The sequence below is a fragment of the Triticum urartu genome, chromosome 2A (assembly GCF_056163025.1).
Source record: "Triticum urartu cultivar PI428250 chromosome 2A, HENAU_Tu73, whole genome shotgun sequence".
NCBI lineage: Eukaryota > Viridiplantae > Streptophyta > Magnoliopsida > Poales > Poaceae > Triticum > Triticum urartu.
In genome coordinates, this window is record NC_141874.1 from 753,753,353 (window position 1) to 753,825,441 (window position 72,089).

Here is a 72,089-nt window from a genome sequence, read left to right on the forward strand (position 1 = left end):
CAGGTCTAAACATTGAAAAGTCAAGATTGCAGATGAGTAAGTAGGCAGAAACAGATTTCACAAGGTTGTACTACAGTTTTGGATCTGGAACGTGTTCAGAAAAGAGATAAATATTCAAAGGTCCAAAAGGAGCAGTACCGAATCAATGAGCAAACGTACGTGTAGATCTATGGTCTTGAGATGCGTATGTGAAGACGAAGGTTAAACAACTACCACTACACAGAACAAAGGTTCGCAGATTCATCTAAGATCTATCGTATGAGCAAGAGGCAGATGATGAACACTGAAGAACTTTGAAACCCTAGAACAGACCTGTGGGGGAAAGGATAGAAGACTTACCGGAGCTGAGGAAGAAGCGGAAGGTCGCCGCGAGGCCCTGGTGCGCTCAGGGTGATGCAGCGGCCAAGGTTGGAGCAGAAGTCGACGGCGGCGACGGAGCTCCGAGGCTGGTCGGCACAAGGAAGACGAAGCAGGAGGGCACGAAGGGGAAAAAGAAATGACCCTTCGGTCCTATTTATAAAGCAAGGGACATGTGTCAGGCGCGAAAATCAAGGGGCCGCAACTTGAGAAACGGATCTGTCGCCTCAATTGTCGCATATCTATTAAACAAGAAGGTATCATGAATAGTTTCTTTATGACAGATGACGTCACGCCGGTTTACAATGATCATAAAAGATGATGTCATGACGATTCACCAAATTACAAGAAGATGTTGAAGATGAAGTTTTTTGCTAAGGATTGACGTGAACCTGTTCAAGTCAATCTGGGGCCTAATGTTGGGGATATTATTACTGGGCGTAAACCGGCCAGGACTGGCCGGGTTAACTTCATCAGTAGTTGAGTATATTAAAGCCCATGAGGGCAGATGAGGGCTAAAGGCCCATAATCGGTTTAAGGCCTATAGCTGTAAACCGGCGTCGGTATGTAACTTGTGTTATAAGTTAGGAATAGTGGAGACCGAACCGGACACATCTATGAGCCGGTATCGGGACTCTGTAAACCAGCGGGCGTCACCCATGTATATAAGGGGACGACCCGGCGGCGGTTCAAGGACAACAGACAACAACTCGAGACATAGGCGAAGCTTGTTTGCTCCCTAGTCATCGAAACCCCATCAATTCCATCACAACTAGACGTAGGCTTTTACCTTCATCGAAGGGGCCGAACTAGTATAAACTCTCTTGCGTCCCTGTGTCCGCTTCAACCCCTTCAAGCTAACCCGTTGCGATGGCTCCACGACTAAGTCCTTTCATGAGGACATCTACCATGACAAAACCACGATAGTTTCCTAAGAAATTGTGGTAAAAAATGTTACTCCACAGCCCGCTTCCCTTCTCCTTCCTCTTCCACCGCCCGCGCACGTCCGCAGGAAGCGACCGGTCAACCCTTATATAGGAGTGCTAGCACAAAAAGATGCATGCATGACCACTAAAATTTCCATATTAAAGCGCCACTCCGGCGGGAGTATGGCGTATGTTGTTACCTTCGGCCGGCCCATGGCTACCGGGCGACGGTGACCAGAGAAGAGGCGGCAGGAGGGGAATGAATGCAGCTACTATTTGGGTTCGCCTTCCAGCTTAAATAAATGAGCAGCATCACGTGTACTCGCGGGTGCACAAATTGTAACATATGTGTCTGCTTAAGTGGGCGTCACGTAACTGGTGTGTGTGAGAGAGAGAGATTCTGAGAGACAGAGTGCGTGTGTGCGACTCTACTCTTCGGACATGTACTCAACCTTTTGCATCGGGATATAAGTATAATGGTATTTACTTTAGCTAGTGATTTATGTGGCCCTGTTAACGTGGTTGTGTCAAAAAAATGTCACTTCATGCTCGTGATTTGCGTTATATAATTACAAGCAAGATTCTCGTGCATTGCAGGGAACATCAATACGCATTTTTTTACAAAACACCTGTTGTGATTGACCCATGCAGGAGTAATCCCATGTGTAAAAACTAATGATATCTCGAGAATGTCATCGAAAAAATGAAAGATGAGAGATAAGGCGAGGAGGAGTGGAGCGTGGTGGTGACTGGTGGTCGGAATGGGCGAAGGCATGGGGATGGACGGCGCCGGTAGGCGGCAGCGGCCACCATGCATGCTAGATTGTTCCAGAGACGTATTCCTTTTTTAATTGCTGAGCAATGAGGTTGCGGGAGATAATGATGTGGAGAGAGGTGTGGGTATCTTTTTTAAAATTATCATACTTTGCTTTCTATCTTCAGATATAGATCATACGGTCTGTATTACAAGATGGCAGGCACACCATCACCATCAACTCGTTTTTTATAAGGGTACAGATGATAAGTTTGCTGACTACTAATGTAAAGTGGAATTTGTCCATGCTATGCAAGTAAATAAAGGTGATTGTTTATCATACGGGTAAGGTTGGATGAAGGGTGGTAGGAACAAATGCTCCGCCAAGAGCATGTGTGTGTGAGATGGAGTCTTTGTGTGTGTGAGAGAGAGAGGGAGAGGAGAGAGAGAGAGATGGAGTCTTAGTTTGTGTGTTTGAGAGAGAGACAGAGATGAAGTCTTAGTGTGTGTGGGGGGGTGCATGCATGCATGCGTGTGTGTGTGTGTGTTTGTGTGTGAGAGAGAGAGAGATGGAGTCTTAGTGTGTGGGGGGTGCGTGTGTGTGTGTGTGTGCGCGTGTGTGTGTGTCGCAGGGTCCTCTGTTGTCGGAGTAAATAGCCATGGGTAGCCAAGCCGACTTCCCCTAGCCCTTCTGAAAAAATTACGAGCCCGTCCGGCTCTCAAGAATCCAAGACATGGAGCCGCCTTCCCCTTGCTGGCTGCCACCCAGGCCGGCTTTCGGAAGGCGGCCCGACTTTAGCCCTCATGAAGATAGCCATGGGAGGGCTGACTTCGAGAAGCCGGCCGCGAGAAGGCCGACTACAAGAAGCCGGCTCCCACAAAGCGGTCGAGATCGTACCCTCAAAGTTTGCATCCACCTAGCGGCGATGGGACGGGGCATGGCTACAGTAAAGCCTGCCACCCCCGAATCCCGGAGCACGTCTGGCACAGTGCGCCGTACGGAGTGGCCATGACCCATCCGGCGCGGCACTATTGCCATGTTGACCCTGATGTCATCCACGACGGGCTACCAGTACGACCCGTGGGCGGTGGGCCCCTGCGGGCAGAGAGACGCCCGAAGGCGGCCAGGCCTCCCCCAGTCGACCTGAGACGGGGCCGGCTCCCTGCAGCCGGCTCGCTTCCCCCCTCGAAGGAGATGCCCCATTAAGGAGACAAGACGCGGTAAGGCTACAGCGATCGCCCGCTTACCTCAACGAAGCCCTCGTCATCAGGTTGAGGCAACAGTTACCAACCACCGACGAGACCCTTGGCAGTGGGGCCTGCCTGTTGCCAAGGAGTTGGCAGCCGGCGGGACCCACCAGTCGGCGGGCCCCAGCAGCCGGCGCAGAAGCCGGCGAGCGCAGTAACAGACGGCTGGGCCCCATGCCCAGTCGGATTACCATTGTACCCCCCGGGGGGTAGGCCTATATAAACCCCCCGGGGCACCCATGCAAAGGGTTGGACCCCCAGCTAGTCTTAGACACCATACAAGGAGAAGGAGCAAGCTAGCCGTGCCCTTCTTCCTCCTCCCACCGAACAGCTCAAGGAGCATTTTGTAGCTACTTGTCCATCTAGTGATCATGCGGAGACCCCGCAGAGCAGCAGTAGGGGTATTATCTCCACGGAGAGCCCCGAAGCTGGGTAAGATCCGCCGGCATGCATGTCTTCGCCTTATCCCGTTTCCAGGCAACGGCGACGTCTTACTGGCTCCCACAATGATAAGCCATCCGTTGGCATATGTCGCACCTACCACCCGACATTTGGCGCCCACCGTGGGGCCAGGTGCATCGTCGTCCGGAGACCTGTTCTGGACGGGAACGCTCTTCCTCCCCCGCGAGCGTAGCCAGCCCGGCACGCCCGATGGCGCTTGCCACGACGCGCTGTAAGGCGTCACCAACGCCTGCGCAGCGAGCAGCCTCGCTGATCTCCTCGACAAGACCCTCATCTCCGACGAGCTCGCCTCCGATGCGGGCACCGACTACCTCGCCAACCTCCTCGGCCAGCTCCATGTCTCCAGCAAGCCCGCTTTGGATCTGGAGTCGATTGGCTCCACCGATCCGCTGCCTGTCGACTCCGACACGGCCTCGTTCGACACCTTCCCCACCAACATCGCGATCTACAACGACCCGCTTCCCCGAGCCGGTGGCTGCGACGCTGTCACCACCGAGGTGATGGTCATCGGCCACAACGGCGCTGCTGACGAGAGCGCCCACGACGCCCCGCACGCGGCGGCCCACGACTTGTCCACCCCCCTCCCGGCTTATGCCGATGACGAAGCACTGGAGGCGCGCCGCCTCGCCCTCCTCGCAGAGGGCCGGAGGCTGGCTTCCGTGAGACGCCTCACTGAGGCCTACCAGCGCGAAGCTGACCGCGCCGCCTTCAGCACGCCGGCCCTGGGCGGGACAAGCCAGGCCGGCATTGTCAAGCAATGCGGCGCCGTCACGCTGGGAGTCGACCGCCCCGTCTATGCCACTCCACTCGAGAACCTGCGCGCCGCCCAGGCGGCCGTAGACGAGCTGGACGGACTGGGGGCCGAAGAACTTCCCCACATGGCCCGTCGCATCCAACAGCTGATCGATGCAGCCGCGCAGCGGCACGAAGCCGACGCCCGCGCGGAAAGCCCTCCCCCGCACCGAGATCACGGCACGACGTCCCGGACGCCGACTGCGGGCGGAGACCGCGCGCGACGCGAGAAAGAGTCGGCTGCCAGCCGAAGCCAAACCCGAATCTCCATCGAGCGAGACGCAGACGACCATCCCCGAGCCATGGAATGGCGGGGCAACCCGCCTCCACCTCGACCCCGTGGAGAGAGATATCCCACCCCGCCGCCAGTGGTGCACCCAACTCTCAGTGGCCGACTAGGTCGCCGTGAAGGAGTCGGCGAGAACGACGCCCGCCATCGGATCGACCGCCTGGCGCGATCCCTGGCGCTGGAAGAAGATGACGATGTCGGTCCGCCTTGTTTCGGCCCCCGCATCCGCGACGAGCCCTTCCCCAAAGGGTTCTCGCTCCCAAGAGACACACCCAAGTACAACGGCTCCGTGAAGCCGGAGGACTGGCTGATTGACTACTCCACTGCGGTTAGCATAGCCAACTGCAACCGGCGCATTGCCGTGAAGTACGTGCCCCTCATGCTGCAAGGCACGGCGCGAACCTGGCTCAATAGCCTCAAACCATGCAGCATCAACAACTGGCTAGACTTCACAGAAGCCTTCATCCGCAACTTCACCAGCACCTACAAGCGGGCTCCCAAGCCCAGACAGCTCTCCTTGTGCGTACAAGGCCCCGCCGAGTCCACTCGCGACTACCTCACGCGTTGGGCCGAGCTCCGCCACTCTTGCGAAGGGGTGCACGAGGTGCAAGCCATAGAATATTTCACAGCCGGATGCCGAGAAGGCACCCTCCTCAAGCACAAGCTCCTCTGTGACGAGCCGACTACCCTCGACGAGCTTCTAGACATAGCCGACAAGTACGCCACCGCCGACTCCTTCATGAAGACCGAGCTTCGGGTAGACGCGTCCGGAAAAGTACTCAACCCGGCGCCCAAGACACCAGCTGGGGATTCCGGCCGACGCCCACACTCGAACGACCACAAGCGCAAGGGCCCCGCGCCGCCTCCCGCCAGTCGGCAGGTGGCCACAGTTGAAGACGTGCCGCCTGAAGGGCGACCCGCGCCCAAGAAGCCCAAGGGCGGCAGGCCGGCTTGGCAGCCGGCCTTTTCCTACGAACAAACTCTCGACGCCCCCTGCAAGTTCCACAGCGGCGCGAAGCCGTCCAACCACACAACCCGGAAGTGCCATTGGCTCACCCGAATCTCTAAAGGCGAGGGGCTCACGCCGCCTCCGCCTGCCGGCCCGCCGCCTCCGGCCCCGCCACCTCCGGTCACTCGGCCCGCAGTCGGAGCTGTGCACGACGAATTCCCTGATGAGCAAGCAACTTACATCGTCTTTACCAGCCAGCCCGAAGACCGGCGCCGCAAACGCCAAGAGCACCAGGAAGTCAGCGTGGTTGCTGCCAACCCCGCCGGACACATGCATTGGTCAGAAAAACCCATCATCTGGAGCCGGGCCGAATATCCAGAGGTGATGCCGTCTCCCGGCTCTTATGCGCTGGTCCTGGAAGCCACCCTCGCGACGGACAGATGCGCTGCCCGCTTCTCCCGCGTGCTGATAGACGGCGGGAGCAGCATCAACATCCTGTACCGTCACACCCCGAGAAATGTGTGTTCGGAGTGCCAGCCGGCCAGCTACTAGGTTTCCTGGTCTCCGAACGCGGCATCGAATGCAACCCGGTGAAGATCAAGGCCATCGAGAGAATGGCGATCCCCACCAAGCTTCGAGACATCCAAAAGTTCACCGGATGCTTGGCCTCCTTGAACCGCTTCATCAGCCGGCTCGGAGAGAAAGCTCTCCCCCTCTACCGCCTCATGAAGAAGAGTACTCACTTCGAGTGGAACGACCAGGCCGACCAAGCTTTTCACGAGCTAAAAAACATGCTGGCCACGCCGCCCGTCCTAGCGGCGCCGACTGAGAAAGAGCCCATGCTCCTTTACATCGCCGCAACCAGCCGGGTGGTTAGCACCGTCATCGTAGTCCAACGCCCAGAAGAAGGCCGAGCCCAGCCGGTCCAGAGGCCAGTGTATTATTTGAGCGAGGTGCTGTCCACTTCAAAGCAGAACTACACGCACTACCAGAAGATGTGTTACGGCGTGTACTTCACCGCCAAGAAGCTGAAGCCCTACTTTCAAGAGCATCCCGTCACGATCGTATGCACCGCCCCGCTGGCCGAGATCATAGGCAGCCGGGATGCATCCGGCCGGGTGGCGAAATGGGCCATCGAGCTGGCCCCTTACACAATCTTCTACCAGCCCCGCACCGCCGTCAAGTCCCAAGCACTGGCCGACTTCCTCGTCGACTGGGCCGAGACCCAGTACCTGCCGCCGGCTCCCGACTCCACTCATTGGCACATGCACTTTGACGGGTCCAAGATGCGCACCGGCTTGGGAGCCGGCATCGTCCTTTCCTCTCCCAAAGGCGATAAGCTCAGATACACGCTACAGATCCACTTTGCCGCCTCCAACAACGTGGCCGAGTACGAGGCGCTCATACACGGGCTTCGGCTTGCCAAAGAACTCGGCATCCGCCGGATCCTATGTTATGGTGACTCGGACTTGGTGGTTCAGCAATCATCCGGCGACTGGGATGCCAAGGACGCAAATATGGCGAGCTACCGCTTCCTGGTTCAACAACTCAGTGGATACTTTGAAGGATGCGAGTTCCTCCACGTACCGCGAGCCGACAACGAGCCAGCCGATGCCCTGGCTCGAATAGGCTCCACTCGGCAAGCAATACCAATCGGCGTCGCTCTACAACGCCTCCTCAAGCCGTCCATCAAGCCATCTCCACAATCCGATTCCATCTTCGTGCCGCCTGACCCCGACGCGGCCGGGTCCGCCTCGAAGAACCAAGCGGGCGACCCCGGGAATTCAGTAGTCGGCCCGGGGACTTCGGCAACCGGCTCGGGGACTGCAGTAGCCGGCTCGGGCACTGCAGTAGCCGGCCCAGGGACTGCACCAACACAACAGCCAGCGGCCGACTCCAGCATTTCACCACCCAGCCCGCCCACCCTAGTGGCAGTAGCCACATTGGCAGCAGGAGAAGTCACGGCTCCGTCATGGGCTCAGTTCATCCTCAACTTCCTAGTAAACCAAGATCTGCCGGCTGACAAAACAGAGGCAAGACAAGTCCAACGTCGAGCCGGAGCATACACAATCGTCAATAGAGAACTAGTCAAGCGCAGTGTCACTGGAATCCTCCAACGGTGCGTCGAGCAAGAGAAGGGCATTGCAATCCTCAGAGACATTCACCAAGGAGAATGCGGCCACCATGCGGCTTCATGATCACTTGTCGCCAAAGCCTTCCGCCATGGTTTCTTCTGGCCGACTGCTTTGGATGACGCCAAAGAATTAGTTAAATATTGCAAGGGGTGCCAACTCTTCAGCTCCAAGAAACACATGCCGGCTTCAGCACTCAAGACCATTCCCCTCACTTGGCCCTTCGCCATTTGGGGACTGGACATGGTGGGCCCATTCAAGACGGCGCGCGGCGGCATGACGCATTTGCTCGTCGCCGTGGATAAATTCACCAAGTGGATTGAGGCAAAACCGATCAAGAAGCTGAATGGGCCGAATCCTGTGACATTCATCGCAGACATAACAACTCGGTACGGCATGCCACACAGCATCATCACCGACAATGGCACGAATTTTGCCAAAGGAGCCTTGGCACGTTTCTGTGCAGCCCAAGGTATTCGGCTGTACTTAGCGTCCGTCGCCCACCCGTAGTCAAACGGCCAGGTCGAGCGAGCCAACGGCCTCATCCTCTCCGTCATCAAGCCCCGACTGGTCGTACCTCTGGAGCGTTCAGCCGGCTATTGGCTCGATGAGCTACCGGCTGTCCTCTGGAGTCTGCGCACTACACCAAACAAGTCAACCGGCTTCACCCCTTTCTTCCTTGTGTATGGTGCCGAGGCGGTCATCCCAACTGACATCGAGTTCGACTCGCCTCGAGTAACCATGTACACGGAAGCGGAGGCCAAGGAAGCACGAGAAGACGGCGTCGACCTGCTGGAAGAAAGCCGGCTGTTAGCCCTCAGCCGGCCTCCATCTACCAGCAGGGTTTGCGCCGCTACCACAGCCGGAAGGTCAGGCCAAGATCTTTCCAAGAGGGCGATCTTGTGCTCTGGCTGATCCAGCAAACAGCCGGCTAGCACAAGCTCTCGGCCTCTTGGGAAGGCCCCTTCGTCATCAGCAGAGCTCTAGGCAACGACTCCTACTACCTGATCGATGCACAGAAGCCGAAGGCACGCAAGAGAGACGACTCCGGCAAGGAGTCGGAACGACCATGGAACGCCAACCTCCTTCGAAGATTTTACAGTTGAAATGCAGTATGTATCACGCTAACTTTTGTATTAAGTACGAGACAATAGGCCCCCCGAGGAGGGCTCGGGGACTGCCATCTCTTATCTATGAATGAAAAGTATCATGCTTATGATCTTGTCATTTCATTTACTTGTTCCGTCCGGCACCGGGTTTGACTAGTCGGCTCGGGGACTTGCCGACTGGAGTTATATTAGAAGTCCTACCCGCAGTCAGACAAGTAGTGTGCCGGCTCCCAAGCCTTCTCTTGCCAAAAGTCGCAGTTCGAAGAACCGGCTGTCCGGCTGGCAAAAGTTAAAGGCAGGAACGGGCGCCCACACGAAAAACGGCTAGGGACTAACGGACTAATATAACAAAAGCCGGTTTTTCTCCCACCGCCGATTGGCTACTAGAGTAGCCGGCCGGCCGGTTTCCATTCACTTCACTTCAATCCAAGAAAGCTCGAGTACTTGCCTCCCCAAAGAGGGAAGGCGGCAAGGGAAAAGGCCTAAGGATAAAAAGCATACGCGAATGGAAACCAAACATGCACATAATAATATTTACATAAAAGACCTCCGAGAGGCCAGCATTCAACATAGTTTGGATACACCCCCAGTGGGTGGAACTGCGAAAACTTAATGAAGATTGTTCAAAAGACAACAAGCAGGAAAAATAAGGACGGCGGGTCAAGCTGGCGGAGCGACCGACGAGCCGGGCTGGTTGGCGGAGACGGTTGTGCCGGCTGAAGGAGCGGCCGGCTGGCGAACCTCGGCTTGGTCACCGCCTCCCGCAGAGGGCGCGCTTCCACGCGCCTCGTTGCTGGAGGCACGGTCGGCCTGAGGTCGGCCGGTTGTTCCACCAGCCGGCTCGACGTCTTCGCCGTCCTCCTCTTCGTCATCCTCGCCCTCGTCGCTGGAGGCGATCTCCTCTGCCGAGTCCTCGCCCACCGCCGGGTTCAGCCCAAACCACTCCTCCGGCTGGACAACACCGTCATCATCAATTTTGGGTGCAAAAACGCTGATGTCGGTGCACTCCGCGATCGTCGAAGCCCGCTGGGCGATAGCCGGCCTCACCTCCTCCAGCTCCACATCGGCCTCCATCCGCCAAGTGCACAGCTGGTCCAGGCTCAGCCCTGGGTACCAAGCCCGAACAATCTCCAACGCCCGCCCGGCTCCGAGGCGGGCCGCCGACGCCTTCCAAGCCTCAAAGCGACCCACTGCGACCTCCAGCCAGTCGGCAGTCCAGCTTGGGGTGCGGGGGATCGTCTCGCCGGGCCAGAGGGCGGCCAACACTTGCGCCCCGGCACGTTGGAGCCGGCGAAGCATCCGATGAGCCGGTTGCAACCGCGCCTGGACAGCCAAGAGCTTCTCCTCAAGCGTCCGGTTCACACCCGGCGCGATGTTGGCCCCCGCCTGACGGCGCGCCTCGCGATGGGCCTCGATGCTTTGGGCGGCGAAGGCGGAGTAGCCGGGGAAGTAGTCTGCACAAAAAAATAAGCAGCAGCACAAGTTAAGCCAAAAACCCAGGCGGCAAGGGGCAGGAGAGGAGCGAGGAAGGCGGCTTACCGTCGATCAAGTCCTCGATACAGCCGAAGCCTTCATCCAGTGCTCGCCGGGTCTCAGCCCAGCTCGCCGCCTCGGTCTCAAACTCTGCCTTCAAGGCGGCCTCGCTATCCTACGCTTTCTGCAGGCCGCCTTATGGCTCTTCTCTTGGTCAGCCAGCTTCTTGGCCAGGTGATCACGCTCCTGGACCAAGGCAGCGTACTCGGCATCCTTGGTATGAAGCATGGCCTGCGCTTCACCGAGCTCCTTCCTCAAGTCGGCGTTGGCCCCTAAAGACGAAGAAAAAGAAAAACCAATAAGGAAAAAGTCGTCAAGAAAGATCCGACCCGACTGCTCAGCAGTCGGCCCGAATCTCGGGGACTACACCCAGTGGGTGCGCTGACGCGCCCCCACAGGAGACAGACAAGATCAAGTACTTACTTCGGCTGTCGGCCAGGTCGTCGGTCCTCCGACCCAACTCCCGAGCCTGGGAGTTGAAGGCGGCAGCACGGGAGTTATGATATTCCTGGGAGTTCAGAAAAGAAGCAAAAATAAGGTAGCCGTCAAGAAAGATCCGACCCGACTGCGCAGCAGTCGGCCCGAATCTCGGGGACTACACCTAGTGGGTGCGCTGACGCGCCCCCACGGAAGAAATCAAGAGATCAAAGCGGCCAAGAATGGAAGACTCACCCGGATGGCGGCCCGCGTCGACAGGAACTCCTGAGTGTACTACTGCAGCAGGGCGGCCTGAGCTTGAAGCCGGCTCCGGACCTCTTGAGCCGCCACATTCACCTCGCCAATCCCCCCGCTGGGAGTCCACTCGGACGTGGCAGTGCTGGCCGTCTCCAGAGCCTCCGCCGACTGACCGGCGCCCACGACTCGGCGCGACTCCGGTGGAGCGGTGCCTCCCCCTGCGCGTCGGCGCATCACCGGCTGCACCTCGAGGCCGGCTCTGTCCTCCGGCTCACCCCCGGCCGGCTCCTCTGGCGCCGCTAACGATTGGCCGCCTTGGCCCGCTCCGGTTGGCGCTGCTGGCGGCGCTCTCCTCGCGAAGGCCACGGGGTCCTCCCCCCTCTCCATCAGCAGCGGGTCTTGGACGATTTTCTCCGCCACGGGCAATGGGGTGTCAGGGGCCACGGCTCGGAGGGGAATGGCGAGCAGCGGAGGCTGGTTGCGCGAGCCCTCCGCCTCCGTCTCCGCGGTCGCCGCCTCCGCCTGGGCCTTGGCTGCCGCGTCGGCCTGCTCCTTCGCCGCCTGGGCGGCCGCTCTTTCTGCCGCATCGCGCTCCTCCCGCGCCTCACGGGTGTTCCGCTCCGTGGCCTCCCTGAGGTCGGCCGGGGGTCCACGCGGCGGGAGCTCGAAGACCCTCCAGCCGGCCCCACTATGGAGCCGCCCGTACCCCGCTAATGGGAAAGCGGCGCCCTGTCCAGCAAGCGGGATAGGGTCAAGAAGAATTTTCGAACAAGAGAGAACGACGAAAAGCATGCGACAGGGCAATTGACGACTTACGCTGAGACCGTCTGAGGCTGCTTCACCGCCTTGCGGAAGCGGTCCGCTTTCGCAGCCGCCTCATCTCGTTTGGTCGCCGCGGTGGAGGCTTTGGACTTCTTCGGCCGACTGCCGAAGAGGCCTGAAGCGGCCCGGCGCTTCTGTGCGCCGCCGCCGGCAGCCGGCGCGATGGACGAGCCCGCGCCCTGATGCTCGGCCGCCGGCTGGCGACGCAGGGCGACTTCGGCTTCAGCATCATCCGGCCAGTCCTCGAAGCTGGCGGTAAGCCTTGAGCCCCCGGGCTCGGCGTCGTCCCCCACGACGGCGTCTTCCATGGCGGCCGCCGCCAAATCCGGGTCGTCGACGTCATCCGCCGTGCGGTCGGGGGCATACTGGCGTTCTATCCCCGCTGCTCCGGTCGTCGGCGGGAGAAGGGGGTTCTACTAAGAAGAACCGACTGATAAGAAGCTGGCCATCATAAAGCCGGCTACCAACGAAAAGAAGAAAGAGAGGAAGGCTTACCACGGGCGGAGGGTTGGCGCGAGAATACGGCGCCTTGCCGTATCGCCAGTCTTCGGCGAGCTTGCAATTGGAGATGTAATTTACCATATATGATACCTCCGCATGAGGCATCTCCCTGGTGCTCAGCCGGCTTGGGTCGAAGCGGCCGCTCATCTGGCACATCATGTGGGGCCGGCTTTGGAGAGGAGATATCCAGCGCTCCATGAAGGCGGCCACCAAGTCGGCCCCGCTCAGGCCTTCCGACTGGATCATCACCCGAAGCCGGGAGACGGCAGAGTTCCCGGCCTGAGACAGTGACCGGGACCGGAAACTCCATGAGGGCTGCCTCCCAGCCGGCGGACCGGCTACGTAAGCCGGCAGGTTGACGTGGTCTCCTTGCTCGGCGACGTTCTTCACGTAGAAGTATGACTTCTACCAGATCTTCACCGACTGGATCAGGGGAATGGGCGGGAACGGGTTGTTCTCGCCCGCCCTCCTCATGGCGATGAAGGCCCCGCAGGGGGCGGGCATGCCTGCGACGACGGTGCCGAGTTTGCTCTGGAAGAACTCCCCCCAGAGCTCCAGCGTGGGGAGCAGCCCCAAGAAACCTTCGCGGAGGGAGACGAAGGCCGATAGTAGCATCACCGCATTGGGCGTGAGGTGATGCGGCTGAAGGTTGTAGAACTCGAGGAAGGAGCGCAGAAATCCGCTCGCCTGAAGGCCGAAGCCGCGCAGGAAGTGCGAGCGGAAGACGACCCGCTCGCCCTCCTCCGTTGCCGGCGAAATCCCGTCTCCGGCGCCAGGCGGGCCCGCATGAGGTTGGCGTCAGGCAGGCGCCGAGTCTGCCGGAGGAACTCAACGTGGTCCTCATGGACGTTGGAGCCGTCCCACGAGCTCGACAGCGCCATGGGAGCAAGACGACGTGGAGGCGCGGCGGCGCTGAGACGGGAAGCTGCGGCGGCAGCGAGAGGAAGAAACGAGTACGAGAAGGGGTAGAGCGAGAGAGAGCGTGCGAACCTCTGTCGCTCCCCCTCCTCCCCCTACTTATAGGCTCACGTGGCGGAGCCGAGGAGGCGCGGCGTGGGGAAACATGGGATCGATCGTGCCGACTCCCCCACGTCCCGCGTTTATTACGCCCTAACGGCGAAATAAAACCGCCATGGGAAGGCGAGTGGTCCATGTGGGCCACGGAAGATCCGCGCTCGGACCGAGGCCTGCGAGTGGCGGGCCCGGGCCTACGGCGACATCCCGTCGCGCGCGTGCGTTGGCAAGATTTCCTCGCCACATGGCCCGCGTTCCCGCCTACGAGAACCGGAGCTCTCTGAAGTCGGCGCGCACAAGCAAAGCCGCCCCGCGGGATAGGAAGCTGACCGAGATTCTCGTCCCCTTATCAGCCTCAAAGCTCGCTCAGCTTTGGGGACTACTGTCGAAGTAAATAGCCATGGGTAGCCTAGCCGGCTTCCCCTGGCCCTTCTGAAAAAATTACGAGCCCGTCCGGCTCTCAAGAATCCAGGACATGGAGCCGCCTTCCCCTTGCTGGCTGCCACCCAGGCCGGCTTTCGGAAGGCGGCCTGACTTTAGCCCTCATGAAGAAAGCCATGGGAGGGCCGACTTCGAGAAGCCGGCCGCGAGAAGGCCGACTCCAAGAAGCCGGCTCCCACAAAGCGGTCGAGACCGTACCCTCAAAGTTTGCATCCACCTAGCGGCGATGGGATGGGGCATGGCTACAGTAAAGCCTGCCACCCCCGAATCCCAGAGCACGCCTGGCACAGTGCGCCGTACGGAGTGGCCATGACCCGTCCGGCGCGGCACTGTTGCCATGTTGACCCTGATGTCATCCACGACGGGCTACCAGTACGGCCCGCGGGCGGTGGGCCCCTGCGGGCAAAGAGACGCCCGAAGGCGGCCAGGCCTCCCCCAGACGGCCTGAGACGGGGCCGGCTCCCTGCAGCCGGCTCGCTTCCGCCGCCGAAGGAGATGCCCCATTAAGGAGACAAGACGCGGTAAGGCTACAGCGATCGCCCGCCGGACGGCGGCACTGTAGCCGCGCTTACCTCAACGAAGCCCTCGTCATCAGGTTGAGGCAACAGTTACCAACCACCGACGAGACCCTTGGCACTGGGGCCTGCCTTTTGCCAAGGAGTTGGCAGCCGGCGGGACCCACCAGTCGGCAGGCCCCAGCAGCCGGCGCAGAAGCCGGCGAGCGCAGTCACAGACGGCTGGGCCCCGTGCCTAGTCGGATTACCATTGTACCCCCGGGGGGGTAGGCCTATATAAACCCCCCGGGGCACCCATGCAAAGGGTTGGACCCCCAGCTAGTCTTAGACACCATACAAGGAGAAGGAGCAAGCTAGTCGTGCCCTTCTTCCTCCTCCCACCGAACACCTCAAGGAGCATTGTGTAGCTACTTGTCCATCTAGTGATCATGCGGAGACCCCGCAGAGCAGCAGTAGGGGTATTATCTCCACGGAGAGCCCCGAAGCTGGGTAAGATCCGCCGGCATGCATGTCTTCGCCTTATCCCGTTTCCAGGCACCGGCGACGTCTTACTGGCTCCCACAATGATAAGCCATCCGTTGGCATATGTCGCACCTACCACCCGACATCTGTGGCGGATGTAATTTAAGTGTGCATGGCTTCATCATAGAGAGGTGATGTGTATGGCAGAGGCCACCAACGATGGGGTGCGAGAGAGAAAATGCCCGTAGAGAGGGAAGAGAAGGTGTGTGCGCGTGAGAGGAGTCGACATCAAGAGAACGTGTTTGTTCAAGAGACACTGAGGAAGACTACTATATATCGATGGTGCATGTAGGCGGGAATTAAACAAAGGGATGGTCTTATTGGTTTCGGGGATATAGGGGAAGAGTGAGAGGCGGTTGGTAGCTTGAAGGAGATTGTTAAGTGTGAGTGTGTGTTTTACCCATCGAGGCGGAAGTTATGTGCACAAAAGAGGAGAACAATTCGATGTGGCATTAGGATTGAGTGTAATTAACTATGTATGGAGACATAGAGACCATGAACGTGCATGTGTGAGAGGTATACATGTATACGTGGGATGTGTGTGTGCGCGCGCGCATGATCGAGATAAAAGAAAGAAGACATAAGTCATAAGATCAACGACATGGGAGAGACAGATCGGTATGACAATATGCATGCATGTGAGAATGCAGGGAAGAAGGCCCGACAATTGAGCATGTGTTTTTGTCTTTAAGAGATAGTGGCGTGGGCTGGAGCATGCATCTATGGCGAGCAGAGGGAGTAAGGCACAACGATTGTGAAAAAGAGACCAACCTATAAATGCATATGTATGGAGAGACATATATAGTGTGGGTGATAGGAAGCAAGACTCCGTGCGAGAAAGAAATGTTGACGGAGAAACTACAGATAGATACAGAGATGGAGATGCTAGCTAGAGGGACATCCACTAGTTTGGGTATTGGAGATGACCGTCGGGTGGTTCAAAGGGTGAAGTCATATATGTGTGTGAGAGGGCACTTGACTGCATGTAGAGAGAAACATATGTAGTGTGTGTGATAGGAATCAAGAGTGAGGGCGAGAAAGAAGGTTGATGGAGAAACAGATAAATAGAAAGATAAAGATGCTAGCTAGTGTGCGTTATAGATAGGAGTCGAGTGGATCAGAAGGCTGGGCTATGTGTGTGGGTGTGAGAGAGATAGAGAGAGGGTGCATGTGAGTCACATACAAACAGATATCAGAGAGAAATGAGATCTAGAGAGACAGAGTTTTGTGTCTACGAGAGAGAAAGATATTTCACAACGAGAGTGATAGCTAGAGAGACATAAAAGGGAACGCAAGATATCTCTAGGGAGAGAGGGTGTGTGTGAGCCACATACAAGAGAATAATGGAGAAATATGAGACCCTGGGAGACAGAGTTTATGTTTGTGTGTGAGAAAGAGATATTGAATAGGAAGAGTCGTAGGTTCTCATATCTAAGGAGCGAAAGACATCTCTGTATGAGGGGTATGCGAGTGGCACACATGGGAATAGTAGAGAGAAATGAGACCCCGGGAGACAAAGTTTTGTGTTTGTGTGAGAGAAAGAGATTCCACATGGAGAATCATAGTTAGAGACACATAGCAGGGAGCGAGATATACTTAGAGAGAGATAGAGTGATGAAGGTCAAGGGAGAGAGTACCGTCAATGTGTTACGAAGATAAAAGATCATTGTCGACATACAGGTAGCATGAGAGATACCTGAGAGACGATGAACGCATATAGGTCCAGAGAGATAGTCCTATATAAGCATGAGTGATAGCTATATGAGACGAATATCTGGATTAAAGGGGGTTCAAATATTTAAATTGGAGATCACGACATCGATAATATCATAATGCAAATTGGTGTATCAAACATGCATATTCATTTGAATTTGGGCACACGTGTAATGTTATATAGTTTATCAATATTGGTGATCCATAGATTCTTCAATTACAAACAATGCATGGTTTATATGCAATTAATGTCTAAACGGGATTACACTATATGTTGCGTGTGTCAAACACATTATACATGTTTGAGAAGTAAAAAAACCGCATGAAACAGACATTAATTGGAGACAGTTAGCGAGGAATGCATACATTTGATTTCAACATAAAGTGGTTTCAAATATTTGAAAATCCAAATTGATGGATACAACCTTATGAATCTGAGATCATGCCATTTGTAAACCATATTTATGTATAAATGGTGTTGTGCTTTTGAAAGTATATATAAAAAATGATGTATACAGAATGTAATTCCAATTGAAAATGTATTCCGCCCGAAAAAAATAGAATACAAACAGGATTCAAATTGAGTTGGTACGGTAAACGTGCACTCTACAAAATTTGAACGAAGCGGGGAAAGTCGCAGTAATCGCCCGAAACCAAAATCTGCGAGATGGAAATCACTACTGCCGATCCCTGCCACGCAAAGCCTATCTGCTGGATTTCTATAGGTTTCGATAGGGGTAGGTTTGTAATTTCACCCAAACATGACGTAACCGCTTCTCACCCGGATTCATACACGGTTGGCTCCAAAACACAGTGTGTCCTCGGCCGAAATCGACTCCCTCCCCGATTCATATTCATACACGGTGGGCGCCAAAAACAAACTCTCGTTAGCAAATATTCGGTGTATGCGAGATTACCGTCCTATCCCCAACCGACTAATGTTGCTGTGATGTAGTAGAAATTTGAAATGGGGGCTAAGTTTGTAAATTTCCTCGCATTTGAGACCAGCGCACCCTGAATACATGGTTCCCCCCTTCCTCTCTACCTCCATTTTCCCCATTCGTAGTCCGTGGGCGCCAAAACACCCTCTCCACCCCACCCTCCTCCGTCCGCCGCCGTCCGCCACCCCATCCACCGTCGTCCTCCTCCACCATGCCGAAGCTGATACCCCAACGCCACCGTCCATTACAAGAGATCGGCCTCTCTCATCCACGGCTTTGGACTGAGATTCTTGCATCCCGTCCTCTCGCTTCATCCCCGCCGTCGTCCACCTTGCCGGCGCCACTCCTACGACTGTCTCGTCCACCGCGCCCCGCCGCCACCGTCTACCCTCCTAGATCTGCTTCCACGCCACCGACAGCCATCGCTACTGCAGCACTGTCAAATTCTCAGCAGATGCGTACACGGCGCTGCACCAGAGGCGGTACTCTTTCGTATCTGCTCAACTTATTTACCGCGGCAAAAAAATAGATCGCCACCGCTTTACTCTGATTTCTTGTCTTGGTTGCGAAGTTTCCTTTGTACGGTTTGCACCTTCAGATCCCCCATGGCACGCTCAACACTATACTCCCAATGCTTATGGTTTTCCCCTTTTAAATTCCACACTAGTTAAATCACAGTAGACTAAATTTCAAAATTGGGTCAGTCGATTTTTCAGAGCTCGCCGGAGTTCGCCGGTGCGATCGAAGGGGCTCGGGTGGTTGTGGGGCCTCGCCGAACGAAGAAAACTCGACGCAGGTGGGGGTTGGGGCAGGGGTGGGGGTGGGGGTGGCGGAGGAATATAGGCGATGGGGGCCGGTGGTCCGGTCGGCGCCCCGTGCGGTGTTCTGTATGGGAAGAATCAGAGACGAGGAAGAAGAAGGGTTAGGAGACGTAGGATCTTCATCCAACCACCTGAAATGGTCGAGAGACAGCTGGGGGTTGCATTCTTAATGCGCTCTGGTTCATCATGTGTGGGCACTGCGCAACCAACATTTTATTATCCAAAATCTGCTTGCTCTTCTTTACCATGTTCCTGTTCCGTTCTTCTTTAATATGTACTCTCTCCGTTCCTAAATACAAGTCTTTGTATAGATTCCACCATGGACTACATATGGAGCAAAATGAGTGAATCTACACTCTAAAATGTAACTAGATACATCTGTATGTGATCCATAGTGGAAATCTCTACCAAGACTTATATTTTGGAACGGAGGGAGTATGATGGTAGTACAGTATGTTCCTTGTACTGAATATGAGCAGGTACATTTGCAGTGTAGAGGTCTATACGGTCAGTTGTGATGGACACTTTAAGCCTCTTTGATTCGTAGGATCTTGTAAACATAGGAATAGGATTTGTAGTGGCCTGCCCACTTGAATCCTATAAGAATATCAAGGAAATGCGGGGAGCTGTGTCGCCTTTGAGAGTTACACTGATATTAATAGTACCGCACCTTCACTTGAAGAGAGCTGGTATCCGAAGCCTTTCTAGCCGTACCGGCAATACTAGCACATATATTCCAGCAAGTTCCACTTTGCCGATTTTACTCTGATGCTAAAGGTTTTCCCGTTATATCTACACTATGATCTGTGTAGATGCTTTGTGTTGCACTAGAAGCAGTCCACTCTTGAAGCTAAACACTGCAATGACTTACAAAATTGGCACCAAGGCATTGAGTGCCATTCTGGATGCAATGAAACTCATACGCTCCCCACATGTTGATTCTTGTTCAGAATATGATCCTAGTGACTATTCTAACCTCGAGGAGTCAAAGGAAGATGGCCTATCCTGTTCACCCATCAAGGTGCATGTTCTAATTTGGCAATGTTTTATTGATTGCGGGTATCTTGCATATGTTGTCTTGCATTTCTTCTACTTTGTTGCACCGCCATCTGCTTAGTTTACTCATCATATATGTCGTGATGCCATGCCCATCCATTATCTATACATATTCCACCTGTCATCATACCATGTTTTTCCACTCAAATGATGTTCTTGTGCATCAGACATCAAAAAGGAAGAGGGTGATTGCAGAACCTGAAGGAGCACCATCAGAGTCCTTGAAAAACATGGTGGTGCCAGAGAAATCAGACAGCACCCCACTTATATTGGATGTACAACCAGTGACACAAAACGTAGGACCGACTCCAGCAGAATGTACTCATACTTCACTGGCCACATCACTAGCGCCACCACACATGACCTGCACTCCAGCAAAATGTATACCAATTTCATTTGCCATAGCACCAGTTGTACCACAGAAAAATCCCACTCCAGCAAAAAGTACAGCAAGTCCACCGGCCGAAGACCTATCCCAACTACGGAGACGGCCAATTCCTGCAGATTGGAACCACATTCCATTTATTCCCAGTTTAAAAGACAATGATTTCAATGTTGTTAGGGACTACGTGCATATATTCCCATCATGGGAAGATTATTGTGAAGACAAACACCATTTTCACATCTTCCTGTCCAACTTACGTGTCAGTGCTATTATTCATGGTTATTACTTTCATGTTTTCTGCTGATTGAACACATCAATGATTTACATTACATTATTGTAACTAGGCGAGGGTCAATCTGGATAGTCATGACAAGAAAAGCTTGCTTGTGCTTTTCAAGGAAGCATTGCAGCAGTATCTGTGTTACCTGAGGAAATCACACTTTGATGGCAAGTCTATAAACGAATTTCCGGTGAAGTCTCCTGTGCTAAATTTAGAAGACATTGAATGGAAAAACCTTGTTATGCACTGGTCTCGTTCCCAGGATGAGGTACTGTCTATGAAATCACAAGACAATTTGAACTTCTACTTTTCCGCATGTGCCTTACGAATCTTTTTTGCAGGAAATCTGCTCGAAGAAGAATTCCGATTTGACAAGAACGACAGGATATCGCAAATATGCTGCCCGCTGCTTTGCTCTATTAGTACCTGTTGTCCTGTATCACTGTACTTGCATACATACCTGATTCATTATGTGATAGCAGTATGCATGATAGCTTGCTTATCAATTGTTCGCTCCAAATTATCTGATCTGTATGAATGGTTACATTAGTGTAGAATATATCCAATGCCAATGTTTTTTTAGCTCTGCATTGTTCTTGTAAGTACATGATGTCCTTTATCAGTGTACTTATAATGATAGGTAGTTGTTCATGTACCATCACTCTGCGCTTATTTTCCTTTGCCTTGCATTTTCTACACATCAGATCTATATTTACTCTTACCATAAGGTTGGTACTGAAGAAGTTTAGTTGTGCATTGCTCTTGGTTGTACCTTTTGCCTGTATCGCTGCACTTACATTTATAGCTACTTGCTTATGTACCATCACTCTTCGTCTTATCTTAAATATTCTCCATTTTTTCGTATATTATCACATCTATATTTACTCTTAACAAAATGTAGAATAAAGGCAATGCTTTTGAAGAAGATTCTGTGGTAAACTTCTTGAATTGCCCCCCCCCCCCATCTGCATGGACAAGGCCTTTATGGAGCCTGTCTTCACCAATAATGTAAGTTTGTCCATCTCAAGCCTTCAAACTTTGTTGTATATATTTGGTTAGGCATGACTGCAACAGCTGTTTATTTTTGGTGTTTTCATCAAATTGCTTGTTTAAAGTTTATTATGTAGTTCATAAACAAAAGTTTGTCCTTTCTCAATTTTAGTCTTCAGTTGTACAACCAAGTTCCTTATTCATACCATGTAAATTAAACTATACAAAGCAAGTGATCTTCTTTTGCATTGCATGTATGCTTCTGTTCTTCATCCGTAATCTAGTGGTGTGGTGAACCTACCCACTACAGCACAATGTCATATTCTGCAATATCTTAACTATGAACAATGTCATATCATTCTACTATTATTTAAACCATCTCTTTATTTGCCAATCTGAAATGGTATAAATTGACAGCACACTAACCATTAATACTTATGAGTTCTTGATCTGTAATCCAGTGGTGTCGCGAAGCTACCAACTCCTTCACAATGTCATTTCCTACCATGTCTTGACCTGAACAATACCATATTGTGTTAATGCAATTTTAAACTGTGTCACTTTATTCATCAGTAAGAAATGTGATGAATTGTCAGCACTGATACTTTTATGTGCAAAACATGTCATATGTCTGATCGTTTATCTTTCAGAGTGAGGAAGATATAAGTGTTGAACAAGCGCAGTCTCATCATCTTGCTCAACTGCTTGCGCTGCAGCTCCCCAGCAGGGCTAACCTTTCTTGAACTCTATTGAAGTGATGTCGGTTTTGTATATTATTTTGTCAGCGTGTTTATTTGCACTGGTGGCGATCTTTGATGCCCAGTGTATGTAATCTGCTGTCTGCTTGTGCTTTATTATCATAGTGGCGAACTTTGATGCCAAGTGGATGTAATATGCCATAATTTCTTTATTGTATAGTCTAGGTTTTTTCTTATTCATGATGTTGCAGTTATTTTACTGTATATATATATCATGTCTTCGTAGTAAACCGGCCAAACCGTAAAATTACGGTACATAATCGGGCCGTCATGCAATCACGATGTAGGTTGGGCCTGAAATATGTCGAACAACTGACGGGCCGGCAGCAGCCAAAAATGAACCCCGACCCATGATTGTGCGAATCAAATCACGGGCTTTTAACAGGCCAAAATTGTCTCAGTCCTTGTTTGGCCCAATCAAATATCGGCTGTGAGCAGGCCGGATGCAAACCGGACCGTAATTAGGCCCAACTATATGACGGGCTTTTAACAGGCTGAAATTAATATAGGGCCAAAATATTAAACGGGCCCTTAATAGGCCAAAACTAATATCAGGCCGAATTACTAAGTGGGCCTTTAGCAAGTGGGCCTAAAAGCATAGTGTCCAGTTGACGGGCCGAATCTGATATGGGCCATAATTGAGCCCAAAGACTCTTAAAGGGTCGAACCTGATCTGGGCCGTAATTTGGCCCAGAACGTGGTAGGCTTTTAACGGGCCGGATCTCATATGGGCCACTATTAGGCCCGGAGCATGGCAGGCCATTAATGGATCGGATCAAATATGGGTCGGCATTTGGCCCAAAACATGGCAGCCAGTTAATGGGCCGGCCTACTAGGGTCCTCAAAAGTTTGTGGGCCTACAGCTGGGCCGGCCCATTAATGTCGGTGAAATCTCGTGGGCCTTTAGCTGGCCGACCCATTATGATTCACAAGAATCTTGTGGGCCTTTACCTGGGCCGGCCCATTATGGCACACAAAAATCTTGTGGGCCTTTACCTGGGCTGGCCCATTATGGCCCGCAAAATCTTGTGGGCCTTTAGCTGGGCCAGCCCATTATGGTCTACAAAATCTCGTGGGCCTTTAGCTGGGCTGGCTCATTATGGTCCGCAAAATCTTGTGGGCCTTCAGTTGGGCCGGCCCATTTAAACTTGATGGGCCGGTCCAGGTGTCAGCATATCATAGGCGCGTCTCGCCCATTGGATGAGTGACACCTGTGCCAACGCGGACCTGACACGTGTCTCCTCCAGCCAATGATGATTTTACACGTGGAAAATCACCATTGGTCGGGGCTGTTAATGAGTTATCGAATCCAAAACCTGACCCGATAGCTTAACGGCGTTCCGTTACGGTGGATGCCACGTGTCGGTCACCCTTGACGGACGCACTTCTGTGACGCGCGATTTATCTTCATGGAAGTGGGCACTTCCGTGATGATAATTTTGGTAATGTCATGGAACACTTCTACGACAGCACAGGTATGACTATCTTGATTCTATCATAAAATCGTCATGGATGTACATGCATGACAAAAAAGGCGACCTACTGTGACAAACACGTATCATCACGGAAGTGCATTTTTTTGTAGTGCTTTGAGGTGGTTTCGTACCCTACCATAATCTCTTCGTTTGTTCTCCGCTATTAGTGACTTTGGAGTGACTCTTTGTTGCATGTTGAGGGATAGTTATATGATCCAATTATGTTATTATTGTTGAGAGGACTTGCACTAGTGAAAGTATGAACCCTAGGCCTTCTTTCAACGCATTGCAATACCGTTTACACTCACTTTTATTACTTGTTACCTTGATGTTTTTATAATTTCAGATTACAAAAACCTATATCTACCATCCATATTGCAATTGTATCACCATCTCTTCGCCGAACTAGTGCACCTATACAATTTACCATTGTATTAGGTGTGTTGGGGACACAGGAGACTCTTTGTTATTTGGTTGCAGGGTTGTTTGAGAGAGACCATCTTCATCCTACGCCTCCCACGGATTGATAAACCTTAGGTCATCCACTTGAGGGAAATTTGCTACTGTCCTACAAACCTCTGCACTTGGAGGCCCAACAACGTCTACAAGAAGAAGGTTGTGTAGTAGACATCAGGGAAGGGAGAACAGAAAGGGGAGGATTCGGCCTCCCCCTTCCCTTCTCTCCCCCTCTATTTCCTTCCCCCTCCGACACTTATGGAAGGGGGAGGCCGACTTGTGGGAGGCGCCCAAGTAGGATTACTCCTACTTGGGGTGCCCCTTGCTGCCCCCTCTCCCTCTCCCACCTATATATATGTAGGGGGGCACCGCTAGAACACATGACATTGATTCCTAGCCGTGAGCGGTGCCCCCCTCCATAGTTTACTCCTCTGGTCATATTCACGTAGTTCTTAGGAGAAGCCCTGCGCGAATTACTTCACCATCACCGTCACCACGCCGTCGTGCTGAAGGAACTCTCCCTTGACACTTTGCTAGATCAAGAGTTCAAGGGAAGTCATCGAGCTGAACGTGTGCAGAACTTGGAGGCGCCGTACGTTCGGTACTTGATTGGTCAGAATGAGAAGAAGTTCGACTACATCAACCACATTGTCAAACGCTTACGCTTTCGGTCTACGAGGGTACATGGACACACTCTCCCCCTCTCGTTGCTATGCACCTCCTAGATAGATCTTGCATGAGCATAGGAAATTTTTTTAAATTACATGCTACGTTCCCCAACAGTATGCTATCCTTTGAGTGCAGAAGAGCTGGATATTCATAGGAGACTCAAACGCAAGGTGGTTAGCTTGTCCGTGCTCGAGTGTGCGTGCAAAAGGCAATGCTCAAGAATTACCAATCTCAAAGATGGAGTTGCCAACACTCGCTTCTTTCACCTCCGAGTCAATCATAGAAGGCGCAAGAATTTCATACACCGTCTTAGGCATAACAATGGATGGGTCACAGAGCATGAGCATAAAAAATCCATCATCAAAAACCATTCCACTAAGGTCACCAAGAGAGGGGACTCCCGCAGCATTGACATCAACTGGGATCACATCCCAACCCATGCTTGCGATCTCTCTAACCTTGGGGCTGCCTTCATGGAGGAGGAGGTAAAGAAGGCAATCTTTGATATGCCGTGTGACAAAGCACCGGGTCCGGATGGCTTCACCGGGCACTTCTTCAAGGACTGTTGGGAAATCATCAAGGGCGATGTTATGAACGCGGCCAATCACTTCTCGAGCTTGCATACATCCAACCTTCATTGGCACAACTCCGCAAACATTTCCCTCATTCCAAAAAAGGATGGAGCAGAATGCATCTCAGATTTCCATCCCATTAGCCTCATCCATGCCATCGCTAAGATTATTGCTAAGGTAATGGCCTCGAGACTTGCATCACGCGTGGAAAACAATGTCTCTAATGCTCAAAGAGCCTTCATCATGAAGAGGAGCATCCATGATAATTCCACATATGTGAGAAGCTTGGCAAGGAAATTCCACCGCAACAAGACGCTGACGCTGGTATTCAAACTTGACATCAAGAAATCTTTTGATTCTGTGTGTTGGGATTTCCTCTTGGATCTTCTGAGGCACTTGGGCTTCCCGAGCAGATTTCATGACTGGGTGTCGGCACTCCTTTCCACGGCCTCCTCAAAGGTCTTGATCAGCGGATTTTTGGGTGACCCAGTGAAGCATGGCCGCGGTCTTAGGCAAGGTGACCTGCTCTCCCCGTTACTGTTCATGCTGGCAATTGACACCCTGCACCATATCCTAAACAAGGCCACATCTCAAGGTCACCTCCATCCTCTTTGTGGTAGGGCAACGACCATCCATGCCTCTCTTTATGATGATGATGCAGCCATCTTTGTCAAGCCCATCAAGGAGGACATCCAGTTTTTTGCTTCTGTACTAGCTTCCTTTGGAGAGGTTATCGGTTTAGTCATTAATTGTGCTAAAAGCCTCGTCGCCTCGATTCATTGCGAAAGTGTCAATCTTCAAGACATTCTTCATGATTTCCCGGCTGTCTGCACATCCTTTCCAATGAGATATCTTGGACTACTGTTATTGGTCAAGCGCCTCAAGAGGATCCACTTTCAGCACCTTGAGGATAAGGTGGCCGGCAAACTCCCTCTGTGGCAAGGAAGACATGTCGCTACCGCCGGTAGGGCCGTCCTTGTCAAAGATGTTCTCACTGCCATTGCCATTTACCACCTCACGTCGCTCAACATCCCAGCAGAGGTCCTTAGGAAGATTGACTCTATCCGTCGCACCTATCTTTGGGCAGGCACTGACAAGGTTTCTGGTGGGAAATGCAAAGTCAATTGGGACCTTGTCTGCAAGCCTAATTAGCATGGTGGCTTAGGTGTGCTCAATTTGGACAAGTTTGCTAAGGCTCTCAGGCTTAGATGGCTCTGCTTCGAGTGGGAAGAGCCCACAAGACCGTGGATTTGTATGGGTACACCATGCACTGATGAGGATAGGGACTTTTTTGCAGCTGCCACTTCCGTCTCGGTTGGCAATGGGCATGTAGGCAAGTTATGGACCTCCTCCTGGCTTGATGGCATGTGCCCGCTGCTACCTCTTGAGCATGCATTGGTTTTCCCTTGAAGAGGAAAGGGTGATGCAGCAAAGTAGCATAAATATTTCCCTCAGTTTTTGAGAACCAAGGTATCAATCCAGTAGGAGATTACACACAAGTCCCTCATACCTGAAAAAACAAACAAGAACCTCGCAACCAACGCGATAAAGGGGTTGTCAATCCCTTCATGGTCACTTACGAAAGTGAAATATGATAGAGATAATAAGATAAATATTTTTGGTATTTTTGTTGTGTAGATTTGGAAAATAAAGATTGCAAAATAAACGGCGACAGAAATGGCTTGTTGACGGGAGAATAATATAATGGAAGATAGACCCGGGGGCCATAGGTTTCACTAGTGGCTTCTCTCAAGATAGCAAATTCTACGGTGGGTGAACAAATTACTGGCGAGCAATTGATAGAAAAGCGCATAGTTATGAGAATATCTAGGCATGATCATGTATATAGGAATCATGTCCGCGACAAGTAGACCGAATCGATTCTACATCTACTACTATTAATCCACACATCGACCGCTATCCAGCATGCATCTAGAGTATTAAGTTCATAAGAACAGAATAACGCATTAGGCAAGATGACATGACGTAGAGAGATAAACTCAAGAAATATGATATAAACCCCATCTTTTTATCCTCGATGGAAACAATACAATACGTGCCTTGTTGCCCCTGCTGTCATTGGGAAAGGACACCGCAAGATTCAACCCAAAGCTAAGCACTTCTCCCATAGCAAGAAAGATCAATCTAGTAGGCCAAGCCAAACTGATAATTCGAAGAGACTTGCAAAGATATTAAATCAGGCATAAAAGAATTCAGAGAAGAATCAAATATTGTTCATAGATAATCTTGATCATAAATCCACAATTCATCGGATCTCAACAAACACACCGCAAAAAGAATTACATCGAATAGATCTCCAAGAGAATCGAGGAGAACTTTGTATTGAGATCCAAAGAGAGAGAAGAAGCCATCTAGCTAATAACTATGGACCTGAAGGTTTGTGGTAAACTACTCACACATCATCGGAGAGGCTATGGTGTTGCTGTAGAAGCCCTCCGTGATTGATTCCCCCTCCGGCGAAGCGTCAGAAAAGGCCCCAAGATGGGATCTCACGGGTATAGAAGGTTGCGGCGCTGGAAATAGGGTTTCGTGGTGCTCCTGGATGTTTTTAGGGTATATGGGTATATATAGGAGGAAGAAGTAGGTCGGTGGAGCTGCGAGGGGCCCACGAGGGTGGGGGCGCACTTACCCCCCTGGGCGCGCCCTCCTGCCTCGTGGCCTCCTTGCTTCTTTCTTGACGTCCACTCCAAGTCTCCTGGATCACGTTTGTTATAAAAATAACTCTCCCGAAGGTTTCATTCCGTTTGGATTCCGTTTGATATTCCTTTTCTGCGAAACACTGAAATAGGCAAAAAAAACAGCAATTTGCACTTGGCCTTTGGTTAGTAGGTTAGTCCCAAAAATAATGTAAAAAGGTATATTAAAGCCCATTAAACATCCAAAACAGATAATATAATAGCATTGAACAATCAAAAATTATAGATATGTTGGAGACGTATCAAGCATCCCCAAGCTTAATTCCTGCTTGTCCTCGAGTAGGTAAATGATAAAAACAGAATTTTTGATGTGGAATGCTACCTAGCATAATTATCAATGTAATTTTCTTTATTGTGGCATGAATGTTCAGATCCTAAAGATTCAAGACAAAAGTTTAATATTGACATAAAAATAATAATACTTCAAGCATACTAACAAAGCAATCATGTCTTCTCAAAATAACATGGCCAAAGAAAGTTATCCCTACAAAATCATATAGTCTGGCTATGCTCTATCTTCATCATGCAAAGTATTTAATCATGCACAACCCCGATGACAATCCAAGCAATTGTTTCATACTTTTGATGTTCTCAAACTTTTTCAATCTTCACGCACTATATGAGCGTGAGCCATGGACATAGCACTATATGGGGAATAGAATGGTGGTTGTGGAGAAGACAAAAAAGGAGAAGATAGTCTCACATCAACTAGGCGTATCAACGGGTTATGGAGATGCCCATCAATAGATATCAATGTGAGTGAGTAGGGATTGCCATGCAACGGATGCACTAGAGCTATAAGTGTATGAAAGCTCAAAAAGAAACTAAGTGGGTGTGCGTCCAACTCGCTTTCTCACGAAGACCTAGGGCATTTTGAGGAAGCCCATCATTGGAATATACAAGCCAAATTCTATAATGTAAAATTCCCACTAGTATATGAAAGTGACAACATATCAGACTCTCTATCATGAAGATCATGGTGCTACTTTGAAGCACAAGTGTGGTAAAAGGATAGTAACATTGCCCCTTCTCTCTTTTTCTCTCATTTTTTTATTTGGGCCTTCTCTCCCTTTTTATGGCGTCTTTTTTTCTCTTTTTTTAAATTTTTTCCTCCGGAGTCTCATTCCGACTTGTGGGGGAATCATAGTCTCCATCATCCTTTCCTCACTTGGGACAATGCTCTAATAATAATGATCATCACACTTTTATTTACTTACAACTCAAAAATTACAACTCGATACTAGAACAAAATATGACTCTATGTGAATGCCTCCGGCGGTGTACCGGGATGTGCAATGAATCAAGAGTGACATGTATGAAAGAATTATAAATGTGGCTTTGCCACAAATACGATGTCAACTACATGATCATGCAAAGCAATATGACAACGATGAAACGTGTCATAACAAACGGAACTGTGGTAAGTTGCATGGCAATATATCTCGGAATGGCTATGGAAATGCCATAATAGGTAGGTATGGTGGTTGTTTTGAGGAAGGTATATGGTGGGTGTACGATACCGGCGAAAGGTGCGCGGTATTAGAGAGGCTAGCAATGGTGGAAGGGTGAGAATGCGTATTGTTGGGGAACGTTGTAATTTCAAAAAAAATCCTACGGACACACAAGATCATGGTGATGCATAGCAACAAGAGGGGAAAGTGTGTCCACGTACCCTCGTAGACTGAATGCGGAAGCGTTAGCACAACGCGGTTGATGTAGTCGTACGTCTTCATGATCCGACCGATCCAAGTACCGAACGCACGGCACCTCCAAGTTCAGCACACGTTCAAATCAATGACGTCCCGCGAGCTCTGGTCCAGCAAAGCTTCATAGGAGAGTTTCGTCAGCACGACAGTGTGGTGACGGTGATGATGATGCTACCGACGCAGGGCTTCGCCTAAGCACCGCTACGATATGATCGAGGTGGGTTATGGTGGAGGGGGGCACCGCATACGGCTAAGAGATCAATGATCAATTGTTGTGTCTGGGTGCCCCCTGCCCCCGTATATAAAGGAGCAAGGGGGAGGAGGCGGCCGGCCAGGGAGAGGCGCACCAAGAGGGGGAGTCCTACTCCCACTAGAAGTAGGAGTCCTCCTTTTCCTAGTAGGAGTAGGAGAGTTGGAAGGAAAGGGAGAGGAGGAGAAGGAAAGAGGGGGCCAGCCCCCCTTGCCCTAAACCAATTCAGTTTGGGCCTTGGGGGCGTGCCATACACTCCCCTTGCTGCCCTCTATTTCCACTAAGGACCATGTAGGCCCATTAAGCCCCCCGGGGGGTTCCGGTAACCCCCCGATACTCCGGTATATGTCTGAAACATTCCGGAACCTTTCCAGTGTCCAAACATAGTCATCCAATATATTGATGTTTACGTCTCAACCATTTCGAGACTCCTCATCATGTCCCCAATCTCATCCAGGACTCCAAACTACCTTCGGTACATCAAAACACAAAAAACTCATAATACCGATCGTCAACGAACTTTAAGCGTGCGGACCCTACGGGTTCGAGAACTATGTAGACATGACCGAGACACGTCTCTGGTCAATAACCAATAGCGGAACCTGGATGCTCATATTGGCTCCTACATATTATACGAAGATCTTTATCGGCCAAACCGCATAACAACATATGTTGTTCCCTTTCTCATCGGTATGTAACTTGCCCGAGATTCGATCGTCGGTATCTCAATACCTAGTTCAATCTCGTTACCGGCAAGTCTCTTTACTCGTTTTGTAGTACATCATCCCGCAACTAACTCATTAGTTACAATGGTTACAAGGCTTATATTGATGTTCATTACCGAGAGGGCCCAGAGATACCTCTCCGACAATCGGAGTGAAAAATCCTAATCTCGATCTATGCCAACTCAACAAGTACCATCAGAGACACCTGTAGAGCACATTTATAATCACCCAGTGGCGTTGTGACGTTTGGTAGCACACAAAGTGTTCCTCCGGTAATCCGGAGTTGCATAATCTCATAGTCATAGGAACATGTATAAGTTATGAAGAAAGCAATAGCAACAAACCAAACGATCATCGTGCTAAGCTAACGGATGGGTCAAGTCAATCACATCATTCCCTAATGTGTGATCCCGTTCATCAAATGACAACTCTTGTCCATGGCTAGGAAACTTAACCATCTTTGATTAACGAGCTAGTCAAGTAGAGGCATACTAGTGACACTCTGTTGTCTATGTATTCACACATGTACTAAGTTTCCAGTTAATACAATTCTAGCATGAATAATAAACAGTTATCATGAAATAAGGAAATAAATAATGACTTTATTATTGCCTCTAGGGCATACTTCCTTCAGTCTCCCACTTGCACTAGAGTCAATAATCTAGTTCACATCTTTATGTGATTAGTTCACATCTCCATGTGACTAAGACCCAAAGGGTTTACTAGAGTCAATAATATAGTTCACATCGCTATGTGATTAATACCCAAAGAGTGATCATGTTTTGCTTGTGAGAGAAGTTTAGCCTACGGGTCTGCAACATTCAGATCCGTTTGTATTTTGCAAATTTCTATGTCTGCAATGCTCTGCACTGAGCTACTCTAGCTAATTGCTCCCACTTTCAATATGTATCCAGATCGAGACTTAGAGTCATCTACATCGATGTAAAAAGCTTGCATCAATGTAACTCTTTACGGCAAACTCTTTTATCACCTCCATAGCCGATAAATATTTCCTTAGTCCTCTAAGGATAATTTTGACTGCTGTCCAGTGATCTACTCCTAGATCACTATTGTACTCCCTTGCCAGAAAGATGCTAAGGTATACAATAGGACTGGTAAACAGCATAGCATACTTTATAGAACCTATGACTGAGGCATAGGGAATGAATTTTCATTATCTTTCTATTTTATGCCGTGGTCGGGTTTTGAGTCTTTACTCAACTACACACCTTGCAACACAGGCAAGAACTCCTTCTTTGACTGTTCCATTTTGAACTACTTCAAAATCTTGTCAAGGTATGTACTCATTGAAAAACTTATCAAGCTTCTTGATCTATCTCTATAGATCTTGATGCTCGATGTGTAAGCAGCTTCATCGAGGTCTTTCTTTGAAAAACTCTTTTGAAACACTCCTTTATGCTTTCTAGAAAAATTCTACATTATTTCTGATCAACAATATTTCATTCACATATACTTATCAGAAATGTTGTAGTGCTCCCACTCACTTTCTTGTGAATACAGGCTTCACCGCAAGTCTGTATAAAACCATATGCTTTGATCACTTTATCAAAGCATATATTCCAACTCTGAGATACTTGCACCAGTCCATAGATAAACCGCTGGAGCTTGCTCACTTTGTTAGCACCTTTAGGGTCGACAAAACCTTCTGGTTGCATCATATACAACTCTTCTTTTAAGAAATCCATGAAGGAATACAGTTTGGACATCCATTTGCTAGATTTCATAAAATGCGGCAACTGCTAACATGATTCGGACAGACTTTTAAGCATCGATACGAGTGAGAAAATCTCATCGTAGTCAACACCTTGAACTTGTTGAAAACATTTTGCGATAATTCGAGCTTTGTAGATAGTAACACTACTATCAGCATCCGTCTTCCGCTTAAAGATCCATTTATTCTTAATGACTCACCGATCATCAGGCAAGTCAATCAAAGTCCATACTTTGTTCTCATACATGAATCCCATCTCAGATTTCATGCCCTCAAGCCATTTCACGGAATCTGGGCTCATCATCGCTTCCTCATAGTTCGTAGGTTCGTCATGGTCAAGTAACATGACATCCAGAACAGGATTACCGTACCACTCTGGTGCGGAACTCACTCTGGTTGACCTACGAGGTTCGGTAGAAACTTGATCTGAAGTTACATGATCATCATCATTAGCTTCCTCACTAATTGGTGTAGGAGTCACAGGAACAGATTTCTGTGATGAACTACTTTCCAATAAGGGAGCAGGTACAGTTACCTCATCAAGTTCTACTTTCCTCCCACTCACTTCTTTCGAGAGAAACTCCTTCTCTAGAAAGGATCCATTCTTAGCAACGAATGTCTTGCCTTCAGATCTGTGATAGAAGGTGTACCCAACTGTCTCCTTTGGGTATCCTATGAAGACACATTTCTCCGATTTGGGTTTGAGCTTATCAGGATGAAACTTTTTCACATAAGCATCGCAACCCCAAACTTTAAGATACAACAACTTTGGTTTCTTGCCAAACCATAGTTCATATGGCGTCGTCTCAATGGATTTAGATGGTGCCCTATTTATCGTGAATGTAGCTGTCTCTAATGCATAACCCCAAAATGATAGTGGTAAATCGGTAAGAGACATCATAGATTGCACCATATCTAATAAAGTACGGTTACGATGTTCGGACACACCATTACGCTATGGTGTTCCAGGTGGCGTGAGTTGCGAAACTATTCCGCATTGTTTCAAATGAAGACCAAACTCATAACTCAAATATTCTCATCCACGATCAGATCGTAGAAACTTTATTTTCTTGTTACGATGATTTTCCACTTCACTCTGAAATTATTTGAACTTATCAAATGTTTCAGATTTATGTTTCATCAAGAAGATATAATCATATCTTACTCAAATCATCTGTGAAGGTCAGAAAAGAACAATACCCGCCGCGAGCCTCAACACTCATCGGACCCCATACATGAGTATGTATTATTTCCAATAAGTCAGTTGCTCACTCCATTGTTCCGGAGAACGGAGTCTTAGTCATCTTGCCCATGAGGCATGGTTCGCATGTTGGGGATCATAGTAGAAATTTAAAATTTTCTACGCATCACCAAGATCAATCTATTGAGTCATCTAGCAATGAGGGTAAGAGGAGTGCATCTACATACCCTCGTAGATCACGAGCGGAAGCGTTCAAGAGAACGGGGATGATGGAGTCATACTCGTCGTGATCCAAATCACTGATGATCCTAGCACCGAACGGACGGCACCTCCGCATTCAACACACGTACGGAGCGAGGACGTCTCCCGCGCCTTGATCCAGCAAGGAGGATGGATAGGTTGAGGAAGAGGGCTCCAACAGCAGCACGACGGCGTGGTGGTGGTGGAGCAGCAGTACTCCGGCAGGGCTTCGCCAAGCTCTTGCGGAGGAGGAGAGGTGTTGGGGAGGGGAGGGGCTGCGCCTTGGATGTGGTGTGCAGCGCTCCCCTTTCCCCTCTATTTATATGGGAAGGAGGAAGGGGGCCGGCCCCCTCTAGATGAGATCTAGAGGGGGTGGCGGCCAAGGGGAGGGGGCTTGCCCCCCAAGCATGGGGGGCACCCCCTTTAGGGTTTCCCCCCCAACCCTAGGCGCATGGGCCCAAGGGGCGCATGCGCCCAGCCCATGTAGGGCTGGTTCCCTTTCCTCTACGGCCCATTAGTCCCTCCGAGAGAGGTGGCCCCTCCCGGTGGACCCCTAGAACCCCTCCGGTGGCCCCGGTACAATACCGATATACCCCCGAACCTTTCCGGTGACCGTATGACAACTTCCTACATATATATCTTCACCTCCGGACCATTCCGGAACTCCTCGTGACGTCCGGGATCTCATCCGGGACTCTGAATAACATTCGGTAATCACATAAAAGTCTTCCTAATAACCCTAGCGTCATTGAACCTTAAGTGTGTAGACCCTACGGGTTCGGGAACCATGCATACATGACCGAGACAACTCACCGGCCAATAACCAACAGCGGTATCTGGATACGTTTGGTACACCCAAAGCACTCCTACGGTATTCGGGAGTTGCACAATCTCATGGTCTAAGGAAATGATACTTGACACTTAGAAAAGCTCTAGCAGACGAACTACACGGTCTTGTGCTATGCTTAGGATTGGGTCTTGTCCATCACATCATTCTCCTAATGATGTGATCCCGTTATCAATGACATCCAACGTCCATGGTCAGGAAACCGTAACCATCTATTGATCAACGAGCTAGTCAACTAGAGGCTCACTAGGGACATGTTGTGGTCTATGTATTCACACATGTATTGTGATTTCTGGATAACACAATTATAGCATGAACAATAGACAATTATCATGAATAAGGAAATATACTAATAATCATTTTATTATTGCCTCTAGGGAATATTTCCAACAGTCTCCCACTTGCACTAGAGTCAATAATCTAGTTACATTGTGATGAATCGAACACCCATAGAGTTCTGGTGTTGATCATGTTTTGCTCAAGGAAGAGGTTTAGTCAACGGATCTGTGACATTTAGGTCCATATGCACTTTACAAATATATATGTCTCCATTTTGAACATTTTCGCGAATGGAGTTGAAGCGACGCTTGATGTGCCTGGCCTTCCTGTGAAACCTGGGCTCCTTGGCAAGGGCAATAGCTCCAGTGTTGTCACAGAAGAGAGTCATCGGGCCCGACGCATTGGGAATAACTCCTAGGTCGGTAATGTACTCCTTCACCCAGATTGCTTCTTATGCTGCCTCCGAGGCTGCCATGTACTCCACTTCACATGTAGATCCCACCACGATGCTTTGCTTGCAACTGCACCAGCTGACTGCCCCACCATTCAAAATATACACGTATCCGGTTTGTGACTTGGAGTCATCCAGATCTGTGTCGAAGCTAGCATCGACGTAACCCTTTACGACGAGCTCTTCGTCACCTCCATAAATGAGAAACATATCCTTAGTCCATTTCAGGTACTTCAGGATATTCTTGACCGCTATCCAGTGTTCCATGCCGGGTTTACTTTGGTACCTTCCTACCAAACTTACGGCAAGGTTTACATCAGGTCTGGTACACAGCATGGCATACATAATAGACCCTATGGCCGAGGCATAGGGGACGACACTCATCTTTTCTCTATCTTCTGCGATGGTCGGGCATTGAGCCGTGCTCAATCTCGTACCTTGCAACACAGGCAAGAACCCCTTCTTGGACTGATCCATATTGAACTTCTTCAATATCTTGTCAAGGTACGTACTCTGTGAAAGACCAATGAGGCGTCTCGATCTATCTCTATAGATCTTGATGCCTAATATATAAGCAGCTTCTCCAAGATCCTTCATTGAAAAACACTTGTTCAAGTAGGCCTTTATGCTTTCCAAGAATTCTATATCATTTCCCATCGATAGTATGTCATCCACATATAATATGAGAAATGCTACAGAGCTCCCACTCACTTTCTTGTAAACGCGGGCTTCTCCATAAGTCTGCGTAAACCCAAACGCTTTGATCATCTCATCAAATCGAATGTTCCAACTTCGAGATGCTTGCACCAGCCCATAGATTGAGTGTTGGAGCTTGCACACCTTGTCAGCATTCTTAGGATCGACAAAACCTTTCGGCTGCATCATATACAATTCTTCCTTAAGGAAACCATTAAGGAATGCTGTTTTAACGTCCATTCGCCATATCTCATAATCATAGAATGCGGCAATTGCTAACATGATTTAGACGGACTTCAGCTTCACTACGGGTGAGAAAGTCTCATCCTAGTCAACCCCTTGAACTTGTCGATAACCCTTAGCGACAAGCTGAGCCTTATAGATGGTCACATTACCATCCGCGTCTGTCTTCTTCTTAAAGATCCATTTATTTTCTATGGCTCGCCGATCAATGGGCAAGTCAGTCAAAGTCCATACTTTGTTTTCATACATGGATCCTATCACAGATTTCATGGCTTCCAGCCATTTGTCGGAATAAGGGCCCACCATCGCTTCTTCATAGTTCGAAGGTTCACCATTGTCCAACAACATGATTTCCAGGGCAGGGTTGCAGTACCACTCTAGTGTGGAACGTGTCCTTGTGGACCTACGAAGTTCAGTAGCAACTTGATCTGAAGTTTCACGATCATCATCATTAACTTCCTCTCTAGTTGGTACAGGCACCTCAGGAACATTTTCCTGAGCTGCGCCACTCTCCGGTTCAAGAGGCAATACTTCATCAAGTTCTACTTTCCTCCCACTTACTTCTTTCGAGAGAAACTCTTTCTCTAGAAAGGATCCATTCTTGGCAACAAAGATCTTGCCTTCGGATCTGAGGTAGAAGGTATACCCAATAGTTTCTTTAGGGTATCCTATGAAGACGCATTTTTCCGATTTGGGTTCGAGCTTTTCAGGTTGAAGTTTCTTCACGTAAGCATCACATCCCCAAACTTTTAGAAACGATAGCTTAGGTTTCTTCCCAAACCATAATTCATACGGTGTCGTCTCAACGGATTTCGACGGAGCCCTACTTAAAGTGAATGGGGCAGTCTCTAAAGCATAGCCCCAAAATGACAGCGGTAGATCGGTAAGAGACATCATAGATCGCACCATATCTAATAGAGTGTGATTACGACGTTCGGACACACCATTACGCTGAGGTGTTCCACGCAGCGTGAGTTGTGAAACTATTCCACATTTCCTTAAGTGCATGCCAAATTCGTGACTCAAATAATCTCCCCCACGATCTGATCGCAAGAACTTGATTTTCCTGCCATGTTGATTCTCAACCTCACTCTGAAATTCCTTGAACTTTTCAAAGGTCTCAGACTTGTGTTTCATTAAGTAGACATACCCATATCTACTCAAGTCATCAGTGAGGGTGAGAACATAACGATAGCCGCCGTGAGCCTCAACACTCATTGGACCGCACACATCAGTATGTATGATTTCCAATAAGTTGGTTGCTCGCTCCATTGTTCCGGAGAACCGAGTCTTGGTCATTTTACCCATGAGGCATGGTTCGCACGTGTCAAATGATTCATAATCAAGAGACTCCAAAAGTCCATCTGCATGGAGTTTCTTCATGCGTTTGACACCAATGTGACCAAGGCGGCAGTGCCACAAGTATGTGGGACTATCATTATCAACCTTACATCTTTTGGTATTCACACTATGAATATGTGTAACATCACATTCGAGATTAAATAAGAATAAACCATTGACCAGCGGGGCATGACCATAAAACATATCTCTCATATAAATAGAACAACCATTATTCTCGGATTTAAATGAGTAGCCATCTTGTATTAAACGAGATCCTGATACAATGTTCATGCTCAAAGCTGGCACTAAATAACAATTATTGAGGTTTAAAACTAATCCCGTGGGTAAATGTAGAGGTAGCGTGCCGACGGCGAGCACATCGACCTTGGAACCATTCCCGACGCGCATCGTCACCTCGTCCTTCGCCAGTCTCCGCTTATTCCGCAGCTCCTATTTTGAGTTACAAATATGAGCAACCGCACCAGTATCAAATACCCAGGAGCTACTACGAGTACTGGTAAGGTACACATCAATAACATGTATATCACATATACCTTTGGTGTTGCCGGCCTTCTTGTCCGCTAAGTACTTGGGGCAGTTCCGCTTCTAGTGACCACTTCCCTTGCAATAAAAACACTCAGCCTCGGGCTTGGGTCCATTCTTTGGCTTCTTCCCGGCAGCTTGCTTACCGGGCACGGCAACTCCCTTGCCGTCCTTCTTGAAGTTCTTTTTACCCTTGCCTTTCTTGAACTTAGTGGTTTTATTCACCATCAACACTTGATGTTCCTTTTTGATTTCTACCTCCGCTGATTTCAGCATTGAATATACCTCAGGAATGGTCTTTTCCATCCACTCCATATTGAAGTTCATCACAAAGCTCTTGTAGCTAGGTGGGAGTGACTGAAGGATTCTGTCAACAACCGCATCATCCGGGAGATTAACTCCCAGCTGAGACAAGCGGTTGTGCAACCCAGACATTTTGAGTATGTGCTCGCTGACGGAACTATTCTCCTCCATCTTACAACTGTAGAACTTGTCGGAGACTTCATATCTCTCGACCTGGGCATGAGCTTGGAAAACCATTTTCAGCTCTTGGAACATCTCATATGCTCCGTGTTGCTCAAAACGCTTCTGGAGCCCCGGTTCTAAGCTGTAAAGCATGCCGCACTGAACCAGGGAGTAATCATCAGCACGGGACTGCCAAGCGTTCATAACGTCTTGGTTTGCTGGGGGTGGTGCTTCACCTAGCGGTGCTTCAAGGACATATGCTTTCTTGGCAGCTATGAGGATGATCCTCAAGTTCCGGACCCAGTCCGTATAGTTGCTACCATCGTCTTTCAGCTTGGTTTTCTCTAGGAACGCGTTGAAGTTGAGGACAACATTAGCGTGGGCCATTTGATCTACAAGACATATTGTGAAGATTTTAGACTAAGTTCATGATAATTAAGTTCATCTAATCAAATTATTTAATGAACTCCCACTCAGATAGACATCCCTCTAGTAATCTAAGTGATACATGATCCGATTCAACTAGGCCATGTTCGATCATCACGTGAGACAGACTAGTCATCATCGGTGAACATCTTCATGTTGATCGTATCTTCTATACGACTCATGTTTGACCTTTCGGTCTTCCGTGTTCCGAGGCCATGTCTGTACATGCTAGGCTCGTCAAGTCAACCTAAGTGTTTTGCGTGTGTAAATCTGGCTTACACCCGTTGAATGCGAACGTTAGAACCTATCACACCCGATCATCACGTGGTGCTTTGGAACAACGGACCTTAGCAACGGTGCACAGTTAGGGGGGAATACTTTCTTGAAGTTATTGTGAGGGATCATCTTATTTATGCTACCGTCATTCTAAGCAAATAAGATGTAAAACATGATAAACATCACATGCAATCAAATAGTGACATGATATGGCCAATATCATTTTGCTCCTTTTTGATCTCCATCTTCGGGGCGCCATGATCATCGTCGTCACCGGCATGACACCATGATCTCCATCATCGTGTCTTCATGAAGTTGTCTCGTAAACTATTACTTCTACTACTATGGCTAACGGTTAGCGATAAAGTAAAGTAATTACATGACGTATAAGTTGACACGCATGTCATAAATAAATTAAGACAACTCCTATGGCTCCTGCCGGTTGTCATACTCATCGACATGCAAGTCGTGATTCCTATTACAAGAACATGATCAATCTCATACATCACATATATCATTCATCACATCCTTTTGGCCATATCACATCACGCGGCATATGCTGCAAAAACAAGTTAGACGTCCTCTAATTGTTGTTGCAAGTTTTTACGTGGCTGCTATAGGTTTCTAGACAGAACGTTTCTTACCTACGCCAAAACCACAACGTGATGTGCCAATTTCTATTTACCCTTCATAAGGACCCTTTTCATCGAATCCGATCCGACTAAAGTGGGAGAGACAGACACCCGCTAGCCACCTTATGCAACTAGTGCATGTCAGTCGGTGGAACCAGTCTCACGTAAGCGTACGTGTAAGGTCGGTCCGGGCCGCTTCATCCCACGATGTTGCCGAATCAAGATAAGACTAGTAACGGCAAGTAAATTGACAAAATCGACGCCCACAACAACTTGTGTTCTACTCATGCATAGAAACTATGCATAGACCTAGCTCTGATACCACTGTTGGGGATCGTAGCAGAAATTTAAATTTTCTACGCATCACCAAGATCAATCTATGGAGTCATCTAGCAACGAGGGGAAGAGGAGTGCATCTACATACCCTTGTAGATCGCGAGCGGAAGCGTTCAAGAGAACGGGGATGATGGAGTCGTACTCGTCGTGATCCAAATCACCGATGATCCTAGCGCCGAACGTACGGCACCTCCGCGTTCAACACACGTACGGAGCGAGGACGTCTCCCGTGCCTTGATCCAGCAAGGAGGAGGGAGAGGTTGAGGAAGAGGGCTCCAAAAGCAGCACGACGGCGTGGTGGTGGTGGAGCAGCAGTACTCCGGCAGGGCTTCGCCAAGCTATTGCGGAGGAGGAGAGGTGTTGGGGAGGGGAGGGGCTGCGCCTTGGATGTGGTGTGCAGCGCTCCCCTTACCCCTCTATTTATAGGGGAAGGAGGAAGGGGGCCGGCCCCCTCTAGATGAGATCTAGAGGGGGCGGCGGCCAAGGGGAGGGGGATTGCCCCCCAAGCAAGGGGACGCCCCCTTTAGGGTTTCCGCCCCCCCCCCCCAACCCTAGGCGCATGGGCCCAAGGGGGGATGCGCCCAGCCCATGTAGGGCTGGTTCCCTTTCCTCTACGGCCCATTAGGCCCTCCGAGAGAGGTGGCCCCTCCCGGTGGACCCCCGGAACCCCTCCGGTGGCCCCGGTACAATACCGATATGCCCCCGAACCTTTCTGGTGACCGTATGTCAACTTCCTACATATAAATCTTCACCTCTGGACCATTCCGGCACTCCTCGTGATGTCCGGGATCTCATCCGGGACTTTGAACAACATTCGGTAATCACATAAAAGTCTTCCTAATAACCCTAGCGTCATCGAACCTTAAGTGTCACTAGTAGAAAACAGGGCTATGGTCCAGGCCGGCTCAGCCCATTAGTCCCGATTCAGTGTAGAACCGGGACCAATGTGGGCATTGGTCCCGGTTCGTGAGCCCAGGGGGCCGGCCGGGCCACGTGGGCCATTGGTCCCGGTTCGTCTGGACCTTTTGGTCCCGGTTGGTGGGACGAACCGGGACCAATGGGCCTCGCTCCTGGCCCACCACCATTGGTCCCGGTTGGTGGCTTGAACCGGGACCAAAGGCTCCCCTTTAGTCCCGGTTCATGCTACCAACCGGGACCAATGAGGTGCCTATATATACCCCCTCGCGCAAGAGCAGAGCACAGTGCTCTGTTTTTTCTGGCCGAGGGGGAGAGGGCTTTGTGGTGCTCTAGCTCACCTCCTATGCACATGAGGTGTTCGATGGAATGCCCGAGCCACACTACTTAAGCTTTCTCCTCTCGAAGCTCGACCTCCAAGCTCCATTTTCCTCGAGATTTGTCTAGATTTAGCAGTCCGTCATGCCCCGTCCCCGTCTTCACCGCCGTCGATCACCCGCGCCGATCTCATCACCGACACCACCATGGTGAGCCTCTTGTTCTTATCTTCTTTCTGAAAGGAAAAATATTATTACTTGTATGTTTAGATAGATACTTGTATCATTTTCTTACATTTATTATTGCATCTTATATAGTGCGATGGTTTTGGTATCCGCCCCCGTCGGCCCTCGTCCTGTCTATGATTCGGATTTGGTATGTATATTATCTTTAGAACTATTGGTTCATTTATTGTTTATGAAAATTATGCCGACCAACGTGACATAGATTTTATTTATCTAGGATGTATGTGAATCGGAAATGCCAACCGACCCTATTGTCGAGAGGTTAAATTTAGTTGAAGAAGAAAACAATTTGTTGAAGGAAAAAATAAAAAAAAATTGAGGAGGAGAAGATGATATTGGAGTTGCATGTTGCGGATGTCGTCGATGATCACAAGATCAAGATGGATGCAATGCGCTTGAAGATTAGAAAGATTAGAAAATATGCCATTCATACCGAGGCTTGGTATCATTATGCCGTTGGATCAATTGTTACCTTGGTTGCGATTATGATCGCATTTGTTTTCGCATTGAAATGTTTTACAACTCAACCGGTTCACCCCTTTCTTCCTTGTGTATGGTGCCGAGGCGGTCATCCCAACTGACATCGAGTTCGACTCGCCTCGAGTAACCATGTACACGGAAGCGGAGGCCAAGGAAGCACGAGAAGACGGCGTCGACCTGCTGGAAGAAAGCCGGCTGTTAGCCCTCAGCCGGCCTCCATCTACCAGCAGGGTTTGCGCCGCTACCACAGCCGGAAGGTCAGGCCAAGATCTTTCCAAGAGGGCGATCTTGTGCTCCGGCTGATCCAGCGAACAGCCGGCCAGCACAAGCTCTCGGCCCCTTGGGAAGGCCCCTTCGTCATCAGCAGAGCTCTAGGCAACGACTCCTACTACCTGATCGATGCACAGAAGCCGAAGGCACGCAAGAGAGACGACTCCGGCAAGGAGTCGGAACGACCATGGAACGCCAACCTCCTTCGAAGATTTTATAGTTGAAATGCAGTATGTATCACGCTAACTTTTGTATTAAGTACGAGACAATAGGCCCCTCGAGGAGGGCTCGGGGACTGCCATCTCTTATCTATGAATGAAAAGTATCATGCTTATGATCTTGTCATTTCATTTACTTGTTCCGTCCGGCACCGGGTTCGACTAGTCGGCTCGGGGACTTGCCGACTGGAGTTATATTAGAAGTCCTACCCGCAGTCAGACAAGTAGTGTGCCGGCTCCCAAGCCTTCTCTTGCCAAAAGTCGCAGTTCGAAGAACCGGCTGTCCGGCTGGCAAAAGTTAAAGGCAGGAACGGGCGCCCACACGAAAAACGGCTAGGGACTAACGGACTAATATAACAAAAGCCGGTTTTTCTCCCACCGCCGACTGGCTACCAGAGTAGCCGGCCGGCCGGTTTCCATTCACTTCACTTCAATCCAAGAAAGCTCGAGTACTTGCCTCCCCAAAGAGGGAAGGCGGCAAGGGAAAAGGCCTAAGGATAAAAAGCATACGCGAATGGAAACCAAACATGCACATAATAATATTTACATAAAAGACCTCCGAGAGGCCAGCATTCAACATAGTTTGGATACACCCCCAGTGGGTGGAACTGCGAAAACTTAATGAAGATTGTTCAAAAGACAACAAGCAGGAAAAATAAGGACGGCGGGTCAAGCTGGCGGAGCGACCGACGAGCCGGGCTGGTTGGCGGAGACGGTTGTGCCGGCTGAAGGAGCGGCCGGCTGGCGAACCTCGGCTTGGTCACCGCCTCCCGCAGAGGGCGCGCTTCCACGCGCCTCGTTGCTGGAGGCACGGTCGGCCTGAGGTCGGCCGGTTGTTCCACCAGCCGGCTCGACGTCTTCGCCGTCCTCCTCTTCGTCATCCTCGCCCTCGTCGCTGGAGGCGATCTCCTCTGCCGAGTCCTCGCCCACCGCCGGGTTCAGCCCGAACCACTCCTCCGGCTGGACAACACCGTCATCATCAATTTTGGGTGCAAAAACGCTGATGTCGGTGCACTCCGCGATCGTCGAAGCCCGCTGGGCGATAGCCGGCCTCACCTCCTCCAGCTCCACATCGGCCTCCATCCGCCAAGTGCACAGCTGGTCCAGGCTCAGCCCTGGGTACCAAGCCCGAACAATCTCCAACGCCCGCCCGACTCCGAGGTGGGCCGCCGACGCCTTCCAAGCCTCAAAGCGACCCACTGCGACCTCCAGCCAGTCGGCAGTCCAGCTTGGGGTGCGGGGGATCGTCTCGCCGGGCCAGAGGGCGGCCAACACTTGCGCCCCGGCACGTTGGAGCCGGCGAAGCATCCGATGAGCCGGCTGCAACCGCGCCTGGACAGCCAAGAGCTTCTCCTCAAGCGTCCAGTTCACACCCGGCGCGATGTTGGCCCCCGCCTGACGGCGCGCCTCGCGATGGGCCTCGATGCTTTGGGCGGCGAAGGCGGAGTAGCCGGGGAAGTAGTCTGCACAAAAAAATAAGCAGCAGCACAAGTTAAGCCAAAAACCCAGGCGGCAAGGGGCAGGAGAGGAGCGAGGAAGGTGGCTTACCGTCGATCAAGTCCTCGATACAGCCGAAGCCTTCATCCAGTGCTCGCCGGGTCTCAGCCCAGCTCGCCGCCTCGGTCTCAAACTCTGCCTTCAAGGCGGCCTCGCTATCCTGCGCTTTCTGCAGGGCCGCCTTATGGCTCTTCTCTTGGTCAGCCAGCTTCTTGGCCAGGTGATCACGCTCCTGGACCAAGGCAGCGTACTCGGCATCCTTGGTATGAAGCACGGCCTGCGCTTCACCGAGCTCCTTCCTCAAGTCGGCGTTGGCCCCTAAAGACGAAGAAAAAGAAAAACCAATAAGGAAAAAGTCGTCAAGAAAGATCCGACCCGACTGCTCAACAGTCGGCCCGAATCTCGGGGACTACACCCAGTGGGTGCGCTGACGCGCCCCCACAGGAGACAGACAAGATCAAGTACTTACTTCGGCTGTCGGCCAGGTCGTCGGTCCTCCGACCCAACTCCCGAGCCTGGGAGTTGAAGGCGGCAGCACGGGAGTTATGATATTCCTGGGAGTTCAGAAAAGAAGCAAAAATAAGGTAGCCGTCAAGAAAGATCCGACCCGACTGCGCAGCAGTCGGCCCGAATCTCGGGGACTACACCCAGTGGGTGCGCTGACGCGCCCCCAAGGAAGAAATCAAGAGATCAAAGCGGCCAAGAATGGAAGACTCACCCGGATGGCGGCCCGCGTCGACAGGAACTCCTGAGTGTACTACTGCAGCAGGGCGGCCTGAGTTTGAAGCTGGCTCCGGACCTCTTGAGCCCCCACATTCAGCTCGCCAATCCCCCCGCTGGGAGTCCACTCGGACGTGGCGGTGCTGGCCGTCTCCAGAGCCTCCGCCGACTGATCGGCCCCCACGACTCGACGCGACTCCGGTGGAGCGGCGCCTCCCCCTGTGCGCCGGCGCATCACCGGCTGCACCTCGAGGCCGGCTCTCTCCTCCGGCTCACCCCCGGCCGGCTCCTCTGGCGCCGCTAACGATTGGCCGCCTTGGCCCGCTCCGGTTGGCGTTGCTGGCGGCGCTCTCCTCGCAAAGGCCACGGGGTCCTCCCCCCTCTCCATCAGCGGCGGGTCTTGGACGATTTTCTCCGCCACGAGCAATGGGGTGTCAGGGGCCACGGCTCGGAGGGGAATGGCGAGCAGTGGAGGCTGGTTGCGCGAGCCCTCCGCCTCCGTCTCCGCGGTCGCCGCCTCCGCCTGGGCCTTGGCTGCCGCGTCGGCCTACTCCTTCGCCGCCTGGGCGGCCGCTCTTTCCGCCGCATCGCGCTCCTCCCGCACCTCACGGGTGTTCCGCTCCGTGGCCTCCCTGAGGTCGGCCGGGGGTCCACGCGGCGGGAGCTCGAAGACCCTCCAGCCGGCCCCACTATGGAGCCGCCCGGACCCCGCTAATGGGAAAGCGGCGCCCTGTCCAGCAAGCGGGATAGGGTCAAGAAGAATTTTCAAACAAGAGAGAACGACGAAAAGCATGCGACAGGGCAATTGACGACTTACGCTGAGACCGTCTGAGGCTGCTTCACCGCCTTGCGGAAGCGGTCCGCTTTCGCAGCCGCCTCATCTCGTTTGGTCGCCGCGGTGGAGGCTTTGGACTTCTTCGGCCGACTGCCGAAGAGGCCTGAAGCGGCCCGGCGCTTCTGTGCGCCGCCGCCGGCAGCCGGCGCGATGGACGAGCCCGCGCCCTGATGCTCGGCCGCCGGCTGGCGACGCGGGGCGACTTCGGCTTCAGCATCATCCGGCCAGTCCTTGAAGGTGGCGGTAAGCCTTGAGCCCCCGGGCTCGGCGTCGTCCCCCACGACGGCGTCTTCCATGGCGGCCGCCCCCAAATCCGGGTCGTCGACGTCATCCGCCGTGCGGTCGGGGGCATACTGGCGTTCTATCCCCGCTGCTCCGGTCGTCGGCGGGAGAAGGGGGTTCTACTAAGAAGAACCGACTGATCAGAAGCTGGCCATCATAAAGCCGGCTACCAACGAAAAGAAGAAAGAGAGGAAGGCTTACCACGGGCGGAGGGTTGGCGCGAGAATACGGCGCCTTGCCGTATCGCCAATCTTCGGCGAGCTTGCAATTGGAGATGTAATTTACCATATATGATACCTCCGCATGAGGCATCTCCCTGGTGCTCAGCCGGCTTGGGTCGAAGCGGCCGCTCATGTGGCACATCATGTGGGGCCGGCTTTGGAGAGGAGATATCCAGCGCTCCACGAAGGCGGCCACCAAGTCGGCCCCGCTCAGGCCTTCCGACTGGATCATCACCCGAAGCCGGGAGATGGCAGCGTTCCCGGCCTGAGACAGTGACCGAGACCGGAAACTCCATGAGGGCTGCCTCCCAGCCGGCAGGTTGACGTGGTCTCCTTGCTCGGTGACGTTCTTCACGTAGAAGTATGACTTCTACCAGATCTTCACCGACTGGATCAGGGGAATGGGCGGGAACGGGTTGTTCTCGCCCGCCCTCCTCATGGCGATGAAGGCCCCGCAGGGGGCGGGCACGCCTGCGACGACGGTGCCGAGTTTGCTCTGGAAGAACTCCCCCCAGAGCTCCAGCGTGGGGAGCAGCCCCAAGAAACCTTCGCGGAGGGAGACGAAGGCCGACAGTAGCATCACCGCATTGGGCGTGAGGTGATGCGGCTGAAGGTTGTAGAACTCGAGGAAGGAGCGCAGAAATCCGCTCGCTTGAAGGCCGAAGCCGCGCAGGAAGTGCGAGCGGAAGACGACCCGCTCGCCCTCCTCCGGTGCCGGCGAAATCCCGTCTCCGGCGCCAGGCGGACCCGCATGAGGTTGGCGTCGGGCAGGCGCCGAGTCTGCCGGAGGAACTCAACATGGTCCTCATGGACGTTGGAGCCGTCCCACGAGCTCGACAGCGCCATGGGAGCAAGACGACGTGGAGGCGCGGCGGCGCTGAGACGGGAAGCTGCGGCGGCAGCGAGAGGAAGAAACGAGTACGAGAAGGGGTAGAGCGAGAGAGAGCGTGCGAACCTCTGTCGCTCCCCCTCCTCCCCTACTTATAGGCTCGCGTGGCGGAGCCGAGGAGGCGCGGCGTGGGGAAAGATGGGATCGATCGTGCCCACTCCCCCACGTCCCGCGTTTATTACGCCCTAACGGCGAAATAAAACCGCCATGGGAAGGCGAGCGGTCCATGTGGGCCACGGAAGATCCGCGCTCGAACCGAGGCCTGCGAGTGGCGGGCCTGGGCCTACGGCGACGCCCGTCGCGCGCGTGCGTTGGCAAGATTTCCTCGCCACATGGCCCGCGTTCCCGCCTACGAGAACCGGAGCTCTCTGAAGTCGGCGCGCACAAGCAAAGCCGCCCCGCGGGATAGGAAGCTGACCGAGCTTCTCGTCCCCTTATCAGCCTCGAAGCTCGCTCAGCTTCGGGGACTACTGTCGGAGTAAATAGCCATGGGTAGCCTAGCCGGCTTCCCCTGGCCCTTCTGAAAAAATTACGAGCCCGTCCGGCTCTCAAGAATCCAGGACATGGAGCCGCCTTCCCCTTGCTGGCTGCCACCCAGGCCGGCTTTCGGAAGGCGGCCTGACTTTAGCCCTCATGAAGAAAGCCATGGGAGGGCCGACTTCGAGAAGCCGGCCGCAAGAAGGCCGACTCCAAGAAGCCGGCTCCCACAAAGCGGTCGAGACCGTACCCTCAAAGTTTGCATCCACCTAGCCGCGATGGGATGGGGCATGGCTACAGTAAAGCCTGCCACCCCCGAATCCCGGAGCACGCCTGGCACAGTGCGCCGTACGGAGTGGCCATGACCCGTCCGGCGCGGCACTGTTGCCATGTTGACCCTGATGTAATCCACGAAGGGCTACCAGTACGGCCCGCGGGCGGTGGGCCGCTGCGGGCAAAGAGACGCCCGAAGGCGGCCAGGCCTCCCCCAGACGGCCTGAGACGGGGCCGGCTCCCTGCAGCCGGCTCGCTTCCGCCGTCGAAGGAGATGCCCCATTAAGGAGACAAGACGCGGTAAGGCTACAGCGATCGCCCGCCGGACGGCGGCACTGTAGCCGCGCTTACCTCAACGAAGCCCTCGTCATCAGGTTGAGGCAATAGTTACCAACCACTGACGAGACCCTTGGCACTGGGGCCTGCCTGTTGCCAAGGAGTTGGCAGCCAGCGGGACCCACTAGTCGGCAGGCCCCAGCAGCCGGCGCAGAAGCCGGCGAGCGCAGTCACAGACGGCTGGGCCCCGTGCCCAGTCGGATTACCATTGTACCCCCGGGGGGGTAGGCCTATATAAACCCCCCGGGGCACCCATGCAAAGGGTTGGACCCCCAGCTAGTCTTAGACACCATACAAGGAGAAGGAGCAAGCTAGCCGTGCCCTTCTTCCTCCTCCCACCGAACAACTCAAGGAGCATTGTGTAGCTACTTGTCCATCTAGTGATCATGCGGAGACCCCGCAGAGCAGCAGTAGGGGTATTATCTCCACGGAGAGCCCCGAAGCTGGGTAAGATCCGCTGGCATGCATGTCTTCGCCTTATCCCGTTTCCAGGCACCGGCGACGTCTTACTGGCTCCCACAATGATAAGCCATCCGTTGGCATATGTCGCACCTACCACCCGACATCTGTGGCGGATGTAATTTAAGTGTGCATGGCTTCATCATAGAGAGGTGATGTGTATGGCAGAGGCCACCAACGATGGGGTGCGAGAGAGAAAATGCCCGTAGAGAGGGAAGAGAAGGTGTGTGCGCGTGAGAGGAGTCGACATCAAGAGAACGTGTTTGTTCAAGAGACACTGAGGAAGACTACTATATATCGATGGTGCATGTAGGCGGGAATTAAACAAAGGGATGGTCTTATTGGTTTCGGGGATATAGGGGAAGAGTGAGAGGCGGTTGGTAGCTAGAAGGAGATTGTTAAGTGTGAGTGTGTGTTTTACCCATCGAGGCGGAAGTTATGTGCACAAAAGAGGAGAACAATTCGATGTGGCATTAGGATTGAGTGTAATTAACTATGTATGGAGACATAGAGACCATGAACGTGCATGTGTGAGAGGTATACATGTATACGTGGGATGTGTGTGTGTGCGCGCGCGCATGATCGAGATAAAAGAAAGAAGACATAAGTCATAAGATCAACGACATGGGAGAGACAGATCGGTATGACAATATGCATGCATGTGAGAATGCAGGGAAGAAGGCCCGACAATTGAGCATGTGTTTTTGTCTTTAAGAGAGAGTGGCGTGGGCTGGAGCATGCATCTATGGCGAGCAGAGGGAGTGAGGCACAACGATTGTGCAAAAGAGACCAACCTATAAATGCATATGTATGGAGAGACATATATAGTGTGGGTGATAGGAAGCAAGACTCCGTGCAAGAAAGAAATGTTGACGGAGAAACTACAGATAGATACAGAGATGGAGATGCTAGCTAGAGGGACATCCGCTAGTTTGGGTATTGGAGATGACCGTCGGGTGGTTCAAAGGGTGAAGTCATATATGTGTGTGAGAGGGCACTTGACTGCATGTAGAGAGAAACATATGTAGTGTGCGTGATAGGAATCAAGAGTGAGGGCGAGAAAGAAGGTTGATGGAGAAACAGATAAATAGAAAGATAAAGATGCTAGCTAGTGTGCGTTAGAGATAGGAGTCGAGTGGATCAGAAGGCTGGGCTATGTGTGTGGGTGTGAGAGAGATAGAGAGAGGGTGCATGTGAGTCACATACAAACAGATATCAGAGAGAAATGAGATCTAGAGAGACGGAGTTTTGTGTCTACGAGAGAGAAAGATATTTCACAACGAGAGTGATAGCTAGAGAGACATAAAAGGGAACGCAAGATATCTCTAGGGAGAGAGGGTGTGTGTGAGCCACATACAAGAGAATAATGGAGAAATATGAGACCCTGGGAGACAGAGTTTGTGTTTGTGTGTGAGAAAGAGATATTGAATAGGAAGAGTCGTAGGTTCTCATATCTAAGGAGCGAAAGACATCTCTATATGAGGGGTATGCGAGTGGCACACATGGGAATAGTAGAGAGAAATGAGACCCCGGGAGACAAAGTTTTGTGTTTGTGTGAGAGAAAGAGATTCCACATGGAGAATCATAGTTAGAGACACATAGCAGGGAGCGAGATATACTTAGAGAGAGATAGAGTGATGAAGGTCAAGGGAGAGAGTACCGTCAATGTGTTACGAAGATAAAAGATCATTGTCGACATACAGGTAGCACGAGAGATACCTGAGAGACGATGAACGCATATAGGTCCAGAGAGATAGTCCTATATAAGCATAAGTGATAGCTATATGAGACGAATATCTGGATTAAAGGGGGTTCAAATATTTAAACTGGAGATCACGACATCGATAATATCATAATGCAAATTGGTGTATCAAACATGCATATTCATTTGAATTTGGGCACACGTGTAATGTTATATAGTTTATCAATATTGGTGATCCATAGATTCTTCAATTACAAACAATGCATGGTTTATATGCAATTAATGTCTAAACGGGATTACACTATATGTTGCGTGTGTCAAACACATTATACATGTTTGAGAAGTAAAAAAACCGCATGAAACAGACATTAATTGGAGACAGTTAGCGAGGAATGCATACATTTGATTTCAACATAAAGTGGTTTCAAATATTTGAAAATCCAAATTGATGGATACAACCTTATGAATCTGAGATCATGCCATTTGTAAACCATATTTATGTATAAATGGTGTTGTGCTTATGAAAGTATATATAAAAAATGATGTATACAGAATGTAATTCCAATTGAAAATGTATCCCGCCCAAAAAAAATAGAATACAAACAGGATTCAAATTGAGTTGGCACGGTAAACGTGCACTCTGCAAAATTTGAACGAAGCGGGGAAAGTCGCAGTAATCGCCCGAAACCAAAATCTGCGAGATGGAAATCACTACTGCCGATCCCTGCCACGCAAAGCCTATCTGCTGGATTTCTATAGGTTTCGATAGGGGTAGGTTTGTAATTTCACCCAAACATGACGTAACCGCTTCTCACCTGGATTCATACACGGTTGGCTCCAAAACACAGTGTGTCCTCGGCCGAAATCGACTCCCTCCCCGATTCATATTCATACACGGTGGGCGCCAAAAACAAACTCTCGTTAGCAAATATTCGGTGTATGCGAGATTACCGTCCTATCCCCAACCGACTAATGTTGCTGTGATGTAGTAGAAATTTGAAATGGGGGCTAAGTTTGTAAATTTCCTCGCATTTGAGACCAGCGCACCCTGAATACATGGTTCCCCCCTTCCTCTCTACCTCCATTTTCCCCATTCGTAGTCCGTGGGCGCCAAAACACCCTCTCCACCCCACCCTCCTCCGTCTGCCGCCGTCCGCCACCCCATCCACCGTTGTCCTCCTCCACCATGCCGAAGCTGATACCCCAACGCCACCGTCCATTACAAGAGATCGGCCTCTCTCATCCACGGCTTTGGACTGAGATTCTTGCATCCCGTCCTCTCGCTTCATCCCCGCCATCGTCCACCTTGCCGGCGCCACTCCTACGACTGTCTCGTCCACCGCGCCCCGCCGCCACCGTCTACCCTCCTAGATCTGCTTCCACGCCGCCGACAGCCATCGCTACTGCAGCACTGTCAAATTCTCAGCAGATGCGTACACGGCGCTGCACCAGAGGCGGTACTCTTTCGTATCTGCTCAACTTATTTACCGCGGCAAAAAAATAGATCGCCACTGCTTTACTCTGATTTCTTGTCTTGGTTGCGAAGTTTCCTTTGTACGGTTTGCACCTTCAGATCCGCCATGGCACGCTCAACACTATACTCCCAATGCTTATGGTTTTCCCCTTTTAAATTCCACACTAGTTAAATCACAGTAGACTAAATTTCAAAATTGGGTCAGTCGATTTTTCAGAGCTCGCCGGAGTTCGCCGGTGCGATCGAAGGGGCTCGGGTGGTTGTGGGGCCTCGCCGAACGAAGAAAACTCGACGCAGGTGGGGGTTGGGGCGGGGGTGGGGGTGGGGGTGGCGGAGGAATATAGGCGATGGGGGCCGGTGGTCCGGTCGGCGCCCCGTGCAGTGTTCTATATGGGAAGAATCAGAGACGAGGAAGAAGAAGGGTTAGGAGACGTAGGATCTTCATCCAACCGCCTGAAATGGTCGAGAGACAGCTGGGAGTTGCATTCTTAATGCGCTCTGGTTCATCATGTGTGGGCACTGCGCAACCAACATTTTATTATCCAAAATCTGCTTGCTCTTCTTTACCATGTTCCTCTTCCGTTCTTCTTTAATATGTACTCTCTCCGTTCCTAAATACAAGTCTTTGTATAGATTCCACCATGGACTACATATGGAGCAAAATGAGTGAATCTACACTCTAAAATGTAACTAGATACATCTGTATGTGATCCATAGTGGAAATCTCTACCAAGACTTATATTTTGGAACGGAGGGAGTATGATGGTAGTACAGTATGTTCCTTGTACTGAATATGAGCAGGTACATTTGCAGTGTAGAGGTCTATACGGTCAGTTGTGATGGACACTTTAAGCCTCTTTGATTCGTACGATCTTGTAAACATAGGAATAGGATTTGTAGTGGCCTGCCCACTTGAATCCTATAAGAATATCAAGGAAATGCGGGGAGCTGTGTCGCCTTTGAGAGTTACACTGATATTAATAGTACCGCACCTTCACTTGAAGAGAGCTGGTATCCGAAGCCTTTCTAGCCGTACCGGCAATACTAGCACATATATTCCAGCAAGTTCCACTTTGCCGATTTTACTCTGATGCTAAAAGTTTTCCCGTTATATCTACACTATGATCTGTGTAGATGCTTTGTGTTGCACTAGAAGCAGTCCACTCTTGAAGCTAAACACTGCAATGACTTACAAAATTGGCACCAAGGCATTGAGTGCCATTCTGGATGCAATGAAACTCATACGCTCCCCACATGTTGATTCTTGTTCAGAATATGATCCTAGTGACTATTCTAACCTCGAGGAGTCAAAGGAAGATGGCCTATCCTGTTCACCCATCAAGGTGCATGTTCTAATTTGGCAATGTTTTATTGATTGCGGGTATCTTGCATATGTTGTCTTGCATTTCTTCTACTTTGTTGCACCGCCATCTGCTTAGTTTACTCATCATATATGTCGTGATGCCATGCCCATCCATTATCTATACATATTCCACCTGTCATCATACCATGTTTTTCCACTCAAATGATGTTCTTGTGCATCAGACATCAAAAAGGAAGAGGGTGATTGCAGAACCTGAAGGAGCACCATCAGAGTCCTTGAAAAACATGGTGGTGCCAGAGAAATCAGACAGCACCCCACTTATATTGGATGTACAACCAGTGACACAAAACGTAGGACCGACTCCAGCAGAATGTACTCATACTTCACTGGCCACATCACTAGCGCCACCACACATGACCTGCACTCCAGCAAAATGTATACCAATTTCATTTGCCATAGCACCAGTTGTACCACAGAAAAATCCCACTCCAGCAAAAAGTACAGCAAGTCCACCGGCCGAAGACCTATCCCAACTACGGAGACGGCCAATTCCTGCAGATTGGAACCACATTCCATTTATTCCCAGTTTAAAAGACAATGATTTCAATGTTGTTAGGGACTACGTGCATATATTCCCATCATGGGAAGATTATTGTGAAGACAAACACCATTTTCACATCTTCCTGTCCAACTTACGTGTCAGTGCTATTATTCATGGTTATTACTTTCATGTTTTCTGCTGATTGAACACATCAATGATTTACATTACATTATTGTAACTAGGCGAGGGTCAATCTGGATAGTCATGACAAGAAAAGCTTGCTTGTGCTTTTCAAGGAAGCATTGCAGCAGTATCTGTGTTACCTGAGGAAATCACACTTTGATGGCAAGTCTATAAACGAATTTCCGGTGAAGTCTCCTGTGCTAAATTTAGAAGACATTGAATGGAAAAACCTTGTTATGCACTGGTCTCGTTCCCAGGATGAGGTACTGTCTATGAAATCACAAGACAATTTGAACTTCTACTTTTCCGCATGTGCCTTACGAATCTTTTTTGCAGGAAATCTGCTCGAAGAAGAATTCCGATTTGACAAGAACGACAGGATATCGCAAATATGCTGCCCGCTGCTTTGCTCTATTAGTACCTGTTGTCCTGTATCACTGTACTTGCATACATACCTGATTCATTATGTGATAGCAGTATGCATGATAGCTTGCTTATCAATTGTTCGCTCCAAATTATCTGATCTGTATGAATGGTTACATTAGTGTAGAATATATCCAATGCCAATGTTTTTTTAGCTCTGCATTGTTCTTGTAAGTACATGATGTCCTTTATCAGTGTACTTATAATGATAGGTAGTTGTTCATGTACCATCACTCTGCGCTTATTTTCCTTTGCCCTCCATTTTCTACACATCAGATCTATATTTACTCTTACCATAAGGTTGGTACTGAAGAAGTTTAGTTGTGCATTGCTCTTGGTTGTACCTTTTGCCTGTATCGCTGCACTTACATTTATAGCTACTTGCTTATGTAGCATCACTCTTCGTCTTATCTTAAATATTCTCCATTTTTTCGTATATTATCACATCTATATTTACTCTTAACAAAATGTAGAATAAAGGCAATGCTTTTGAAGAAGATTCTGAGGTAAACTTCTTGAATTGCCCCCCCCCCCCCCCATCAGCATGGACAAGGCCTTTATGGAGCCTGTCTTCACCAATAATGTAAGTTTGTCCATCTCAAGCCTTCAAACTTTGTTGTATATATTTGGTTAGGCATGACTGCAACAGCTGTTTATTTTTGGTGTTTGCATCAAATTGCTTGTTTAAAGTTTATTATGTAGTTCATAAACAAAAGTTTGTCCTTTCTCAATTTAAGTCTTCAGTTGTACAACCAAGTTCCTTATTCATACCATGTAAATTAAACTATACAGACCAAGTGATCTTCTTTTGCATTGCATGTATGCTTCTGTTCTTCATCCGTAATCTAGTGGTGTGGTGAACCTACCCACTACAGCACAATGTCATATTCTGCAATATCTTAACTATGAACAATGTCATATCATTCTACTATTATTTAAACCATCTCTTTATTTGCCAATCTGAAATGGTATAAATTGACAGCACACTAACCATTAATACTTATGAGTTCTTGATCTGTAATCCAGTGGTGTCGCGAAGCTACCAACTCCTTCACAATGTCATTTCCTGCCATGTCTTGACCTGAACAATACCATATTGTGTTAATGCAATTTTAAACTGTGTCACTTTATTCGTCAGTAAGAAATGTGATGAATTGTCAGCACTGATACTTTTATGTGCAAAACATGTCATATGTCTGCTTGTTTATCTTTCAGAGTGAGGAAGATATAAGTGTTGAACAAGCGCAGTCTCATCATCTTGCTCAACTGCTTGCGCTGCAGCTCCCCAGCAGGGCTAACCTTTCTTGAACTCTATTGAAGTGATGTCGGTTTTGTATATTATTTTGTCAGCGTGTTTATTTGCACTGGTGGCGATCTTTGATGCCCAGTGTATGTAATCTGCTGTCTGCTTGTGCTTTATTATCATAGTGGCGAACTTTGATGCCAAGTGGATGTAATATGCCATAATTTCTTTATTGTATAGTCTAGGTTTTTTCTTATTCATGATGTTGCAGTTATTTTACTGTATATATATCATGTCTTCGTAGTAAACCGGCCAAACCATAAAATTACGGTACATAATCGGGCCGTCATGCAATCACGATGTAGGTTGGGCCTGAAATATGTCGAACAACTGACGGGCCGGCAGCAGCCAAAAATGAACCCCGACCCATGATTGTGCGAATCAAATCACGGGCTTTTAACAGGCCAAAATTGTCTCAGTCCTTGTTTGGCATAATCAGATATCGGCTGTGAGCAGGCCGGATGCAAACCGGACCATAATTAGGACCAACTATATGACGGGCTTTTAACAGGCCGAAATTAATATAGGGCCAAAATATTAAACGGGCCCTTAATAGGCCAAAACTAATATCAGGCCGAATTACTAAGTGGGCCTTTAGCAAGTGGGCCTAAAAGCATAGTGTCCAGTTGACGGGCCGAATCTGATATGGGCCATAATTGAGCCCAAAGACTCTTAAAGGGCCGAACCTGATCTGGGCCGTAATTTGGCCCAGAACGTGGTAGGCTTTTAACGGGCCGAATCTCATATGGGCCACTATTAGGCCCGGAGCATGGCAGGCCATTAATGGACCGGATCAAATATGGGTCGGCATTTGGCCCAAAACATGGCAGCCAGTTAATGGGCCGGCCTACTAGGGTCCTCAAAATCTTGTGGGCCTACAGCTGGGCCGGCCCATTAATGTCGGCAAAATCTCGTGGGCCTTTAGCTGGCCGGCCCATTATGATCCGCAAGAATCTTGTGGGCCTTTACCTGGGCCGGCCCATTATGGCACACAAAAATCTTGTGGGCCTTTACCTGGGCTGGCCCATTATGGCCCGCAAAATCTTGTGGGCCTTTAGCTGGGCCAGCCCATTATGGTCCGCAAAATCTCGTGGGCCTTTAGCTGGGCTGGCTCATTATGGTCCGCAAAATCTTGTGGGCCTTCAGTTGGGCCGGCCCATTTAAACTTGATGGGCCGGTCCAGGTGTCAGCATATCATAGGCGCGTCTCGCCCATTGGATGAGTGACACCTGTGCCAACGCGGACCTGACACGTGTCTCCTCCAGCCAATGATGATTTTACACGTGGAAAATCCCCATTGGTCGGGGCTGTTAATGAGTTATCGAATCCAAAACCTGACCCGATAGCTTAACGGCGTTCCGTTACGGTGGATGCCACGTGTCGGTCACCCTTGACGGACGCACTTCTGTGACACGCGATTTATCGTCATGGAAGTGGGCACTTCCGTGATGATAATTTTGGTAATGTCATGGAACACTTCTACGACAGCACAGGTATGACTATCTTGATTCTATCATAAAATCGTCATGGATGTACATGCATGACAAAAAACGCGACCTACTGTGACAAACACGTATCATCACGGAAGTGCATTTTTTTGTAGTGCTTTGAGGTGGTTTCGTACCCTACCATAATCTCTTCGTTTGCTCTCCGTTATTAGTGACTTTGGAGTGACTCTTTGTTGCATGTTGAGGGATAGTTATATGATCCAATTATGTTATTATTGTTGAGAGGACTTGCACTAGTGAAAGTATGAACCCTAGGCCTTCTTTCAACGCATTGCAATACCGTTTACACTCACTTTTATTACTTGTTACCTTGATGTTTTTATAATTTCAGATTACAAAAACCTATATCTACCATCCATATTGCAATTGTATCACCATCTCTTCGCCGAACTAGTGCACCTATACAATTTACCATTGTATTAGGTGTGTTGGGGACACAGGAGACTCTTTGTTATTTGGTTGCAGGGTTGTTTGAGAGAGACCATCTTCATCCTACGCCTCCCACGGATTGATAAACCTTAGGTCATCCACTTGAGGGAAATTTGCTACTGTCCTACAAACCTCTGCACTTGGAGGCCCAACAACGTCTACAAGAAGAAGGTTGTGTAGTAGACATCAGGGAAGGGAGAACAGAAAGGGGAGGATTCGGCCTCCCCCTTCCCTTCTCTCCCCCTCTATTTCCTTCCCCCTCCGACACTTATGGAAGGGGGAGGCCGACTTGTGGGAGGCGCCCAAGTAGGATTACTCCTACTTGGGGTGCCCCTTGCTGCCCCCTCTCCCTCTCCCACCTATATATATGTAGGGGGGCACCGCTAGAACACATGACATTGATTCCTAGCCGTGAGCGGTGCCCCCCTCCATAGTTTACTCCTCTGGTCATATTCACGTAGTTCTTAGGAGAAGCCCTGCGCGAATTACTTCACCATCACCGTCACCACGCCGTCGTGCTGAAGGAACTCTCCCTTGACACTTTGCTAGATCAAGAGTTCAAGGGAAGTCATCGAGCTGAACGTGTGCAGAACTTGGAGGCGCCGTACGTTCGGTACTTGATTGGTCAGAATGAGAAGAAGTTCGACTACATCAACCACATTGTCAAACGCTTACGCTTTCGGTCTACGAGGGTACATGGACACACTCTCCCCCTCTCGTTGCTATGCACCTCCTAGATAGATCTTGCATGAGCATAGGAAATTTTTTTAAATTACATGCTACATTCCCCAACAGTATGCTATCCTTTGAGTGCAGAAGAGCTGGATATTCATAGGAGACTCAAACGCAAGGTGGTTAGCTTGTCCGTGCTCGAGCGTGCGTGCAAAAGGCAATGCTCAAGAATTACCAATCTCAAAGATGGAGTTGCCAACACTCGCTTCTTTCACCTCCGAGTCAATCATAGAAGGCGCAAGAATTTCATACACCGTCTTAGGCATAACAATGGATGGGTCACAGAGCATGAGCATAAAAAATCCATCATCAAAAACCATTCCACTAAGGTCACCAAGAGAGGGGACTCCCGCAGCATTGACATCAACTGGGATCACATCCCAACCCATGCTTGCGATCTCTCTAACCTTGGGGCTGCCTTCATGGAGGAGGAGGTAAAGAAGGCAATCTTTGATATGCCGTGTGACAAAGCACCGGGTCCGGATGGCTTCACCGGGCACTTCTTCAAGGACTGTTGGGAAATCATCAAGGGCGATGTTATGAACGCGGCCAATCACTTCTCGAGCTTGCATACATCCAACCTTCATTGGCACAACTCCGCAAACATTTCCCTCATTCCAAAAAAGGATGGAGCAGAATGCATCTCAGATTTCCATCCCATTAGCCTCATCCATGCCATCGCTAAGATTATTGCTAAGGTAATGGCCTCGAGACTTGCATCACGCGTGGAAAACAATGTCTCTAATGCTCAAAGAGCCTTCATCATGAAGAGGAGCATCCATGATAATTCCACATATGTGAGAAGCTTGGCAAGGAAATTCCACCGCAACAAGACGCTGACGCTGGTATTCAAACTTGACATCAAGAAATCTTTTGATTCTGTGCGTTGGGATTTCCTCTTGGATCTTCTGAGGCACTTGGGCTTCCCGAGAAGATTTCATGACTGGGTGTCGGCACTCCTTTCCACGGCCTCCTCAAAGGTCTTGATCAGCGGATTTTTGGGTGACCCAGTGAAGCATGGCCGCGGTCTTAGGCAAGGTGACCTGCTCTCCCCGTTACTGTTCATGCTGGCAATTGACACCCTGCACCATATCCTAAACAAGGCCACATCTCAAGGGCACCTCCATCCTCTTTGTGGTAGGGCAACGACCATCCATGCCTCTCTTTATGATGATGATGCAGCCATCTTTGTCAAGACCATCAAGGAGGACATCCAGTTTTTTGCTTCTGTACTAGCTTCCTTTGGAGAGGTTATCGGTTTAGTCATTAATTGTGCTAAAAGCCTCGTCGCCCCGATTCATTGCAAAAGTGTCAATCTTCAAGACATTCTTCATGATTTCCCGGCTGTCTGCACATCCTTTCCAATGAGATATCTTGGACTACTGTTATTGGTCAAGCGCCTCAAGAGGATCCACTTTCAGCACCTTGAGGATAAGGTGGTCGGCAAACTCCCTCTGTGCCAAGGAAGACATGTCGCTACCGCCGGTAGGGCCGTCCTTGTCAAAGATGTTCTCACTGCCATTGCCATTTACCACCTCACGTCGCACGACATCCCAGCTGAGGTCCTTAGGAAGATTCACTCTATCCGTCGCACCTATCTTTGGGCAGGCACTGACAAGGTTTCTGGTGGGAAATGCAAAGTCAATTGGGACCTTGTCTGCAAGCCTAATTAGCATGGTGGCTTAGGTGTGCTCAATTTGGACAAGTTTGCTAAGGCTCTCAGGCTTCGATGGCTCTGCTTCGAGTGGGAAGAGCCCACAAGACCGTGGATTTGTATGGGTACACCATGCACTGATGAGGATAGGGACTTTTTTGCAGCTGCCACTTCCGTCTCGGTTGGCAATGGGCATGTAGGCAAGTTATGGACCTCCTCCTGGCTTGATGGCATGTGCCCGCTGCTACCTCTTGAGCATGCATTGGTTTTCCCTTGAAGAGGAAAGGGTGATGCAGCAAAGTAGCATAAGTATTTCCCTCAGTTTTTGAGAACCAAGGTATCAATCCAGTAGGAGATTACACACAAGTCCCTCATACCTGCACAAACAAACAAGAACCTCGCAACCAACGCGATAAAGGGGTTGTCAATCCCTTCATGGTCACTTACGAAAGTGAAATCTGATAGAGATAATAAGATAAATATTTTTGGTATTTTTGTTGTGTAGATTTGGAAAATAAAGATTGCAAAATAAACGGCGACAGAAATGGCTTGTTGACGGGAGAATAATATAATGGAAGATAGACCCGGGGGCCATAGGTTTCACTAGTGGCTTCTCTCAAGATAGCAAATTCTATGGTGGGTGAACAAATTACTGGCGAGCAATTGATAGAAAAGCGCATAGTTATGAGAATATCTAGGCATGATCATATATATAGGAATCACGTCCGCGACAAGTAGACCGAATCGATTCTACATCTACTACTATTAATCCACACATCGACCGCTATCCAGCATGCATCTAGAGTATTAAGTTCATAAGAACAGAATAACGCACTAGGCAAGATGACATGACGTAGAGGGATAAACTCAAGAAATATGATATAAACCCCATCTTTTTATCCTCGATGGAAACAATACAATACGTGCCTTGTTGCCCCTGCTGTCATTGGGAAAGGACACCGCAAGATTCAACCCAAAGCTAAGCACTTCTCCCATAGCAAGAAAGATCAATCTAGTAGGCCAAGCCAAACTGATAATTCGAAGAGGCTTGCAAAGATATTAAATCAGGCATAAAAGAATTCAGAGAAGAATCAAATATTGTTCATAGATAATCTTGATCATAAATCCACAATTCATCGGATCTCAACAAACACACTGCAAAAAGAATTACATCGAATAGATCTCCAAGAGAATCGAGGAGAACTTTGTATTGAGATCCAAAGAGAGAGAAGAAGCCATCTAGCTAATAACTATGGACCTGAAGGTTTGTGGTAAACTACTCACACATCATCGGAGAGGCTATGGTGTTGTTGTAGAAGCCCTCCGTGATTGATTCCCCCTCCGGCGAAGCGTCAGAAAAGGCCCCAAGATGGGATCTCACGGGTACAGAAGGTTGCGGCGCTGGAAATAGGGTTTCGTGGTGCTCCTGGATGTTTTTAGGGTATATGGGTATATATAGGAGGAAGAAGTAGGTCGGTGGAGCTGCGAGGGGCCCACGAGGGTGGGGGCGCACTTACCCCCCTGGGCGCGCCCTCCTGCCTCGTGGCCTCCTTGCTTCTTTCTTGACGTCCACTCCAAGTCTCCTGGATCACGTTTGTTATAAAAATAACTCTCCCGAAGGTTTCATTCCGTTTGGATTCCGTTTGATATTCCTTTTCTGCGAAACACTGAAATAGGCAAAAAAACAGCAATTTGCACTTGGCCTTTGGTTAGTAGGTTAGTCCCAAAAATAATGTAAAAAGGTATGTTAAAGCCCATTAAACATCCAAAACAGATAATATAATAGCATTGAACAATCAAAAATTATAGATATGTTGGAGACGTATCAAGCATCCCCAAGCTTAATTCCTGCTTGTCCTCGAGTAGGTAAATGATAAAAACAGAATTTTTGATGTGGAATGCTACCTAGCATAATTATCAATGTAATTTTCTTTATTGTGGCATGAATGTTCAGATCCTAAAGATTCAAGACAAAAGTTTAATATTGACATAAAAATAATAATACTTCAAGCATACTAACAAAGCAATCATGTCTTCTCAAAATAACATGGCCAAAGAAAGTTATCCCTACAAAATCATATAGTCTGGCTATGCTCTATCTTCATCATGCAAAGTATTTAATCATGCACAACCCCGATGACAATCCAAGCAATTGTTTCATACTTTTGATGTTCTCAAACTTTTTCAATCTTCACGCACTATATGAGCGTGAGCCATGGACATAGCACTATATGGGGAATAGAATGGTGGTTGTGGAGAAGACAAAAAAGGAGAAGATAGTCTCACATCAACTAGGCGTATCAACGGGTTATGGAGATGCCCATCAATAGATATCAATGTGAGTGAGTAGGGATTGCCATGCAACGGATGCACTAGAGCTATAAGTGTATGAAAGCTCAAAAAGAAACTAAGTGGGTGTGCGTCCAACTCGCTTTCTCACGAAGACCTAGGGCATTTTGAGGAAGCCCATCATTGGAATATACAAGCCAAATTCTATAATGTAAAATTCCCACTAGTATATGAAAGTGACAACATATCAGACTCTCTATCATGAAGATCATGGTGCTACTTTGAAGCACAAGTGTGGTAAAAGGATAGTAACATTGCCCCTTCTCTCTTTTTCTCTCATTTTTTTATTTGGGCCTTCTCTCCCTTTTTATGGCGTCTTTTTTTCTCTTTTTTTAAATTTTTTCCTCCGGAGTCTCATTCCGACTTGTGGGGGAATCATAGTCTCCATCATCCTTTCCTCACTTGGGACAATGCTCTAATAATAATGATCATCACACTTTTATTTACTTACAACTCAAAAATTACAACTCGATACTAGAACAAAATATGACTCTATGTGAATGCCTCCGGCGGTGTACCGGGATGTGCAATGAATCAAGAGTGACATGTATGAAAGAATTATAAAGGTGGCTTTGCCACAAATACGATGTCAACTACATGATCATGCAAAGCAATATGACAACGATGAAACGTGTCATAACAAACGGAACTGTGGTAAGTTGCATGGCAATATATCTCGGAATGGCTATGGAAATGCCATAATAGGTAGGTATGGTGGTTGTTTTGAGGAAGGTATATGGTGGGTGTACGATACCGGCGAAAGGTGCGCGGTATTAGAGAGGCTAGCAATGGTGGAAGGGTGAGAATGCGTATTGTTGGGGAACGTTGTAATTTCAAAAAAAATCCTACGGACACACAAGATCATGGTGATGCATAGCAACAAGAGGGGAAAGTGTGTCCACGTACCCTCGTAGACTGAATGCGGAAGCGTTAGCACAACGCGGTTGATGTAGTCGTACGTCTTCATGATCCGACCGATCCAAGTACCGAACGCACGGCACCTCCAAGTTCAGCACACGTTCAAATCGATGACGTCCCGCGAGCTCTGGTCCAGCAAAGCTTCATAGGAGAGTTTCGTCAGCACGACAGTGTGGTGACGGTGATGATGATGCTACCGACGCAGGGCTTCGCCTAAGCACCGCTACGATATGATCGAGGTGGGTTATGGTGGAGGGGGGCACCGCACACGGCTAAGAGATCAATGATCAATTGTTGTGTCTGGGTGCCCCCTACCCCCGTATATAAAGGAGCAAGGGGGAGGAGGCGGCCGGCCAGGGAGAGGCACACCAAGAGGGGGAGTCCTACTCCCACTAGAAGTAGGAGTCCTCCTTTTCCTAGTAGGAGTAGGAGAGGTGGAAGGAAAGGGAGAGGAGGAGAAGGAAAGAGGGGGCCGGCCCCCCTTGCCCTAAACCAATTTAGTTTGGGCCTTGGGGGCGTGCCATACACTCCCCTTGCTGCCCTCTATTTCCACTAAGGACCATGTAGGCCCATTAAGCCCCCCGGGGGGTTCCGGTAACCCCCCGATACTCCGGTATATGTCTGAAACCTTCCGGAACCTTTCCAGTGTCCAAACATAGTCATCCAATATATTGATGTTTACGTCTCAACCATTTCGAGACTCCTCATCATGTCCCCAATCTCATCCAGGACTCCAAACTACCTTCGGTACATCAAAACACAAAAAACTCATAATACCGATCGTCAACGAACTTTAAGCGTGCGGACCCTACGGGTTCGAGAACTATGTAGACATGACCGAGACACGTCTCTGGTCAATAACCAATAGCGGAACCTGGATGCTCATATTGGCTCCTACATATTATACGAAGATCTTTATCGGCTAAACCGCATAAGAACATACGTTGTTCCCTTTCTCATCAGTATGTAACTTGCCCGAGATTCGATCGTCGGTATCTCAATACCTAGTTCAATCTCGTTACCGGCAAGTCTCTTTACTCGTTTTGTAGTACATCATCCCACAACTAACTCATTAGTTACAATGGTTACAAGGCTTATAGTGATGTTCATTACCGAGAGGGCCCAGAGATACCTCTCCGACAATCGGAGTGAAAAATCCTAATCTCGATCTATGCCAACTCAACAAGTACCATCAGAGACACCTGTAGAGCACATTTATAATCACCCAGTGGCGTCGTGACGTTTGGTAGCACACAAAGTGTTCCTCCGGTAATCCGGAGTTGCATAATCTCATAGTCATAGGAACATGTATAAGTTATGAAGAAAGCAATAGCAACAAACCAAACGATCATCGTGCTAAGCTAACGGATGGGTCAAGTCAATCACATCATTCCCTAATGTGTGATCCCGTTCATCAAATGACAACTCTTGTCCATGGCTAGGAAACTTAACCATCTTTGATTAACGAGCTAGTCAAGTAGAGGCATACTAGTGACACTCTGTTGTCTATGTATTCACACATGTACTAAGTTTCCAGTTAATACAATTCTAGCATGAATAATAAACAGTTATCATGAAATAAGGAAATAAATAATGACTTTATTATTGCCTCTAGGGCATATTTCCTTCAGTCTCCCACTTGCACTAGAGTCAATAATCTAGTTCACATCTTTATGTGATTAGTTCACATCTCCATGTGACTAAGACCCAAAGGGTTTACTAGAGTCAATAATATAGTTCACATCGCTATGTGATTAATACCAAAAGAGTGATCATGTTTTGCTTGTGAGAGAAGTTTAGCCTACGGGTCTGCAACATTCAGATCCGTATGTATTTTGCAAATTTCTATGTCTGCAATGCTCTGCACTGAGCTACTCTAGCTAATTGCTCCCACTTTCAATATGTATCCAGATCGAGACTTAGAGTCATCTAGATTGATGTAAAAAGCTTGCATCAATGTAACTCTTTACGACAAACTCTTTTATCACCTCCATAGCCGATAAATATTTCCTTAGTCCTCTAAGGATAATTTTGACTGCTGTCCAGTGATCTACTCCTAGATCACTATTGTACTCCCTTGCCAGAAAGATGCTAAGGTATACAATAGGACTGGTAAACAGCATAGCATACTTTATAGAACCTATGACTGAGGCATAGGGAATGAATTTTCATTATCTTTCTATTTTCTGCCGTGGTCGGGTTTTGAGTCTTTACTCAACTACACACCTTGCAACACAGGAAAGAACTCCTTCTTTGACTGTTCCATTTTGAACTACTTCAAAATCTTGTCAAGGTATGTACTCATTGAAAAACTTATCAAGCTTCTTGATCTATCTCTATAGATCTTGATGCTCGATGTGTAAGCAGCTTCATCGAGGTCTTTCTTTGAAAAACTCTTTTGAAACACTCCTTTATGCTTTCTAGAAAAATTCTACATTATTTCTGATCAACAATATGTCATTCACATATACTTATCAGAAATGTTGTAGTGCTCCCACTCACTTTCTTGTGAATACAGGCTTCACCGCAAGTCTGTATAAAACCATATGCTTTGATCACTTTATCAAAGCATATATTCCAACTCTGAGATACTTGCACCAGTCCATAGATAAACCGCTGGAGCTTGCTCACTTTGTTAGCACCTTTAGGGTCGACAAAACCTTCTGGTTGCATCATATACAACTCTTCTTTTAAGAAATCCATGAAGGAATACAGTTTGGACATCCATTTGCTAGATTTCATAAAATGCGGCAACTGCTAACATGATTCGGACAGACTTTTAAGCATCGATACGAGTGAGAAAATCTCATCGTAGTCAACACCTTGAACTTGTTGAAAACATTTTGCGATAATTCGAGCTTTGTAGATAGTAACACTACTATCAGCATCCGTCTTCCGCTTAAAGATCCATTTATTCTTAATGACTCACCGATCATCAGGCAAGTCAATCAATGTCCATACTTTGTTCTCATACATGAATCCCATCTCAGATTTCATGCCCTCAAGCCATTTCACGGAATCTGGGCTCATCATCGCTTCCTCATAGTTTGTAGGTTCGTCATGGTCAAGTAACATGACATCCAGAACAGGATTACCGTACCACTCTGGTGCGGAACTCACTCTGGTTGACCTACGAGGTTCGGTAGAAACTTGATCTGAAGTTACATGATCATCATCATTAGCTTCCTCACTAATTGGTGTAGGAGTCACAGGAACAGATTTCTGTGATGAACTACTTTCCAATAAGGGAGCAGGTACAGTTACCTCATCAAGTTCTACTTTCCTCCCACTCACTTCTTTCGAGAGAAACTCCTTCTCTAGAAAGGATCCATTCTTAGCAACGAATGTCTTGCCTTCAGATCTGTGATAGAAGGTGTACCCAACTGTCTCCTTTGGGTATCCTATGAAGACACATTTCTCCGATTTGGGTTTGAGCTTATCAAGATGAAACTTTTTCACATAAGCATCGCAACCCCAAACTTTAAGATACAACAACTTTGGTTTCTTGCCAAACCATAGTTCATATGGCGTCGTCTCAATGGATTTAGATGGTGCCCTATTTATCGTGAATGCAGCTGTCTCTAATGCATAACCCCAAAACGATAGTGGTAAATCGGTAAGAGACATCATAGATTGCACCATATCTAATAAAGTACGGTTACGATGTTCGGACAGACCATTACGCTATGGTGTTCCAGGTGGCGTGAGTTGCGAAACTATTCCGCATTGTTTCAAATGAAGACCAAACTCATAACTCAAATATTCTCATCCACGATCAGATCAGAGAAACTTTATTTTCTTGTTATGATGATTTTCCACTTCACTCTGAAATTATTTGAACTTATCAAATGTTTCAGATTTATGTTTCATCAAGAAGATATAATCATATCTTACTCAAATCATCTGTGAAGGTCAGAAAAGAACAATACCCGCCGCGAGCCTCAACACTCATCGGACCCCATACATGAGTATGTATTATTTCCAATAAGTCAGTTGCTCACTCCATTGTTCCGGAGAACGGAGTCTTAGTCATCTTGCCCATGAGGCATGGTTCGCATGTTGGGGATCGTAGTAGAAATTTAAAATTTTCTACGCATCACCAAGATCAATCTATTGAGTCATCTAGCAATGAGGGGAAGAGGAGTGCATCTACATACCCTCGTAGATCACGAGCGGAAGCGTTCAAGAGAACGGGGATGATGGAGTCGTACTCGTCGTGATCCAAATCACCGATGATCCTAGCACCGAACGGACGGCACCTCCGCATTCAACACACGTACGGAGCGAGGACGTCTCCCGCGCCTTGATCCAGCAAGGAGGATGGAGAGGTTGAGGAAGAGGGCTCCTACAGCAGCACGACGGCGTGGTGGTGGTGGAGCAGCAGTACTCCGGCAGGGCTTCGCCAAGCTCTTGCGGAGGAGGAGAGGTGTTGGGGAGGGGAGGGGCTGCGCCTTGGATGTGGTGTGCAGCGCTCCCCTTGCCCCTCTATTTATAGGGGAAGGAGGAAGGGGGCCGGCCCCCTCTAGATGAGATCTAGAGGGGGTGGCGGCCAAGGGGAGGGGGCTTGCCCCCCAAGCATGGGGGGCGCCCCCTTTAGGGTTTCCCCCCCAACCCTAGGCGCATGGGCCCAAGGGGCGCATGCGCCCAGCCCATGTAGGGCTGGTTCCCTTTCCTCTACGGCCCATTAGTCCCTCCGAGAGAGGTGGCCCCTCCCGGTGGACCCCTAGAACCCCTCCGGTGGCCCCGGTACAATACTGATATACCCCCGAACCTTTCCGGTGACCGTATGACAACTTCCTACATATATATCTTCACCTCCGGACCATTCCGGAACTCCTCGTGACGTCCGGGATCTCATCCGGGACTCTGAATAACATTCGGTAATCACATAAAAGTCTTCCTAATAACCCTAGCGTCATTGAACCTTAAGTGTGTAGACCCTACGGGTTCGGGAACCATGCATACATGACCGAGACAACTCACCGGCCAATAACCAACAGCGGTATCTGGATACGTTTGGTACACCCAAAGCACTCCTACGGTATTCGGGAGTTGCACAATCTCATGGTCTAAGGAAATGATACTTGACACTTAGAAAAGCTCTAGCAGACGAACTACACGGTCTTGTGCTATGCTTAGGATTGGGTCTTGTCCATCACATCATTCTCCTAATGATGTGATCCCGTTATCAATGACATCCAACGTCCATGGTCAGGAAACCGTAACCATCTATTGATCAACGAGCTAGTCAACTAGAGGCTCACTAGGGACATGTTGTGGTCTATGTATTCACACATGTATTGTGATTTCTGGATAACACAATTATAGCATGAACAATAGACAATTATCATGAATAAGGAAATATACTAATAACCATTTTATTATTGCCTCTAGGGAATATTTCCAACAGTCTCCCACTTGCACTAGAGTCAATAATCTAGTTACATTGTGATGAATCGAACACCCATAGAGTTCTGGTGTTGATCATGTTTTGCTCAAGGAAGAGGTTTAGTCAACGGATCTGTGACATTTAGGTCCATATGCACTTTACAAATATATATGTCTCCATTTTGAACATTTTCGCGAATGGAGTTGAAGCGACGCTTGATGTGCCTGGCCTTCCTGTGAAACCTGGGCTCCTTGGCAAGGGCAATAGCTCCAGTGTTGTCACAGAAGAGAGTCATCGGGCCCGACGCATTGGGAATAACTCCTAGGTCGGTAATGTACTCCTTCACCCAGATTGCTTCTTGTGCTGCCTCGGAGGCTGCCATGTACTCCGCTTCACATGTAGATCCCGCCACGATGCTTTGCTTGCAACTGCACCAGCTGACTGCCCCACCATTCAAAATATACACGTATCCGGTTTGTGACTTGGAGTCATCCAGATCTGTGTCGAAGCTAGCATCGACGTAACCCTTTACGACGAGCTCTTCGTCACCTCCATAAATGAGGAACATATCCTTAGTCCTTTTCAGGTACTTTAGGATATTCTTGACCGCTATCCAGTGTTCCATGCCGGGTTTACTTTGGTACCCTCCTACCAAACTTACGGCAAGGTTTACATCAGGTCTGGTACACAGCATGGCATACATAATAGACCCTATGGTCGAGGCATAGGGGACGACACTCATCTTTTCTCTATCTTCTGCGGTGGTCGGGCATTGAGCCGTGCTCAATCTCGTACCTTGCAACACAGGCAAGAACCCCTTCTTGGACCGATCCATATTGAACTTCTTCAATATCTTGTCAAGGTACGTACTCTGTGAAAGACCAATGAGGCGTCTCGATCTATCTCTATAGATCTTGATGCCTAATATATAAGCAGCTTCTCCAAGATCCTTCATTGAAAAACACTTGTTCAAGTAGGCCTTTATGCTTTCCAAGAATTCTATATCATTTCCCATCGATAGTATGTCATCCACATATAATATGAGAAATGCTACAGAGCTCCCACTCACTTTCTTGTAAACGCGGGCTTCTCCATAAGTCTGCGTAAACCCAAACGCTTTGATCATCTCATCAAATCGAATGTTCCAACTTCGAGATGCTTGCACCAGCCCATAGATTGAGTGTTGGAGCTTGCACACCTTGTCAGCATTCTTAGGATCGACAAAACATTTTGGCTGCATCATATACAATTCTTCCTTAAGGAAACCATTAAGGAATGCTGTTTTAACGTCCATTCGCCATATCTCATAATCATAGAATGCGGCAATTGCTAACATGATTTAGACGGACTTCAGCTTCACTACGGGTGAGAAAGTCTCATCCTAGTCAACCCCTTGAACTTGTCGATAACCCTTAGCGACAAGCTGAGCCTTATAGATGGTCACATTACCATCTGCGTCTGTCTTCTTCTTAAAGATCCATTTATTTTCTATGGCTCGCCGATCAATGGGCAAGTCAGTCAAAGTCCATACTTTGTTTTCATACATGGATCCTATCTCGGATTTCATGGCTTCCAGTCATTTGTCGGAATAAGGGCCCACCATCGCTTCTTCATAGTTCGAAGGTTCACCATTGTCCAACAACATGATTTCCAGGGCAGGGTTGCAGTACCACTCTAGTGTGGAACGTGTCCTTGTGGACCTACGAAGTTCAGCAGCAACTTGATCTGAAGTTTCATGATCATCATCATTAACTTCCTCTCTAGTCGGTGCAGGCACCTCAGGAACATTTTCCTGAGCTGCGCCACTCTCCGGTTCAAGAGGCAATACTTCATCAAGTTCTACTTTCCTCCCACTTACTTCTTTCGAGAGAAACTCTTTCTCTAGAAAGGATCCATTCTTGGCAACAAAGATCTTGCCTTCGGATCTGAGGTAGAAGGTATACCCAATAGTTTCTTTAGGGTATCCTATGAAGACGCATTTTTCCGATTTGGGTTCGAGCTTTTCAGGTTGAAGTTTCTTCACGTAAGCATCACATCCCCAAACTTTTAGAAACGATAGCTTAGGTTTCTTCCCAAACCATAATTCATACGGTGTCGTCTCAACGGATTTCGACGAAGCCCTACTTAAAGTGAATGGGGCAGTCTCTAAAGCATAGCCCCAAAATGACAGCGGTAGATCGGTAAGAGACATCATAGATCGCACCATATCTAATAGAGTGTGATTACGACGTTCGGACACACCATTACGCTGAGGTGTTCCACGCAGCGTGAGTTGTGAAACTATTCCACATTTCCTTAAGTGCGTGCCAAATTCGTGACTCAAATAATCTCCCCCACGATCTGATCGCAAGAACTTGATTTTCCTGCCATGTTGATTCTCAACCTCACTCTGAAATTCCTTGAACTTTTCAAAGGTCTCAGACTTGTGTTTCATTAAGTAGACATACCCATATCTACTCAAGTCATCAGTGAGGGTGAGAACATAACGATAGCCGCCGTGAGCCTCAACACTCATTGGACCGCACACATCAGTATGTATGATTTCCAATAAGTTGGTTGCTCGCTCCATTGTGCCGGAGAACGGAGTCTTGGTCATTTTACCCATGAGGCATGGTTCGCACGTGTCAAATGATTCATAATCAAGAGACTCCAAAAGTCCATCTGCATGGAGTTTCTTCATGCGTTTGACACCAATGTGACCAAGGCGGCAGTGCCACAAGTATGTGGGACTATCATTATCAACCTTACATCTTTTGGTATTCACACTATGAATATGTGTAACATCACATTCGAGATTAAATAAGAATAAACCATTGACCAGCGGGGCATGACCATAAAACATATCTCTCATATAAATAGAACAACCATTATTCTCGGATTTAAATGAGTAGCCATCTTGTATTAAACGAGATCCTGATACAATGTTCATGCTCAAAGATGGCACTAAATAACAATTATTGAGGTTTAAAACTAATCCCGTGGGTAAATGTAGAGGTAGCGTGCCGACGCCGAGCACATCGACCTTGGAACCATTCCCGACGCGCATCGTCACCTCGTCCTTCGCCAGTCTCCGCTTATTCCGCAGCTCCTATTTTGAGTTACAAATATGAGCAACCGCACCAGTATCAAATACCCAGGAGCTACTACGAGTACTGGTAAGGTACACATCAATAACATGTATATCACATATACCTTTGGTGTTGCCGGCCTTCTTGTCCGCTAAGTACTTGGGGCAGTTCCGCTTCTAGTGACCACTTCCCTTGCAATAAAAACACTCAGCCTCGGGCTTGGGTCCATTCTTTGGCTTCTTCCCGGCAGCTTGCTTACCGGGCACGGCAACTCCCTTGCCGTCCTTCTTGAAGTTCTTTTTACCCTTGCCTTTCTTGAACTTAGTGGTTCTATTCACCATCAACACTTGATGTTCCTTTTTGATTTCCATCTCCGCTGATTTCAGCATTGAAT